Source organism: Bidens hawaiensis, unplaced genomic scaffold (genome assembly GCF_021521415.1).
Source record: "Bidens hawaiensis isolate Kalapana, Puna unplaced genomic scaffold, B.hawaiensis_p1.1 tig00030814_1, whole genome shotgun sequence".
NCBI lineage: Eukaryota > Viridiplantae > Streptophyta > Magnoliopsida > Asterales > Asteraceae > Bidens > Bidens hawaiensis.
In genome coordinates, this window is record NW_027495158.1 from 143,614 (window position 1) to 215,702 (window position 72,089).

General features: G+C 34.7%; 4 protein-coding genes and 4 pseudogenes across 6 annotated transcripts; 5 read left to right on the forward strand and 3 right to left on the reverse strand.

The window, feature by feature from the left end:
• The first annotated feature begins 3,106 nt into the window (after nt 1–3,106).
• Nucleotides 3,107–6,999, forward strand: LOC143581144 (receptor-like kinase TMK4; annotated as a pseudogene). Its single transcript, XR_013143786.1, has 2 exons — nt 3,107–4,865; nt 6,331–6,999. The product of XR_013143786.1 is annotated as a receptor-like kinase TMK4 (transcript).
• A 1,163-nt stretch (nt 7,000–8,162) lies between these two features.
• LOC143581152 (receptor-like kinase TMK4 pseudogene) lies at nt 8,163–11,491 on the forward strand (annotated as a pseudogene).
• A 193-nt stretch (nt 11,492–11,684) lies between these two features.
• LOC143581145 (selenium-binding protein 1-like) lies at nt 11,685–15,508 on the reverse strand. Its single transcript, XM_077063991.1, has 7 exons — nt 15,232–15,508; nt 13,787–13,982; nt 13,474–13,701; nt 13,145–13,376; nt 12,927–13,034; nt 12,563–12,835; nt 11,685–12,049 (listed from the first exon to the last, which is right to left on the reverse strand). The coding sequence occupies exons 1-7, from the start codon at nt 15,506–15,508 to the stop codon at nt 11,768–11,770; spliced, it is 1,596 nt and encodes a 531-aa protein (XP_076920106.1). The 3' UTR covers nt 11,685–11,767.
• A 9,586-nt stretch (nt 15,509–25,094) lies between these two features.
• On the forward strand, nt 25,095–25,646 carry LOC143581154 (F-box protein At5g18160-like). Its single transcript, XM_077063996.1, has one exon. The coding sequence runs from the start codon at nt 25,095–25,097 to the stop codon at nt 25,644–25,646; it is 552 nt and encodes a 183-aa protein (XP_076920111.1).
• A 2,279-nt stretch (nt 25,647–27,925) lies between these two features.
• Nucleotides 27,926–28,828, forward strand: LOC143581161 (protein RALF-like 31 pseudogene; annotated as a pseudogene).
• Nucleotides 28,829–29,224: 396 nt separating this feature from the next.
• Nucleotides 29,225–31,718, reverse strand: LOC143581146 (adenosylhomocysteinase 1-like; annotated as a pseudogene). The gene is made up of 2 exons (XR_013143787.1): nt 30,932–31,718; nt 29,225–30,021 (listed from the first exon to the last, which is right to left on the reverse strand). The product of XR_013143787.1 is annotated as an adenosylhomocysteinase 1-like (transcript).
• A 19,483-nt stretch (nt 31,719–51,201) lies between these two features.
• Nucleotides 51,202–52,470, reverse strand: LOC143581162 (putative F-box protein At1g32420). The gene has a single exon (XM_077064000.1). It carries the CDS (start codon nt 52,318–52,320, stop codon nt 51,202–51,204), a length of 1,119 nt encoding a protein of 372 aa, XP_076920115.1. The 5' UTR covers nt 52,321–52,470.
• Nucleotides 52,471–69,200: 16,730 nt separating this feature from the next.
• Nucleotides 69,201–70,469, forward strand: LOC143581163 (putative F-box protein At1g32420). The gene has a single exon (XM_077064001.1). It carries the CDS (start codon nt 69,351–69,353, stop codon nt 70,467–70,469), a length of 1,119 nt encoding a protein of 372 aa, XP_076920116.1. The 5' UTR covers nt 69,201–69,350.
• Nucleotides 70,470–72,089: the final 1,620 nt, after the last annotated feature.

Here is a 72,089-nt window from a genome sequence, read left to right on the forward strand (position 1 = left end):
CCTACAAAACGAACAACACCGTGAACTTACCCCTCAGAAAGGGACAGAGGGGTCCTCTTTGGGGTAACCCTCCGGTGTGAGAATAAGATATTGCAGGAGAAGATGATAAGAATGTGAAAATGAATAAGGACTTAGAATGTATTTTCTTGCTTGACCTCAACTGTGGAGGTGGTGTAGTATTTATAGTATTAGGGTTTCCAATGATTGGGCTTAGACCCAATTAGGGCCTTTTTGGCCTCCTCCTATTGCTTCGCGCCACGTGTACTTAGGACACCTGGTGCTTTTTCATTGATTAATCTCTGACCAAGGTATTTTTCCTTACCCATGTGCCATCACGTGGTGGCACATGGGTTTTGCTGAGTTGTCCACCCTTCATTGGCAGCTGTCAACATCAGCACATTCTTTATTCCTTAAAAGATACCTTCTGGAAGGTTGTCTGATGAGTACAATCATGGTTGTCCTTATCCTGATTTGGATTAGACTATTGTCTCATTTGTTGTGTTGTCCTTTATGCGCCTATCCCGGGGATGCGCAAGGTCTTCTCTTTATTCTCACGCGCAGATGTTTCATGCGCAGATGTGATATGCATGAGCATGTGGTATGCGTAAGCATGCGTGAGCATATGTGATATGCGCCATGCGCAGATGTGATATGCGTGAGCATATGCGATGCGCGAGCATGTGTGATGCGTGAGCATGTGTGATTGTAAGGCCCCGTTACCGGAAGCCCTACTTTCGCGTCGGATTTACTCATAAACACAGTTCTTCAAATCAGAGTTTATTAAAACTTTTCGCGGAATATAAAACATCAATCATTTGTTACAAATCATTCAATCTTTTCTTTGATACCATAACACAAAACTTTATATTTAAAACATCTTTACTTCTTTCTTCAGATGCCAGCCGTTCAATCCATGCCGTGTGTCATCCTCATGCTAACTCTATAATCAGCTCACCTGCGTGCATACTAAAAGTCAGCTACGCTGAGTGAGTTCTAGTTAATCAAGCAACTTATCATACAACCACTTCATACAATATATATATACGTATCCGAAGACACATAGTCCACTGTCTAACATGCCACTGTTTAACCACTTAATTACCCCTACAGCTTAGCCACTTAATTACAACGGCACGTATAGGCTTTCCCTATCACGCACTCACGCTATGCCACTTAATAACGAAGGCACGTATAGGCTTTCCCTATCACGCACTCACGCTATGCCACTTAATAGCGAAGGCACGTATAGGCTTTCCCTATCACGCACTCACGCTATGCCACTTAATAACGAAGGCACGTATAGGCTTTCCCTATCACGCACTCACGCTATGCCACTTAATAACGAAGGCACGTATAGGCTTTCCCTATCACGCACTCACGCTATGCCACTTAATAACGAAGGCACGTATAGGCTTTCCCTATCACGCACTCACGCTATGCCACTAACACCCTTACTAGACTCCTGCTACCTCTAACACACTCTACCTCAACCTGCCTTGGTCACACTCATATTAGTTTAGTATTTACGTAGTGAACAAGTCACATCACATCATTCATACACACTATCAACCACTTGGCAATCGCTATCCTTGGCGATACGTGCAATATCCGAAGATCGTTCACGTACCGACAAGCATTATAAATATATACCTCATATAACATCTATAGCATACACTTACCACTTAAAGTAAGTGGATTCACACTTCACATCGAGTATGCACACAGCCCCGAAAACATAACAAGGAAATGGGGCTAGAAACTCACCTGAATACGGTTACGTTCTCCGTTGATTGAAATTCCTTTCTTTAACTGGGCTCGGCTAACTGTATAATATTTACACATATCAATTAACTACTACTACTCGTTTTCGATAACTGCCTTAACACATTTTCCAGTAGGTTATTAATTCATTTTATAAACGAACTTCGCTTCAGGCGAAGTTAAACCTTAGGCGAACTCGGAAACAGCTTGGTTCTGGCTTGATTCGATCGAATAGGAACACGTTCGATCGAATAGGAACACGTTCGATCGAATAGGAACACGTTCGATCGAATAGGAACACGTTCGATCAAACAGGAACACGTTCGATCGAATAGGAACACGTTCGATCAAACAGGAACACGTTCGATCGAATACAACACTCATTCGATCGAATACAAAACTCATTCGATCGAATGAGTTGGAGACTATTCGGTTGCTTCCCTATTCGGTCGACTGGACTTGTTCGATCTACGCATTCGATCGAATGGACTGATTCGATCGACTGGTTCGATCGAATGAGTCTGATTCGACTCCTTCAAGCTGGGCGACGGAGAAACCCACGGGTTTTCCAGATTTTCCAGATTTTTGACCCAAAATCGAAGTTTTTGACATGGAAATGCTCGGGATTGAAAGGGCTATCGATTCCTTGTACTTTTAAACACAAAAGCTTGCATTTTGACATCAAAACAAGGCGGTTTTTGACCCGAAAACTCAAGTTACGAAAATAGGGAGTTTTTGCTCGATTTGAGCTCGAAAATGGTTATGAAAACGGATGATTTTCGAGAGGGACTTACCAAAAACGATTAGGAACTAGATTGTGGACTCGGATTTGTGATTTGAGAACTTTCTCTCTCTAGCTTCTCTCTCTAGAAATGAGAGTGTTTGGGTGGGTGTAAGTGAAGGAAGATGGTGAAAATGGTGGAAGTGTCAAGAACTTTCGTTTATATACTACGAGTTTGGTTAGGCTCGGGTTGGCTTCCTACGGGTCGAGACAGGCCGAGTTCATAAAATAACTAAGCCCAAGACCCGTTCCTTACTCGACATTAAATAACTAAAACGTGAAATTACTAAACATAACTTTCTTTTATTTATCAAAATAAAAAATTTCGGGATGTTACAGTGATGCGTGAGCATGTGTGATGCGTGAGCATATGTGATATGCGTCACGCGCATAGGTTTTGGCTTTGTGTCTTTATGACATCCTGATTTCAAGCCTCTTGTCTATATCTTGTGGGTTGATCCGCCCCGCTCGATGTTAAGGCGGGTGCATACCCCTTCACTCTCCTCACAGAAGTGCATCTCAATTCCAACATATTCACTTCAATTCCTTTAAATTTTTTTCTCGGTCTCACCAATCTCCAGAGTTTTAAAATTTCAAATAATCTTTACTTGTCACCATGGAGTCTACCTGACGACCTCACTCAAAGCATCAACTTACAAACATTTGAAGCTAGAAATGCTGGCATTACCGGTTCCATTCCGGACATTTTTAATAGTTTCCCTAGTTTGTGGAAACTCCATTTGTCTTTCAATAATCTCACCGGTACCCTACCTACATCTTTTGGTGGATCAATTATTCAAAATCTCTGGCTTAACCATCAGAATGAAGGCCTTTCTGGTACGCTTGATGTAATCTCTTCCGTGACTCAACTTACGCAAGTTTGGTAACATGCCAATTCATTCACGGGCACCATACCGGATCTATCAAAATGCATCAATATATTTGATTTACAACTTAGGGATAATCAATTAACAGGTGTAGTTCCTAATTCGTTGATGTCTCTTCCACAAGTGGCCAACATTAGCTTGCAATATAATATGTTGCAGGGTCCCTTGCCTGTATTTCAAAGTGGTGCAAAGATTGAAATAGAGATAAGTAATAACAATTTCTGTTTAGCCACACCCGGACCATGTGACCAACAAGTGACGGCCCTCCTTGAGGTTGCCGAAGCTCTAGGGTATCCAATGGCATTGGCGGAATCTTGGGAGGGAAATAATGCTTGCGCCAATTGGTCCTCTATTACATGTAGCTCTTATGGGGAGAATGTGACCGTTGTAAACTTTACAAAACATAAATTCTCTGGTACTATTTCACCTTCCTTTGGAAAATTGACTTGGTTGAGGATTTTATCATTGAAAGATAACAACCTCACAGGTTCTATTCCAAATATCTTGGCATCTTTGCCGAATCTTCAACTCCTTGATGTGTCAAACAATAATCTTTCTGGGCCTATACCTGAATTCCCACAACGAATGAAATTTTTACATGATAACAGTTTTTTAATAAGTGAACCCAAGTCTACATCGAATTCTAGTTTTTTTGGGTGGGAGTGCATCTCCACATTCACAAGGGTCACCTGTTTCAGCTGGCATGGTTGTCAGTATCGTGATTAGTTTTCTTGTTTTTGTTGGGATTGTGTCATTTGTGTGTTACTACAAGTGTGACAGAGTTCCTACCAAATTACAGAGTCAAGTTAGCCGTGATCTTAACCATCATAACAAGATGCCTATTTCTAAAAGTGTTAGTTTAATGATTTCCATTCAAGTGCTTGACCAAGCCACCGATCATTTCAGTGACAACAATGTATTGGGAAGAGGTGGATTTGGAGTCGTTTATAAAGGGAAGTTACATGATGGAACTATGATTGCAGTCAAGAGAATGAAATCTGATGCGAACGGAACAAAAGGGATGAAAGAGTTCAAAGCGGAAATTGAAGTTTTAACAAAAGTCAGGCATAAACATCTTGTGTCTCTTCTTGGTTATTGTATTAATGATAACGAGAGACTTTTAGTATACGAATACATGTCACAAGGAACTTTAAGTCAGCATTTGTTCAATTGGAGAGAAGTTAAAATCCCACCTCTTAGTTGGAAACAAAGGGTTTCAATTGCATTAGACGTGGGAAGAGGAGTTGAGTATTTGCATCGTTTGGCACAACAATGTTTCATTCATCGAGACTTAAAGTCGGCTAACATCCTTCTTGATGATAACATGAGAGCAAAGGTAGCAGACTTTGGTTTGGTTAAGATTGTGTTTAATGGGAAGGACTCTGTTGAGACGAGATTGGCAGGGACTTTCGGTTATCTTCCACCAGAGTATGGCGGTGAGAACTACCACCTTTATTTTTTCGGTTTAATTTTTTACAATTACAAGTAAATTACATGGCCCCAGCTCTAGTTTATATAAAATTATTACAAGTATAAAACAAAATTAGCGATCAAATTTTCTTTGAATGGCTAACACATCCTCTAAAACTACTACTATATTTACACCATTCTCCACCAATTCATGGGATTCAAATCCTCAACCTGATGGAAGAGACATGGTTTCTCACACCTTAAAATCGCTATACCAAATGTCCTTCGGTACATGAATGATCAAATTATCTCCAATCCTCCCTCCTCTTTTTCTTCAAGGTCTATTTATTATACCGCCACCATTGTGCATGTCACTACCACCATTTCCTTCCCTCTCCCGATCTCCTTTGAGCTCGGAAACACAGTCACTCCCTCTGGATCAGTAACGAATCAAGAAAACTTTTTTGGTGTTAAAGTTTGTTTGTCCTTGTATGTCTACCAATAGATTTTTCTAGTCGAATCGACAAGAACACGGCCTATTTGACCATGCATTTTTTCTCTTTTTTTTTCTACATATATGTATTTTAAAGTTACAATATATAAATGTCTATATATAAGTATTTAAGACAATTAAACCTAATGCTTATTTCTCTTTTATCTTCTAAACTAATAAATAAAATAAGAACTCCATTAAAGTGATAACAGTAATAAACTTGTTAAATGGGTCTAGTTGTGAACTTCACACAACATAAATCACTTAGTTAAATGTATCGGCTAATTATACCGACCTTGGGACAGAACTAACTTGCGTGACAAGTAACATGCCGAAACTTGGAGCACAAGAAGAGATGGTTAAGGTGGATAATGACAAGTTGGGTAGTTATCCTATATAATAAATTAGGTAGTACTTTAGCAATCTTATTTGTACTCTAAGACTTTTAATACCTAGCCATAGTAAGGTTGTAATCAAGCTTTTAGTGTTATATTTTCTTGGCTATAATAAAGTTTGGGGGTTATCCAATCTCATGTTATGTGTTCATACCGGTTCGAGACTTGAAAATGTGTTTGTGGGAAAAATGTGTTTATGGGTTCGACTAGAAACTAACTAGAGCACGTATAGGCCAAATATGAATCCACGAATTTTGTGTTAGGTTCTTATAGTCTCATAAATTCGCACCCGTAGCAGTGAAGAGAACACCATATACAATCAGTCCTATGGGTATAGTCATTTCAATGCTTGATAATCTTAATCCTATTTCAACCAAACGCCCCCTTTGTCCCAATATAAGTGAACATAATACAGTTGCTTAGACATATCCAGATTGAAAGCTCAAAACTTTGCGTTATGTTTATGATAGGATGGATTAAATCAGTTTTCTAGTTTTGCCCCTCTTTTAATGATTTCTTTGTTACTATTCATTGATTATGTTAGTAAAACTATGTATATGTTACTTGTATATTTGAAAAATCAAACTTTTCTTGTGAAAACAGGCACCGGGAGGGTGACAACAAAGGTGGATGTTTACGCATTTGGGGTAGTTCTAATGGAATTGGTTACAGGCCGAAAAGCACTAGATGGAACTATGTCAGATGAGAGCTGTCATTTAGCTACATGGTTTAGAAGTGTACCCATCTCCAACGAAAACATGGTAAATTGCATAGACCAAGCTCTTGATATTGATGACGAAGCAACCCACGAAAGCATCTTCAAAGTGGCAGAGCTAGCGGTCCAGTGCACTACAGATAATCCGTCTCGAAGACCTGACATGAATTATGTGGTTAACGTGTTGGGCCCTCTTGTACAACAATGGGAACCCCCTCAACAGGAAGAAGAACAAACTTATCATTGCCGTCATACAAGCCTTCCTAATTTTCTTCAGGCCAATGAGGATACCTTTAGCATGTTGTTTAATGTCGTTCACCCAAACTCGTTCTAGCATTCCCACTTTCATAATTTTCACAAACACGGTGATGAAAAAATGTTGTCGTTAATTTCTGTAGTATTTTTTGATGATAAATAATAGTTCGTTAAAGTTCAGGCAACCATCAATGGTTGAAACACGTTAAAGTTCATTTAACTTCAACTCCTTGCTATGTCAAACAGTTCGTGAACCGTTTGATGAGAAGTTCGTTTATGTTTGTTCATCAAATATACGAGCGAACATGAACAAAAATTTTGTGTTATATTAAATTAAATGAATGGACATGAAGACATGTTTCTTTCGTTCATTTATCTTTATAAATGTCCGTTTGTGTTCATTCATTTATGTTCACTTTTGGATGACACTTTGGATCAAATATCTACATAATGGTTTATATTTGTTTACTTGTATTTATTTATTTATTCGTTTATGTTTGTTCGTATTTGTTTACGTTTGTTCATATTCATTCATGTTTGTTTATTTGTTCAATTATGTTCATTCATGTTCGTGAATTGTATGTTAAGAATTTTAAATGAGCAAACATAAACGTACACAAAAATATCATTTTTTAAACGAACAAACACGAACACAAATATATATCCCATTAAGTGTCCGTGTCCATGTTCTTTTAAAGTTAAATGAAGAACATGAATAAAACAATCAAATAATATTTGATTCTTTATTACGGGTTGATTAACCGACCAGTTATAGGTGATAATATCATACTACTAACAAAATTACTTAATTGCCCCTTTAGCAAACTTTGATAATTCAAGAATATTGTATCCGATTAAGAAGTTAAGTTTCTATACATGTATGTAAGAGTTAATGTTTTTTATCATTATCTATAGCATACTTTAAATTTTTCACTCACTAACAAATAAATATGGTGACGTGACATTAACTTTTTTATGGTGTCAACAGTCAAAAGGCATGCCTTGACTTATGGAACATCAACTTGATATAAGTAGTACTTCATTCTCAGCTATTCCCAGGATCCCACCGACATGAGCTTGGCCTACCAAAACCGAACTTGAATATTCCACAATGTTATGCTTTATTCTCAAACTTAAAGTCTTATAAACAAGTAGGATAAAGGAAGATTTAAACTAATGAAGTTTGGAAAAAGCCCTTGAATTTTCATTTCGTTTTAGGCCCCTAAACTGATTGAGGTGCCCCTAATCTTATTTACATTTCTTTTGAACCTAAGGAGCAACATGATTATCAATTCAACCATATGATTTATGTTATTTCTATCACTTAGAAAATTTATAGGGATCATAATCAGAAACACATCACATGCACATTGGACCAATCGACTTTTTTGGTAATAAATAGGTAGTATGTGTTAAAAAAAAGTAATAAATTGGGATATTATTAACCAAAGGTTCTTATTCCTAAATGTGGCAGCATGTTTTTATGGTAATTGAATTTTCAAAGCTTTGAAATTTCATTCAAAAATCAGTCGGTTGTCTACTTCACGTTGGAAGACCGCCATTTTCAAAGTCACCCACATTAACTCACGTTAGACTATGGTATAACTTAATGGGTTTCCATACCTTATAGTCTTCACTTATCAAATTACTTTGAAAACAATGGCTCGTCGCCATGGCTGCCGCCTCCTTCTCTGCCTCACTTCCTTCATCCTATTCCTATCGTCTTGCGCGGCCAATGAGGCTGCCGTCGTGTCAAGACTAGCAACCTCAATTTCCCCTACCCCGTCCACCTGAAAAACCGACACTGCTAGAAAAAGAGGTGTTTTTCTACCACCGAATTGTAGGAAATTTGTTGGGAAAATTCAGTTTCTAACAATTTTTCTAACAAAAAAGTTGTTGGAAAAACACATGCTTGAAAATCGTTTTCAACCGTTTTCCAACCGCTTTTCTAACAAAATTGCTACAAAAACATGTGGTTGTAAACTTCCTACAACTTTCCTACAAAATCTATTCATGATGTTTATTAAATAATATTGTAGCAAAGTTTGAGCTTATTTTTTTTGTTGGAAATCTGTTGGAACTACTTTTCGTAGGAAATTTGTATGAAGTTTTTGTGAGAAAATGACTTGTTTTCTAGTAGTGCGACAACTTTTGTGGTTGGGAAGGAATCAGATGTGATGAGTCATTGCGTGTTAGCGACATCAATCTAGCTTCTAGATCACTGACCGGGACTCTTCCTTATAATCTAAATAACCTTTCACAACTTAGAACACTAGCTCTCCAACGCAATTCATTATCGGGTGACTTACCAACTTTAGCTAACCTCTCTTTCCTAGAACAAGTATTACTTAATGGCAACAATTTCACTTCAATTCCTCCCGGGTTTTTTCTCGGTCTCACCAATCTCCAGAGTTTTAACATTTCTGATAATGTTCATTTGTCACCATGGAGTCTTCCTGAAGACCTCACTCAAAGCAACTACTTACAAACATTTGAAGCTAGCAATGCTTGCCTTACCGGTTCCATTCCGGACATTTTTGATCATTTCCCTAATTTAAAGAACCTTCGTTTGTCTTACAATAATCTCATTGGTACACTACCTACAACTTTTGGTGGATCGGAAATTTTCAATCTTTGGCTTAACAATCAGAATCAAGGTCTTTCTGGTACGCTTGACGTCCTCTCTTCCATGACACGTCTTAATCAAGTTTGGTTACAAGGTAATTCATTTACCGGTGCCATACCAGATCTATCGAAATGTATCAATAGTTTTGATTTGCAACTTAGGGATAATCAATTAACAGGTGTAGTTCCTAATTCGTTGATGTCTCTCCCTAAATTAGTCAACGTTGCGTTACAAAACAATAAGTTTCAAGGTCCATTACCCTTGTTTCGAAGTGGTGTGAAAGTTGAATTAGGATTGGATACTAATAGTTTTTGTTTAGATACTGCCAGAAATTGTGACCCACAAGTAGCGACCCTCCTAAAGGTCGCTGAAGCTCTAGGGTATCCGATGTCAATGGCGATGTCTTGGCAAGGTAATAATGCTTGTGCCAATTGGTCCTTTGTTACATGTGATTCTTATGGGAAGAATGTGACCACAGTAAACTTTGCAAAACAGAATTTTTCGGGTACTATTTCACCATCTTTCGTGAATTTGACATCATTGAGGAGTTTATTATTGAACGACAATAATCTCATGGGTTCCATTCCTGAGATATTGACATCTTTACCGGATCTTGAACTTCTTGATGTATCAAACAATAATCTTGACGGGTCTATACCTGAATTCCCACAAAAAGTGAGGTTTTTACATGAAAACAATTTGTATTTAGGTCAAAGCAGTCCAAATTATGATGATATACCGCCACCCGAGTCACTTGTTTCAAGAGGCATGGTTATTGTTATTGTGATTAGTGTTCTTCTTTTTATTGGTATCGTGGCGTATTCGTATATATGTTACTGCAAGTATTTTGGAGTTCCTACCAAATTACAGAGTCAATATAGCACACATCATAGCCATACGCCTATTTCCGAAAATGGCAATTTAATGATCTCCATTCAAGTGCTTGACCAAATCACTGACCATTTCAGTGACAACAATGTGTTGGGGAGAGGTGGATCTGGAGTCGTTTATAAAGGCGAGTTGCATGATGGAACAATGATTGCAATCAAGAGGATGAAAATTGATGCGGTCTGAACAAAAGGGATGAAAGAGTTCCAAGCAGAACTTGAAGTTCTAACAAAAGTTAGGCATAAACATCTTGTGTCTTCTTGGTTATTGTATTAGTGGTAACGAGCGACTTTTGGTGTACGAATACATGTCACAAGGAACTTTAAGTCAACATTTGTTTGAATGGAGAGAAGCTAAAATCCCCCCTCTTAGTTGGAAACAAAGGATTTCAATTGCTTTAGATGTCGGAAGAGGAGTTGAGTATTTGCATAGTTTGGCACAACAAAGCTTCATTCATCGAGACTTAAAGTCGGCTAACATCCTTCTTAATGATCACATGAGAGCAAAGGTAGCGGATTTCGGTTTGGTAAAAATCGTGTTTGATGGAAAGTACTCGGTTGATACAAGATGGGCAGGGACTTTCGGTTATATGCCACCAGAGTATGCCGGTGAGAACTACCACCTTCACTTCTTTAAATTTAATTTTTCTGCGATTATATTCGTTATAAATATAAATAGTCGCTCTAGCTAGTTTATATAAAACTTGGAAGCTGGAATTTTAACTTTCTTAACAGGCACCGGGAGGGTGACAACAAAGGTGGATGTTTACGCATTTGGGGTAGTTTTAATGGAGTTAGTTACCGGCCGAAAAGCAATAGATGAAACTATGTCAGACGGTCGTTGTCATTTGGCTACATGGTTTAGAAGGGTCCATGTACTCTCCAAGGAAAACATGGTAAGTTGCATAGACCAAGTTGTTAATGTTGATGATGAAGCAATACTTGAAAGCATCTTCAAGGTAGCCGAGCTGGCCAGTGCACTACATTTGACCCGTCTCAGAGACCTGACATGAGTTATGTGGTTAACGTGTTGGGTCCTCTGGTAGAGCAATGGGAACCCATTCAACAGGAAGAAGAACAAACTAATCATCGCCACCATACAAGTCTTCCTAATTTTCTTCAGGCCAATGAAGATTTTTCTAGCATGTTGTATAATGTCGTTCAGCCAAACTCGTTCTAGCATTCCCGCTTTCATAATTTTCACAAACATGGTGATGAAAAAAAGTCGTCGTCAATTTCTCTAGTTGTATTGTAGATGATAAATAATAGTTCTTTAAAGTTCAAGCTACCGTCAATGGGTAAAACTGTTGACCAAATTACCTTTAAAACGGGTTCAGGTCAAAACGTACAGACCGTATTAAAAAAGTATCAACTTGGGTAAGATCAAAACGAGTTTGGCCAAAATGGGTATATTTTAAAATAAGTATTCACTGTCACAAAAAAACTAGAAAATGGAAACTTTATTTTCTAATAGAAGTACATAACCCACAGTTTCATGATATCAAACTATGCAAATCAAGTACAAGTTTTAGCACAAAAGAGCTTTATTATTAAGGTCTAAATCCATATATCTGAAGTGCAATCACCACCCGGATACCGCATTTCATGAGCCAAACAAGGACCATCTGGTTCAGCTCCAAAGTCAACATAGAACTCAGGGTTTATAGAAAGTCCACCTGTCTCATTGTTGACATCAATCTGTAACATGTGAGATCCTTTTTCCACAACTTCTGGATAAAACTGTTTGTCCCATTTGCTAAATAACGAGTTTGTGACGTATAAACGCTTCCCGTCTAAACTCAGTTGAATCATTTGTGGCCCCCCTAGCAACCGGTGTCCCTAAATGAAACATTTATAAAACTGTCGTCATTGATTCTTAATGCTTTATTAAAGCGAGCATGTTCTTAGGCCGGTAAACGAACGAACATGAACCAAGAGTTTGCGTTCTATTAATTAAATGAACGAATATGATCACATGTTTACTTATTTTCGTGAATGTTCGTTTATGTTCTTTCATTTATATTCACTTATGTTCATTTTTAATGACATATTGGATGAACTATTTACTTAACGTTTTATAAATGTTTGTTTGTATTTGTTATGGTTGTTCATATATGTTTGTTTACTTTTAATTCATTTATGTTCATGAATTGTCCGTTTAGATTTTAAATGAGCGAACATAAACGACATGAAGATGTTCATTTTTTACACGAACAAGCACGTACATAAATATATGTCCGATCAAGTGTTCCGTGTCCATGTTTGTTTAAAGTTAAATGCATTGATTCTTTAATTACGGATCGATTAACCAGTTCTGAATGATAATATCATACTACTTGCATTAACACGTACCTTGACTTGTGGAACATCAACTTGATAAGTTGTACCGTCTTCGTTCTCAGCAACTACCGGGCTTCCTTTCTGAAACAGCCCACCGACCCAAACTTGGCCAACCAAAACCGGGCTCGTAGGGTCCACAATATTATACTGTCTAATATCCCCATGTAACCAGTTTACAAAGTAAAGAAACCGGTCATCAAGAGAAATTAAGAAATCAGTAATAAGCCCGGGCATTTCCAGTAAAATCCAGTTTTGGACCTTAACCGGTTTCACCGACATTGCCACCTGTACAAAAAATTTAAACATTTCATTTTTAAAAAGTTTTCTTAAACCAAAGTCATATTACATGAAATGAAGTAAAAATATAAATTTGCACCTCATGGCTCCATGATCCATCCGAGGTCTTGAAAAACCGAACCATGTTGCTACTTAACGCGCATCCGACAAACCCTGTATCTTTAGTCGGGTCGTGCAAAAACCTTATCTGTAAAGTCATGAATACAATCATTTTGTTAGTTATGAACAGATTTTAAAATTGAACTATAATTAAAAAAAATGAGTATATATATATAAAAAAAAAAATAAGGTACTGACCTCTAACGGCAAAAGCCCGTCAGGACCTAAATCAATTGTCTGTTTAAGTTCACCCTCGGGCCAGCTATACACGTGCAAATGACGACCATATAAACCGTCTGATACGTCTTGAAGGTTGAATCCCTTTGTGAAAGCAGCCGGGGCGCCCCATGATGTACTAATCATGGTTTTATGTCGAGGTTGGTACCAATAATCATATCCGAACAACGGACTATGCCCCGGTTTCTCCCACCTAAAACATAACCAATTTTGCATTATTTATATTAGTTTAATAGCTTCATATCATAGCACAATATAATTGTGTTATATTCAAATAATTAGTTAATTACCTTCCTTTCACATTAAAATTTTGGTCAAGTAGAAGGAACCCGTTTCCTTCGGCTTTTCCGTCTTTGTCACCGAGGCAGGACACCATTATGTCACCAGAAGCAAGACAATGAGCGGTGTGGGGAAATGCGAGCCCAGTTTTGCCTGTGATGTCAGCGGGCTCAACCGCTTTATGTAAGGTGGGGGCCCGTGGATCCTTTAGTGTGTCAACCGCATATATTCGACCAGACCTGAAATAATGAAACAGACAATAATTTAAAACTAGTCTTTTGACTAGTGGAAGTCAACTGTTAATAGGAGGTTAGAGATAAATACACAAGAGCCGGCAAAACAAGAAACCGCCTTGAAGTACTTGAATCGCCAAAGCAAGAACTGCATGCATTCCAACCAGAATGATGCAGTTCATCGCCTATGTTAGGCATCGGCATTCTGTGGATCACTTGTGAATATGTTTTTGATGCGGGGTCCACATCCACCGTTCCTAAGAAATCGGGTTTCTCCTTTCCGGTTCCTAAAAATCCATCCACACACTTTAGTATCGTATCAAAACGCAATAAGCAAATAACCAGTTTTAGATCGGAATCCAAAATGTTCCAAATAACTTCAAACATATTTGAAATTTTGTAATAAAGAAAAACGGATAACAAGTCGCGCCGCTGTATTTTTTTACAAGATTCATTGTATGGAAAATTGTCACTTTTAGCATATTTTCAACTAGATTATTCATTTTGTTGACTTATTGGATGGAGAGCTAACCGCGTCAAAAGTCAAAGGGTTGAATCATTATCATGTCCCTTGGGTCAAGGTTTCCAAAGTCACTTTATCCAATCCAAGCAACCAAAACTATACTTTGTGACTTCAAAAAATAATAATTACATTATTCTCACATCCGAACACCCCAAATTATAAAACTAACAACTTATCCATACCTTGGCTTAAATTAAGTGTATGTATGAAACCGAAAACTTTGTTCCAAAATTAAAACCGACAATTTGGTTTTATGTATTTGTAAAAATCAAACTTTTTGTTCGGTCTCGGTTTTACGTGTAGCAAAAACCGAAAAACCAAGCCGAACCTATAGATTTTTACTTTGTATTTAAAACTATATGATTGTAATTCATAATAGTTTAACCCAAATATTTTACCCTGAATGTATAAATGATTAATTACTATAATAATCAATTAATTATTAAGTAATAATCAATTAATTAATAAGTAACGAAAAATTTATTAAGTAATAATCATTTAATTATCAATGATGTATAATTTTTTTAGAACACCAGCAAATCCTTCAAATTGGCTACTAGCTAAATTTATCATATCAGGAATGTATAATAATCAACGAATCAATAAATGTATAATCAATCATTTAATTATTAAGTAATACTCAATTAATTAAATAAGTAACAAATAAATTATCAAGTAATAATCAATTAATTATTAATGAATGTATAAATTTTTGCTTGACCGCTAACAAATCCTTCAAATTGGCTAATGGCTAAATTTAACACATCTGTATAGTAATCAACGAATTAATAAATGTACAATAATCAATTAATTATCAAGTAACAAAAAATTTAGGCCTAATTATTAACCAAAAGAACTGAAACCGAAAAGACCGAAATCAAAAACCTGACATTGGTTCGGTTTTAGCACAAAACCGAACTGAATCACTTGGATAAACACTTTCATATAAACAGATCGAATCTAATTTCATCTTCTTAGCACAAAATATAAAACTAAAACCAATAATAAGTTACCTGTGTAGACACACGTGACATATATTAACGACTCTTTAGGACCACTCATGGCTTCTAACGGGGTGGCATAACCCGGTCCGGTCTTGCAACAACTGTGGTTAACGGAGTTACCGATGGAAGCATGTTGGTGCACTACAACCTCTGTAGCCATGTTCTTAATTTCTTTATTATTTGTTTGTTTGTGTTGTTTGTGAGTGGTTGAAGAGATGGAGTTGATGAATAAATATTGTGTGTGAATATATATTGTGAACGAGGATGAGGTGGCAGATAGATACATCCTCGTCAGTTCACGTGACTACGTTGGATGTATCTATCTTGTGACTTGTGGTGTGTTATAATATGGGGTTGGTTTTGGGACCTTGTAATATTGAAAAAAAAATTGAAATAGGAAAAACATAAAGGATAAAATGGTTTTAGGAGAGAGAAAAATTATATTAAGTAAATGGGAGATCCGTCATTTGAAATGGCGGATGTCAACAAACAAGTGAGACATGTCAGATCATGTCTGGTGAGGTGAACGATTACCACGTGTTCCGTCATTTGTAATGGCGGATGTCAACTTTGGTGATCCGCCAGTTTGACTAGAAGGTCACAATTTCCAAAGTAGGCTACCTCTATGTGTAAAAGTGTATTTTGATGGACATCCGCAATTTGAAATGGAAGATGTCATCTTGACATCCGCCATTTCAAATGGCGGATGTGAATAGTAATTCTGGTTGATTTGACACAACTTTTTGACTGATTTGACACACCACATTTTCAAATATTATTATTTATTTAATTTCTTAATAATGTTTTTTTTAAATAAGGTTATATAACAAATAAAAAGTGCATTAACAAATGACGTTTTTAAAATTGGTTTTTTCTTTTTTATTATTTATTAGTTTTCTAAATATCAATATTTAAAAAAATACAAAATTTAATATTAAAAAGATATTTTTTTAATAAAAACACAATGTTTTAATATTTTAATGGACATTCGCCATTTGAAATGGCGAATTTTTTTGGGCCGTAAGTAAAAGGAGTAAAATGAGTATTTTGTTAGGTTTAAACAATTTATTTTTTATATGAGTTTACTTGGTTATAACTTGTGTTGTGTAAAAAAAAATTATATAAAAAGATTAAACATGTCTTAAATGAGACTAAACTCATAACCCCTTATGGGTGGGAGTCGGGCATGTGGCCGTCGACCACCCAGCCACCCCCAAGGGACGACACTGATTTATAGTATATAAAAACGATGTGTTTCTACCTTTTATATTTATTGCATATTTCAAATGGCGGATGTCCATTGAAATATTATAACATTGTGTTTTTATTAAAAAAATCTTTTTAATATTAAATTGTATTTTTTTTAAATACTGATATTTAGAAAACTAATAAATAATAAAAAAGAAAAAACGAATTTAAAAACATTATTTGTTAATACACTTTTTATTTGTTAAATAACCATATTTAAAAAAACGTTATTAAGAAAATAAATAATATTATTTGAAAAGGTGGTGTGTCAAATTAGTCAAAAAGTTATGTCAAATCAACCAGAATTACTATTCACATCCGCCATTTGAAATGACGGATGTCAAGATGACATCTTCCATTTCAAATGGCGGATGTCCATTAAAATACACTTTTACACATACTTTAGAAATTGTGACCTGCCAGTCAAACTGGCGGATCACCAAAGTTGACATCCGCCATTTCAAATGGCGGAACACGAATAAAATATTCGTGATCCGCCATTTGAAATGGCGGAACACGTGGTAATCGTCGACCTCACCAGACAAGATCTGACAGGCCCCACTTGTTTGTTGACATCCGCCATTTCTAATGACAGATCTCATATTTTCTTAATACAAGTTTTCTCTCTCCTAAAAACCATTTTATTCTTTATATTTTTCCTATTTTAAAATTTTTTTCTGTAATATTGTGTGACTTGCATTATATGCCCTTTTAAGTTTTGAACATCAAAACAAAAAGAAAAATAATCCAAGCGCAATCCCGAGTTTAAGCGGTGTAGTAAAAATCCTGACTAGTTAGGTGCTAAATAATCTTTGATTAATCACTAGTCGCTATCCCGCCGACTTGTCGCCGATTAAAAATCCTATTTGTTCAAAATTGGTCATACATAAAATTTGGTATGTGTGTGTGAAAATTTACATATAAACTCCAATTTGATTGATCTCTATTAATCTCGATTAATCGCTAGTCTCTATCACACTGCCCGACTAGTGGTTAAAATATTTACAACACTGGTTTTAAGAACGTAAATAAGATGAGTCGTTCATGAATAAGTCAAAATTTTTAAATTAAAAGCGTGCATTAAGTTGAGCTTAAACGAGTTTGAGTTTAGCTCAAGTATAAATTTTAATAAACGATCGAGTCTAAACATGATGAGCTTCATAAACGAAATTGATATGTTCACGTGCTATAAACAAATCTATTACTCATTGAATCACATTATTTTGCGTATATAATGATGATAAAGAAAAACTAGGTAATATATATAGTTATAAAGTAAATTAATATGATGATGCTTTTTAGCTTATATGAATAAATATAGATATAAGGAATCCGATATAGTGTTTCTAAAGATGAACAAACTATCTGAATAAAAATATATTTTTAACTAAAGTATATGGGTGATGATAAGGATTCTAATGTGAATGTTATAAAGTAACCTTTTTTATATATAAGAAAACAATCAAATAATTGGTTTTGGCCTATGCTTTTTTATATGTACATAGAAAGTCTTGTTACAAGTCATGATAAGATGAACAGTACTTGAAAGAATTGAACCAATACAATTGTCCATAAATACGTACTGATATCAGTTTTAATTAATAAAGATTACACGTCAAATTTGAAATTATATATGAAATTCAATATGGCTCACGTACACCACCATGTTGAGATCATGAGACCACGCACACTAGAGTTATAAAAACCCAATGGGTGTTACCAAACTATACAACCATGTTTTATTACATCAACTATGATAAAACATGACTAAGATGTCTTCAACTTATATTATATCTATAACCTATTTATCAAGAATGTCAAATGAAAGGTAGCATACTTGGATATAAACCCAAATTTTGTTATGATTAAAACATAAAAAGGTAAGTGAAGCACAGAAGAGTACACAAACAATTATAGTGTATTCAAGGTATGAAGCTAGTTAATTGATTTTTTTTTTATCAACGAGTAAGAGTGTAAGAGCTTCGAGGGTGTCTGATCATTTGATTTTTTTAACCTGTAGCAAGAGATATGGTAATAAGAGGTTATTTGGTAGTCTCTATATGATTCTATTAAGATGATATCTCTTAATCGGTTTGATGATTCTATTAAGAGTATATCTCTTAATCGATCAGTGGTAGAGTGTAGCAGTGTGTTTGGTTCATTAAAAAAACACATTTAGTGGTTGATGAAGTCTGTTAATAGACAAGTTTTAGAAATGTGTTGAATGATTCACCTTTTATCTCTTAATTGGCCAGTTTTTTAATGATTCAACAAAAAAGTTTCCAAATAGCCTCTAAACAAAATAGTTAACACACTGAGCTTTACGTTACGGAACGTAATCAAACGGGGATGGTAATATCCTCACTTTAGTTACGAATTTAAGTTTTAAGAGTAGATGGGGTTAAATGAATTTAAACGAAACTAGAAGGAAATAAATGATAATAATCATTTATAAATTTCATTTACGTATGAGGCCGTATTTGTGTGTATTATAAAGGGTAAATGTACTTGCACACTAAAATTTACCAAATACATCCAAAATCCCGAGTCTATGCTTTAATAATTGCAACTCATGGCTCAAGCTCATTTGCATTTAATTTAGAAAAAAATTATTATTTCACAATCACTTTACTTTTTCTTTAACAGCAAATTTTTCATCCAAAATCACTCAAAACTTTTAGTCGCAAAAATATGAACTCACAATCTCATATTTTTAAAAGTCATCATACCACTATACCAATAGATCATGGGTCAATCGTTATTGACCTACTAGTCCAGTGGCATTGGGTGAAGAGTAAGCCTTAGGATTCTTAAGGTCTCAGGTTCAAAACCCGAGTCAAGGAGGTTTTCTCATAATGATGAGTTTCCTCTTTGATGGTGTTCTTGAGTAATGTTTAAAGCATCAAAATCAATATAGACGATTAACATTATATCTTAAGAAAACTCTTTCATACATCAGAGGTGGTTCCAAACGTTGATAGAGGGTCATTGATCAATCATTTACCTTCTATTTATAACTTTTAATATATGATTTTTATAAAAATCTGAAAACATTATTATGCTTTCATTTCTGTCAGTGATATATATTAATTATATTACAAACTGAGTCGTGTGTATTATAATATTGTATTAAATATGTTTCATTTTTATATAACTAATTATATTGAAATGTTAAAAAAAGAAATTGTAACGTGACATCAAAATTTATATGAAATATTATATATTCAAAACTGTAGAAAAAAGTTCGTATATTGAAAAAGAGAACAAAATTGTCCATAAAAATTAGGAAGAAACAAAAGTAATTGCAAGTTTGACTTGAATATCTAAAAAACGGCTCAGTGAGACTATTTTGACACGTCCGAAAGGAGTCATCTTCACATATTCTAATTGTGTGTACGGCCCAGATTTCAATTGTCTCATGTCCAACAAGGATATCTTTCATATATATATAATAGTACATCTAAACATTATCATCGTAATATCGAACTGGATGTAATGGTGTTCCCACTGATTGCTCAACTAACAACTTTTAAAACTAGTGTATTATATATGGTTGGTATTACAATTTAAAGATTTTTAAATGTAACTGAGTATTTGTTTTTCTAAATAGAGTAATTAATAATTATGTAATTGAATACTATGACCTAAAAATATAACTAGAATAATTATGTAATTGGTATTTTAAGTAAACATAATACTTCAATTTCAAGTAGTGTAGTTGTATAATATAAGAAGAGCAATCTTCGATTTTAGGTACTGTAATTTTATATAAATAAACATTTAAAAGTAGAGTAATTTGTAAAAAGTAGAGTAATTTGTAAAACAGGGGATTCTATTGATAGTTTGTTTATAAATTCTAGATTTGTTAGTGATAATTTGTTTGATTTCATAATTACTCTAGTTAAATAAATAATTACTTTAGCAGAGTAATTATCCTATCTTTTTCTACATTTAAGTATCCTTTTAAAACCCTAAAACTAATCTTTAATTGACTACATACATAACAATTACTTACGATATTTGTATATATTATTATATTATTTGATTCGCGCAATTAACACACATTTTTACCTTGTACTTTGTACATTAACTTTCCCCCTATGATGTTTGGATCAAATAAAATGATTTTTATTGTGAAAAATATACAAATAACAACAGTATTTATTATTAGTCTATTACTTTTGAACTAGAGTAATTATTATAACATTTATCATATTATTTATAAAATAATTACAGTACTTTAACACAAAACTGTAATTACTCTGATTATTTGTATGTTTTGTAGGTTAAATAATATTTATAGCGGATCCCACTTAAATTTTTTAAGAAAGAAAGTTTTTATTTCCTTATTTAATTTCCATCATTATCTTCAAGATTATACAAACCAAATCGTCTATATATTTATTTATTTATTTAAGCATAAATAAAGGCATGCTATTAGCTTAGGGTTTATGGGTACCTTAATCACAACATCATGGGGATATTCCTCAAAAACATTCACCGCCGATGTTTGTTCAATCTGCATGGATGAGTTCATCGGCACCGGCAACATTAAACGTCTCCCATGCAACCACTACTTCCATGCACAATGTATTATTGAATGGTTTTCACGCAAGCACAACTGCCCCATCTACCGCCGTGTAACATTCGAAAATTGGACACGAGGGCAGCCTCCTTATAGAGTGGTTTGTTATAATGCATGGGTGATTTTTCGACGTGTTAGATGGCGTGTTACCTTAGTGTTTCATCAGCTGCTGGATTTAATTGAGGGATTGACTACTTATCGTTAGTAATATTATTAATGGTCGTAGTATTAACTTAACCTACGTGTTAATTAGGGTTCTTCGGAATTAGAGTTTATAACACGTTCTTAGTACTCTTTGTTACATTGTCATATGAAGTGTATATGTGGTGTGGTAATATTTTGTTAGTTTGGGAGTTTAAGTGTTTGTTATATATATGTAGAGGTGTGTATAGATCGATTTTGGCCTCAAATCGAACAAAACCATTGTATTTTCTATTTTACGTGTTGTTATGATCAGATATTCGGTTTAGATTTGGTTTGGCCCTATTTATCACCCAACAATTTCACCTAAAATTTATGTTACCGCCTATTAATGAATTTGGAATAAAGCTTTTGGCTGAAAAATGGAATTTGGCTCGTAAATCTAATAATAATAAAGATTCAAACAAGTTTGATGCATGACAAATTTGGAGTTCGGTTTGGTTTTAGAGAGGCATAACCGAAACTGAACAGTAGTTTTCAGCTTCAAATAAAACGAAATCAAATTGTCTATTAGTAGTTTCGGTTGGCTATTTTAGTTCGTTTTGTTGGGTTTTTTTTTTCTAGTTTCGGTTCAGTCTATCAGTTTTTGCTCACCCCAAGTCTTCATTGTGGTGGTTCATGACTCATGATGATGACAGTTGGTAGTGGATGGTGAAACTTTAAAATATGGTGATGAATGCTAAACATGTAAGAATGTAATAAGGCTTAACGTAGTGGGCGATTTGGGTGTGGGGGGGGGCACCGCCCCCCGGTCGATATTGAGGCGAAATGGGGCGGGAGGGTTTTGTCGCTGAAAGAAGGAAAAGAATATTATTATTATACTACTATGTGTTATATATATATATATATATATATTACTATTTGTAGCCCATACACCATTACTTTTCAAAAACAAATTCTCACGTCTTACTGACTGGGCGTCACGTGTCGCAATTCGCCCCAATTTGTAGTACATCCACTACGCATAGCCTAACTAACAAGGTATATAGAAGAACTGAGAAGAAGAAGCATTTTTAACTTTTGAAACAATAGGTGCTACCAAATTTAAGATTAAACTTGCCCAATTTTTGGTTTTACAAAAATATATTCTTATAATTTAAGAAAAAGATAATATTTTTAGTTACTCGACCTTGGGGCAAATTTAGTTCAATTTGGGGGGGGGGGGGGGGGGGGGGGGGGGCTAGGCCCTGAGTCCAAGCCAAGCTCAGATATATTGTTAAAAATTATTATTTTTATTTGAAATAGCTTATATTTGAGTGGTATGAAATTAACTAAAAAGTAAATTAGTGTGTGTATAGTTCTATGTGTTGTGTTTGGTTTATTGTATTTTATAGTGGAACCTAGATGACTAGATTATTACGGCGTCTTGGCAACCACAAAGGAAGACAAATATTTGAAGATAAAAGAAGTATTTGCTTCATAACTTACACCCTACGCAAATAACTGTCTTTAAATTAGTTAAAAAACTATCTTTAAATAAGCTTTTTTAAATTAGCTTATAAGCATAAGCTCAAAAAGCTAAACCAAACATCAAATTAAGCTTATTTTAATTTTAAAGTTCGAAGTTTTATATAATTTACTATAAAACGATTACAATAAAGTGGCAGGCAAACGGGCAACAAGCTGTGCCGCAACCCCCTTTTGAACAGCAAAGCCAATCCTGCTAAAAACGAAGCTTTGGGACCTAGAAGCTGAAGAGGTTCCGTGTACGACGCGCTGAACCCTACTCAAAAATTTCACAGCCTCTGGAGCCAGAAAACCAAATGTATCAAAGGCAAATGGTAGAAAGACATGTTGATTATCTAAACAAGCTTTCTCGTGTTTAACAACTTTGCCCGATTCAGCCTTCAACGCAGCCTGACCCACAACAACCCACGGTCCCTGAGCCCAACAAGAGGAGACACTCCTGTAAGATCCACACAGGCGTGTTTCCCCCCGCCCACCCGAACACAAGAATATTAGCTGGTCGTAAAGTAGACCTCCCTTCAATAGGATCCGTGAGAAAGTTAACAGGGGCCTCCTTTTTAGCAGAAATCCCTGCCCGTTTAAGAACATCACACAGAACATCCCTAACCAGATCATGTCTGTATTTAAAGCCAGGCAATTCTTTGCAATGCACCGCATGGTCACCAAAAGAATCCAAACAGACCTTGCGACAAATTGGGCAAGGTTCATCCGTCGGGAACATAGGGATCATTAACCGATACTTAAGGATAGCCCGATACTCCAAACCCGACATACGTTGGCCTAATCCTTCTATGGGGATGGCCGTTAGAAAATCCTGAGCCCGAGGAGCCCGAAGGCATTCAAACACCGCCTTTTGGCGAGGGGATAGATCAAACTTCACTTCTAAACTCTTGATGATTCCACTAAATAAGGCACTCGCCACAACATGTTGGGCTTTAGGGGGGGCGGTGTCCTTATTAGAGAACCCGCTAAGATCAAAATCTGGAAGTGAAGTACGTAAACGATCCATCGCACACCCATAATCAGAGTCCAACCCATGAATATCACAACCCGAAGAATATGGTCTTGCAAACACCACGACTGTGCTCTCGAAGCCACAAAAGCATATGTAGATACATCCTCGGCCGAACAGAGACCCAACCCCCCATAACGGATCGGAAGTGACGCCAACCTCCATTGGAGATCCCCAAAGAACGGACCTCCACAAACCACGATGTCCTCAATCGCCCTTCGAAGACCATTGTCAAATATAGAAACAGCTTCCCCCACATACATAGGTTGGCATGTTCTCAAACCGAACAAAAGCTTGGCGACTCCCATACATGAGCGAAGCAAAAGAAGCTCGCATTGAGGATCCCGAAGTCTTGGGAGACAGCTCATCAGTTCCACAGCGCTAGATGCCCTTTTTATAGCCAAACTGCTGATAAACCCCGCATCCTGGCTTACAGCACCACCAAGGAGTTTCACGCCAAGCACCGGCCTTCCAATCCCGCAAGGGAACAACCCCTCCTGTGCCTTCACCCCATTGCATGTTGGCCAAAATAACTCTGTTTTCTTAACGTTTAATTCAAGACCCAAACGAGGCCCCTCAGACCTGATAATATCTAATGCTTTGGCTACCTCTCTAGTATCCCCGATAATCGTGCCATCATCCAAGTACCAAGCATGAAAGAGAAGCTTGCACCGATCTCTGATTTGGTGAACAAGTGGGTGCAAAGCTAAGGCAAAAAGGAGAGGCCCAAGAGGGTCCCCCTGTTGAACCCCAGTGGTGGATTTAATGAAAGTATCACCCACATATAACCTAGCCGACTGCCCATATAAAAAATCCACCCAAAGAGAAATGGAAGGACATCGACTCCGAACCTCATGTAGAAGGGTCGTCCTATCTACTAAGTTGAAGGCATTGGAGAAATCAACAGTAAGCATAGCCAATGACCCATCCGAATGAAACTGATTTAGAAACCTGTTCGCGCTATGAAGCACGGCCTCTGCCCCACTGGGGACTCCCACCCAAATTGAAAGTCACCGAGGTATTTAACCATCTCCTTCCCGACACCCCTCATAGCCACCTTAGAGACCAACCGCCTCCAAATGGCCCCAACGGCAATAGGTCTAATCCCATTTTCCGGTTTAAGTAACGGCGTAAGTGGGGCAGACGCAACAAACTCCCTCTAAATCTATAAGCCTTATTAAAAAAGCTAAGCCAAACACCCTCTAAATCGTCTCAACTATAGAAAACAGCACAGTAAACATGATATAAACTATTGATTTACTATATATATTTACCAGCTTTTAGCCCAGTATCTAAGCCTCCATTTAAGTTGATCCATTAAAACATTTATGTTCCAACCCTAACAACAATACATTCCTCATGGCCGACGCCAACAACCACCACCATAATATTCCTTTCGAAATCATCAAAAGGGTGTCTGCTGTTAAATCTCTGATACAATTCAGATCCGTTTCAAAACGATGGAAGGCTGTGATCGATGGCCCTGAGTTTATCGCCGATCACAGCAGACTCGTCATCCAGACTCAGCCTCCTCATATGCTGGCACTCTACAACAAAAGAGCTTATAAGTTCAGTTGTGTCTCAATCGTTGACGATGATACTTTTCCGCATCACAAGTTTTCGCCTGCAGTTCCTCCGACTGTTAGGCCACTTTGGCTTCCAACATTGGACGGTTCCGCTCACGGATTGGTATGTTTCGTAAACTGCCAGCGGTTGATTGTTGTTTGGAATCCGTCAATTAGGAAATCTGTTGGTATAACATTGTCGTCCCAAGTACATACTCTAGGGTTTGGGGTTTGCGCCAAAACTTTTGAACCTAAGATTGTTAAAATCGTACCCGCCAAGGAGGCTGCGGTGCTTACATTAACATCACATGGACATGGGGGGCCGATTGGATATGGAGAAGCGTAACGATGGATCCGTATCTACAATCAATGCGCTTTTCGGCGAATGCCGTAGACATGGATGGGGTTATTCATTGGGTTGGCTATGATCCAGATACAATGCTTCATCGGATTATTCCGTTTGATTTGGCAACCGAAGAATTCGGACAAGTAGTGGTGGATCTTCCAGACAGTTTGGTAGGCCGCCGTAGATGCCTTGACATATTTAATTACAAGGAGTCTCTTGCTGTGCTTGACTACCAAGGAGGTGTTTGTGACATATGGATGATGTTGAAAAACAACGGTACCGCCTCCTTTACAAAAGTTCATCTCTTAAGACGGATGTGCCTCGTAGTATAGTTGGATTTAGGAAGAATGGCCAACCGATGCATGCAGTTTGTGATGAACTTAGAGTTTATGAAGCTGACCTAGAACGCATGATTGGTGTTGGGATTCGTGGTTTTGCTTTCAACATGGCCTCATACACAGAGTCCCTGCTTCTGCTTAATCACTCCGACTGAGTGAACCGTGATAGGCGAATGTCAACTTTTATCTTTTGTTTTGTGTGGTTCTTCTGTTAGCCGATTTTCTTATAATTGTTCTATGCCCTTGTAGCTATACTTAATTTACATATAATTTTATCTTTCATGATGGTATTGTTGTTTCGTTAAACTTATATAGAATGGTTGCTAGAATATCTAGCAAACACATTTGGTTACATTGCTAAAGCCATCGGACCAGCTGCTGGATTTAATTGAAGGATTGACTACTTATAGTTAGTAATGTTATTAGTGGTGGATAGTGTTATCATATTAGCTAAACGTGTTAATTAGGGTTCTTCGGAATTCTTATGTTTGATTGAATTTTGAGTTTATAACATGTTCTTAGACTCTTTGTTACAATGTCATATGAATTGTACATCTGTGGTAGTTTTGTTAGTTTGGGAGTTTTAGTGTTTGTTATTGTTCACGTAGAGGTGTGTATCGGTCGGTTTTGGACTTTAACCGAACTAAAACTGATGTTTTTGTTTTCTGGTTTTAGAAGACGGTTTGGATTTCGGATTTCGTGTAGTTATAGTTGATTTTCGGTTTAAATTTGGTTTGAAATAATTGAGCCTGAAAAGAATTGTCAAGTAATAATGTATTTGATCAGTATAACTTCATAGAACTTTTCACCTAAAAATGATGAATATGGCTCATAAATCTAATATAGTTAATAAACATTCAACAACTTTAGTTCGGTCCAGTTTTGGAGCTAGTCAAAGGCTTGTAAAACTATTATTTTGGCCTTTATATAATTACTCTCAAATACTAATTGATATGCCAACTTGATTCAATGGCTTTGATAAACTTTTCTAACTCTCTTAATCTTGATAATGTGTTTGCCCATTTGCCCAATTTCAAGTCTTCTAAGTGACAACTTAACTTTTTTTTTTGTTAACTATCATTTTTTCTAAGTGACAACGTAATTTTATTTTATTTTTGTTAATTATCACTCAATGGGTGTTGTATTAGGTTATATTGTTATATTTTTTTTTCAATGGGTTGTACGTTTTATTTCTTTTTCTTTTTTGGTTTAATATGTTAATCTCACAAAATTATTTTTTAGGTTTGGTTCTTATACTCTTAATGAATCTAATGGATACCATTCGAATTTGCGTCGACTTGTGCGTTTTTATTTTAAATATGTTAACTTGAAGGAACTATTTTTGGGTTTAATAATAAATATAGCCGATACTGACCAAATTCGCGTCGACCCGCCGCTGCAACGACCATGTTTTACTAATCGAATAAATGTTGACTCGAATCACTACTATTCTAGGTGCTTACTAATTTATGTTTAGTGTATGTACCGATATGAACATAACTAATAACAACCAAATTCGTGCCCGCCGTCGCAACGCGGCGGGCTGCCACCTAGTAAATATTAAACTTGCCTATATTCTTATAATTGTATATAAGTGCACAATTCTCCTCCTATATAGACACGATTGTCAAATATTGCCTCACATTACATCACTTAAAAAAATGTATACGTATACAAAAAGTTAGATATGTTGCCTTGCTCTATTTAAGACTCATTTATATTGGCCAAGCAATCATTTTTATGAACCTTTGAGTCAAGTTTCTAAATCTGTCACTGCTTTACTAACTAGTTAGATCACGTAAAATACATTATGTCGGGTAAATGTCGGTTTCAAGAGAGTTCACATGACAGTGATTACATTATTGAAGCAGTAAGATTGTGTAACTTTTTTTGTGACCAACAAGGGTGTAATGTGTGACACATGAGTTGGGACATTTTTTAATTAATATTGTAGGTGAGATGTCATGACATTCATTCAATCACCACCTTCTCATTAATTACATCCTATCAAAAATGCACCAATTGCACAACACCTTGTCACCTTCCAACCCAATTGCCATCACTCTCCAGATGAAACCCATCATTTTTCTACTATTTTCTTCAATCTTTATGCACACCCAGATCAAAATCTCATCTGGGGTTTCAGTTTTAAACCTTAACTCACTAAAAAAATATGATCTTGATTCAGTTGAGAAGAGTGTTTGTGCAGAAGATGAGAATATGATGGAGTCTGAAAGCGGTAGGAGAGTGTTGCTGATGAGTAAAAGGTATATAAGTTATGAGACTTTAAAGAGGGATGTTGTACCTTGTGGTACACCTGGTGCTTCATATTACAATTGTAGAGAGAGTGGGGTGGCTAATCCTTACAATAGAGGTTGTCAAGTTATTACATTTTGTGCTAGAGATGCTATTAATACATGATGTTCAATGCTTGATTTTGTAATGTTTTGAGGTATAAATCCTATGAATTTTGATGTTTCATATTAGTTCTAGCAAATGTGATCTATTTTGTAGTAGTTAATGTTTACCTATTTGAATATGTAGAATGGTTATATGAAACAAAATTTTGAATTTTGATTAGGGGAGTAATTTAAAATATGTATTGGTTATTATTATTTTAGGGTGTAGTACAACATTATGTATATTGGTATACAATATGTGCAAAATAAGGCTTAATGGTTAGACACTTAAGACTGATTTGGTCTATGTAGGTTCATGGGTTTTGCTTGAGTAGCCATGCATCAAAGCCTGATTATTGGTTCAAAGAGCCGGATTCGATTTGGTACTTATGTGCATCCACAATTCCCAATTTCTTTTACTAAGGTTTAACTTAGATTTGTGTCATTCAGACGTTTCTTGTTTAAGAAAACGCCGGTTTGCTAAGACGGTTTGCAATGGGGTCCCTTGACCATCACGAGCGTGTTGATCATGGTCTTGATGCGACTTGTGAACGTGTTGATCGTCTAATGCAAAATAGCTTTTATCAATAGAACTATCCTTGTAACCACTATTTGGAAAAACGGTTAAAATGTGTGCGGGCCCCGCCCCAGACCGGTTCTACTCATAGTTTATCAATGAAACACAAGTCTATACAAAATTGGCTCAAATATCTTTTTTTCTATTAGATTATATCAATGAAACATAAAACACAGTTTAACAAAAGATTACAGCTGCAATAATATTATACACCACCTTCATACTCCACCCTTATTCAAACTCATCAATTCTCTCCAACCACCATTCCCAACTACCAACAACCAAACCAAAACCTTAAGTCTTCTTATATATGCTCAATACCTATATTGAGCCGGCTTGTACGGACCCTCGACCGGCACGTTAATGTACTCGGCTTGGTCCTTGGTCAGCTTAGTCAACTTGTCTCCAAGCTTCCCAAGATGAAGTGCAGCCACTTTCTCATCAAGATGTTTAGGCAAAACATAAACTTCCTTCTTATACTTCCCACTCGACTTCTCGTTCCACAGCTCGAGCTGCGCTATCACTTGATTAGTAAACGAGCACGACATAACAAAACTTGGGTGACCCGTGGCACAACCCAAGTTCGTGAGCCGACCCTCGGCTAACACAATGATCCCACTATTGGTTTCGGGGAACACCCACCTATCAGTTTGAGGCTTAATATTTATTCTTTTCACACCCGGGTATGTTTCCAACCCGAGCATGTCGATCTCATTGTCGAAATGTCCAATGTTGCATATGATCGCGTTGTTTTTCATTTTTTTCATGTGGTCAACCATGATTATGTCTTTGTTACCCGTTGTGGTTACAATGATGTCGGCTTCTGACAGTACGTCCTCTAAGGTTAGAACTTGGAGACCTTCCATTAGCGCTTGAAGAGCGCAAATGGGGTCGATTTCTGTGACTATGACACGCGCACCCGCTTGTTTCATGGCTGCGGCACAACCCTTGCCAACGTCACCATAACCGCAGACTACGGCAACTTTCCCGGCTATCATGACATCAGTGGCTCTCATTAATCCGTCCAGGAGTGAATGGCGGCATCCATACAAGTTGTCAAACTGTGATAATAACAAAGTGTCCATATTTTAGATGAATAAAGTTATAAACAAGTTCATAATGTCATATCTGAGTAGAGGTGTAAATGAGCCGATCCGGGCCTCAACTAGGCTCGAGCTCGGCCCCCGAGTTGTTTTCTTAACCTCGGGCTTGGATCGTTTCTTATTTATTAATTAATTTATATAATTTTTTAAATATTTTAATATATTTTGAGAAAAAACTTAAACAAGCCTAGGATCAGCTTGGGCTCATGTAGTACCTTAAACGAGCCAAAGCTTGGCTCATGGATCGTTTTCTAAGCTTGGACTCGCCTACTTATTAATTAATTCATATACATTTTTAATTATTTTTATATATTTGGAAAAATAAGCCTTAAACGAGCCTAAGCTCAGCTCGAGCTCATATAGTATCTTAAACGAGCCAAAGCTCAATTCATGATTTGTTTCCTCAAGCTTGGGCTCGGCTCGTTTATTATTTATTTATATACGCTTTTAATTATTTTTATATGCTTTGAGAAAAACCTTAAACGAGCCTAAGCTCGGCTTGAGCTCGGTTGTGCAGTGTGAAACTAATACATAGAACTCGTAATACCTAAAAGTACATAGAACTCGAGCTCGGATCGATAACTAAGCAGGTTTTTGTTTGAGGCCCGATCAGGCTCGAAAAAGCTTAGGTTAATTTCAAGCTTTTTATTAATCCAAGCTTGAACTAGCTTGCAAGCGACTCAGCTCGTTGTACCCCTAGATTTAAGCATTTATAACTAGATCTACACCTAAAAAGTTACATAATTTGGTATTGAGGATTCAAATCTTCTATTGAACAAATTTAGGATCAATCAAACATATCTAGTCAAAATTAATAAAACCAAAAAGTATCAACAATTATGTGATTAATTTGTAGTATTTGTCATACCTTGGTCTTGGTGACTGAGTCATTAACATTAATAGCAGGAAACAACAATGTACCATTAGCCTGCATCTGGTACAACCTCTTAACACCAGTGGTAGTCTCCTCAGACACACCAACCAGCCTATCTTTCATCTTATGGTACTTCTTCGGGTCATTTGCTAACCCGTCTTTAGGGTTATCAGTTGATCCAGGATCCGGCAACTTCCCATTTTTCGCAAACTCCTCCTCCGCTTTCACCCCTTCATGGATCAAAAGCGTCGCGTCACCACCATCATCAACTATCAGATCAGGTCCACCGGCAGGGCCCCAGTCCAGGGCCCTCTCGGTGCACCACCAGTATTCCTGCAACGTTTCCCCCTTCCATGCAAACACTGCCGCCGAGTCACGTGCAATGGCGGCAGCTGCATGGTCTGGAGAAAATGTTGCAGGAACACCATCGAACCTCAGCGCCCAAGGCGGTGAGGGTTTCGATGAGGACACCGGTTTGGATTGTCATGTGGAGGGATCCGGTGATCCTCGCACCCTTGAAGGGCTGCAAGGGACTGAATTCCGTCCTGCATGACATCAAACCGGGCATTTCGACTTCGGCCAACTCGAACTGGCCAACTCGAGTTCGAGTCGGCCGAAGTCGGCTAAGGACATGTCCTTGACCTTGTAATCGCGGCCGGTTGAGGTTTTCTCTACGGTGAGAGACATGGTTGATTAATATGGTTAGGCACAAATTGAATGGAGGGAGTGTTGGGGTATAAATAGGTTTAAAGGTGTGAGAATGGACGGTCAAGATTTGTTGGATTTGGATATTATGTTTTTTTATAAAATATTGGTTTGTGAGTTACGTAGAGGTAGGATATGGGGATTATTGTATCCACGTAGTCATATGCAAAAACATGTTTCTTTTCTTTTTTTCTTTCAATTACATTTTATTCAAATCTACTTTGTTGAAATTATGAAGCATACAAATTAGGGTGTAAATGAATTGAGCTAAGCATAAGCTCGTTATGAGAGCTCGAATTCAAGGTTAGTTTGATTTAAGCTTTTACTGTAAAATTTGAGTTCGGCTCGTCTGTTATTTATGAATTATTTTTTATTATGTAATATATGTTGGGAAGACCTTAAAATGAATCAGATCTCGACTTGAGCCAATGCAATACCTAGCCAAAGCTTGGCTAAGGTTTAGTTGTTTAGTGTAAAATTGATATATTAAAGTTAAAAGGAGTTAAAATCTACAAATAAACTAAGTTTGTTATGAATCGAAGAGCCTCCTTCAGCTGGAGCTCGGGCTTGATAAACATACAAGCTTTATTTGAGGCTCGAGCTTTAATACGCGTCTGTTGGTTTCAGGCATTTTATCAATCCGATCTCAAACCTCGGTTCAGTTTCATCCTTAGATATAATCTTGATTAATAAAGATATTGCGGTTTGGATTGATTTATTTAACTCGTTTAATTAAGTAGGACATGCTTGTGCTAACAAATATAAAGGTTTCGAGTTGTAGCCGATTAATATGATTTGAATAAGTATAGAGTGGTGTTCGGATTCAACGATTTAATTTGCCAACTCAACACAATTATCATTCCTGTAAAGAAGTTACTATTGTGCTTCTTTGTAACATGCAGCTTATGTACAATTATCGCATCTCCATCTTGTTGTTCATAGCTCAATAAAAAGGTTCAAAAACATGAGTGTCAATGTTAGAGTTGCAATTCGCTAGAATAGGATCAATCTCTCCCCTTCCCAATTGGTATATACATTGGCGAAGCTTGGACGAGCTTTCCCGGGAGGGCGGACTCAAAATGAATAAAAAATATCATAAACGAGGGAGGGGGGCCTCAAATTTTCAGTCGAAAAAAGGTAATTTACACTGCGTATACACATTTTCAAGTGAAAACATGTAATTTTACACTACTGTGCAAAAAAACAAGGGGGCAGGCCACCCCGAGCTCTCACTAAGCTTCGTCAATGGGTATATATATACTTTTTAGAGAGTTAGGGCCGGTGTTTTAAAAACCAAACTAATCATCACCTTAGCCGCTCTACAGATTCACTCGTTAAACTAATCATCTGGTCATAGGCGTAACACCATCTAAGAATGCATAATAGTTTTGTTTTGCCCGAGTCCCACTCCATCCACCCGAATATACTATACTTCTAATACATAATCAAGAACGGACCAACTAAATGTTTAAAATAATCGAGTCTTAGTGAATATAAAGTTATTCAAATTTAAAAAATTCTTACCCCACTTACTATTTCACCTTTTTATCTAAGGGATATTGGTTTTTAATACTCCCAACTGTCCCTCATTGGTAGACAACACCTCTAATTTGTGATTTGTCACTCGCCACTCTTAACTTTCACCATATTTTCCTGTACCACTCCCCGTCTAAATGAACATTAACGTCGTTAATGTTTTGAACTAAAAATGTTATTCAAATTAGTTGAGGGGGTGAAAAAGAAAATTAAATTGTTTAACATATACTAAATTTGCCTCAAACCAACCCTAGATCAAGCATCACCACTCCATCCTCATCTATTACCACCATCACTACACCTCTGGTTCAACACGAACCCATCTACAACATATCGATCCGAAGTAATCCTTTACTCGACGGAAAACAAGTTGCAGGTTTCCGACGAACACCATATCCATAATTTCACCGCCCACCGCCCCAAAACCGCAACCCCCACCCCCCGTCACCACCAGTGTCTCACCCAGCCACCTTCCAGGATCGTCTGTGTGCCGGAGAAACGAGTTGCAGGTTTCCGGCGAGCACCATCTTCATCATATCTTCACCGGTGCACAATCTTCATGATCTCCATCACCTTTTTACACCTCTGAACCATCTCCATTTTCTGAAAGACGAGATAGCCTGAAAACTCAAATTCGCCGGAAAAAACGAGGTTGCCGGAAAAACGAGGCGCCGGAAATGGAGGTTGTTGAGGTTGTACAATTACCACCGTCCCCGTCTTGTCGTTGTATTGGGAGTTCGTCGACGAACATGGAAGCCATACCAGATCGTCACCGGAAAACATGGCAGACCGTATTTTTCCCTCTCATTGACTTTCTCTTTATTTGATTGACAATCTCTTTCTCTCTCTGGTAGCTTATGTGTGTAAAAATAAAATTTATGCCCCCCCTCAACTAATTTGAATGACATTTTTAGTCCAAAACATTAATGAGGTTAGTGTTCTTTTAGACGGAGAGGTGGTATAAGAAAATACGGTGAAAGTTGGGAGTGGTGTGCGACAAATCAAAAGTAATGAGTGTTATTTACCAATGAGAAAAAGTTGAGAGTATTAAAAACCAATAACTCTGTTTATCTAATTGCAAAATTCAAATACAATGACTGACTTTAAAGGGCCCACACTCACAAAAGAGTCCACCTGCATTGACCTAAATTGTTCACTTGTTGCCACTATATTAGTATGTTATAGAATGAGCGGTTAAAATGTCCATAAATCTAAGCTAAGAGTTTTGATGAAACTCATACAACTTTTTCGCGTTCTTGTTAACTGGATTGGACTGAATTATAAAACTCCAACCCAAATCGTTCTTTCCTTACGTTTTCAATTATTAACCAAAAAACTGAACTAACCGAATTTCAAAACTGAATAACCAAACTGCTTCTAATTAAAGCAAGTCGGTTTTTAAAGATAGATGACATTATTTACCCTTTTACGAACAAAAACTCTTACCAAGTCAAAACACTATGACCTTAATCGTACAACAAGCATTTGGACTATGCTTACATGCCCTTTTTGTAAGCTGAAATACCATATGACATCTTGGGAAATCATCATTTTAGTCACCAACATACATGCATATTTTTGCAAACTAGAAACTAGAATGGTGACACGAGTTACACACACAATGTTGCATTCGGTTTGGTTCATATATCACATCAATCATATGATTGTCAATTGCATCATCATGCCCAATCCTCTCTAAACACGAAAAATACTAATAAGCAAGAACATTGTACGTTATGTCGTTATAGAAGTAAATTATTCTTGATAAGTTTGCGTGAAAAAGTCGTAGTTCATTTGATTATCATCTTCATGTGATGTAAACTGGAGGTGATCATCATGGAAACAGTCAAAAATTTTAAGGGCTTTGTGCTGAAATTCATGTGTTCTTAATTCTTATTATGACTTAATTTATATAATTAGTTAATGGCTTAGAATTCTATTTTCTGAAAACTTATGCCATTCTCAGTCTCTGACATGAAGTCTTTTCACTCTATGAATCAATTATGTTAATTGTTAAGTTCCAATAATTAACCTTTTAAGAATGATTACAACAACAACAACAACAACGTACATGGGATTTTCTTGCATGCATTTTCCCACTTCCTTTTAGCTAATTTTTTTGACCCTTATGAGTTCAAGTCACCGATTCATAAGTAACTAGACTTTGGTTAATGTGTTTGAATGAAGGAGCTTGTATTCAGACTATGGGTACTTTTCAACCCCTCTTTTATATTGCAATTTGAAAATAAACATATTGTGTGGCTTAATTAATAACATGGCCGCCTCTAAATCTTCTATTGCTGAGAAACTAAAAGAGAAGAATGAAATAGAAGCGATATATCCGTTTCGAATGCATCCCTCCTTTGGTTACTGACTCCGGACAGTCCCGTGTAATCATAAACCATGCACGAGCATATTATTAAGCATGAGAAACTTTTCGCTTCATCGTTGTGGTTATTTTCTTATAATGTGGCCGGTTAATCGATCCGTGCCTTAAACGGCTATGAAGTTATGATATCAATGAAATTTCTATGAATTCTGTGAGATATATATAGTGCTCCATTATGCTACGAGTACATGCAGTCTTAGCATTGGGTTTGGTCTTAGAACTCTCTAGCTTCTTGTTAGTCGATCGTCTCTATTTGATAGTATCCTGATCATGTTGGAAAAAATATACGAATGGACAGGCGAAGGTTTCTAAAGATAAAAGAGGTATGAGAGAAAACTGTCAAAAGAGAAGAGTTGAAACCAATTTTATTACTACTCGTAATCAATAAACCAATCATAGAACACAATTACTTCGTCTCACTCGTCCACACAGATAATCACTATGATAATCTGAATACATAACACTCAAGATCTAACCAAACCTTAGATCTATCAACAACTCGTCTAACCACCTTTTTAGAGGGAAGCGTTCTGTGTTCTCAATAATAATAAAACTCTTTATTATATAGCAGCAATAAAAATATCTTAACGTTTTGAGACTTACAACAACTACAAGCCCACTTTAGTCTTGAGCCCAATCAGTAACTAAGCCCAGCAGCCCACTTCAGTTTTGACTCCAGCTCATTGCATAAAAAAAACTCAAGCCAATAAAACATTGAATTGTATTAGTATATTATTATTTTCAACAAGAAAAATAAAAAATAAAAAAAAATAGAAAGAAAAAACAAAATGGATTAAATGGATCGAATAATATATGAGTTCAAAAAGTAAATAACAAAGACACTAAACTCAAAATATAAACCCTTCTTCAGTTGGAAAATCCACTAGTTGCGGTTGCCGATCATCGTGAATTCGGTCGGTATTTATTAGGTCTGTGACGGTCAGGGACTGGCCTACATTATAGGTTAGGTCGCGGGTTCACCGGGACCCGCTAGGTTGTAAAACTTTAATGAAAAACTTCTATATAAAAATTTAGCGTGAAGTAACGTATAGAATACAAATTGTTGTTAGCAACCTTTTTTTCTTCTTACGTCGCAACAAATTTTAGATTATATTACATGCTTCTTATGCTATGAAATGGATTATTGCTAGTTTATTGTGATTTAAATATTATAAATAATTTACAATAAACGAGTCCAGACTCAAGGAGGATAACAGAAAATACAGTTTTCATCGGGTAAAATATAAGAGAGAAATAGAAGGGGTTAAATGATAAATTTAGAGTTCGTTTTGCTTTTGAATATGTATTGTAATCAGATGTCTTTGTAATCGGGTGTGTATACACTTTGATGTGTTTGTTCAAGACTAGTATGTATATATATATATATTTTGTCACTCAAGTTCTTTTATGGTTTCTAATAAAAATTGGTCGTTCAAATAAATAAATAAATAAATGTGTACACGTTTGGTGGAGTTTTAGAAAAGAATACATTCATACATACATACATACATACATTTGCATTTGTCTCTTCCACTGCGAATTATCTGGTGTTTTCAGACCCCTCCTAAAAAAAGCATACATACGAATATACATTTGTCTCTTCTCGTTAACCAATCAGCTTCACTGGATCATGCTCGCCACCTGCACTGTTTTCAGACACCTCACTGGGTCATACATATACATGCATACATACATTTGTATGTATAAATAGTGAATCTGAATTGTTACGTTAATGGAATGATTTAAACAGTGTCACGTTTTTAGACGAAGAAATGTTGTCAAGTTGTGAGTAGGTTTTAATTTAAAACAAAGTCTTGTCTAATAGTAAAGTATATACATTGTTTTCCTATTTTACATATAGTTATCTTCATTTTATTTTTATTACTATAATAGTAATATATTACAACATTTTACAATAATAAATAATATCTTCATATAAATGTTGTGTGATATTTATATAAATGGAATGCCCGAAAACACGAAGGTTTTTAGAAGCGAAACTATTTGCGGGAAGAAGATCTTGGACAACATTAAAATCAGCTTGTTCTCGTGGCTCAAACACCTTGCTAAGATGGCTATTGTTGAATGGTCTAGTTGGTGGTCTTTTGATTGGTCTTAGTTGCTAAAAGTCGGTATTTTGTTTGTTTCTTTTGCTGATTGTTTTTAGTGCACGGTACATTGTTATGAGTTATGGGCTTAGCTACTTGCTAATGCCTTTTTAATATTACTGCTTTTCAAAAAAGTATATATATATATATAAAAAAATGTTGTGTAAGTATATATTTCACAGCAAATTGGAAACGAACATGTCCTACGTTGTGTTGGACATTTAATTTCATTTATCTTAAATTTTATCGTCAGTTAATATTGAGATATGAGTTTCACGTTTTATTATGAAAGGAAAAAGAAAAACTGAAGTTAACCTAAATTCACCAACTTTTTTGAAAAACGATACCTAATACTTGAAAGATAACCAGCAAACCTGTATACACAAAGATTTGAACCCACAACAATTTATTTGATTGGAGACTACACCAATTAAAACATGCAGACATAAAGTTACTAACTACTTTGACGCAACAAAAAATGTTTTACTTAAATATCAAAAGAACTTGGTCGGAACCTGTTCAGTTTATTACGGGATGTGAAGCTGGCACTTGGTATATAGCTTGCGATACAAAATGACATTGTGTTATAGTATTATGAATACAACTTAGCTTTCAACTAAACTTATATATTTTATTGGGACTACACCAGCCTCTGTTTTAACAGCTTTAATAAAAATTTGTATGTGATATAAATTAAATAAACATGTCATAACTTTGTATATTAACCATTAAAAATGAATCAATAACTAAAAATATAAATAATAACAAAAGGAAAACAAATGTTATTAAGAAAATTTAAAACCATGAATGTTTTTGAGGGGGTAAATTGCAAAGTAATCAAAGTTTAAAGAACAAAAATATTTTGAATCAAAGATAAAATAGTTTAAAACATTAGGAGGTTTACTTGAAACATTATTAAACCGAAAGGATTGAAATTGCAAAGACCTTACTATAATAGGTTTGGCTTTATATATAATATAATTGTTATTAACAACTTTTTTTTTCTTCTTACGTCGCAGCAAGTCTTGGATTATATTATGTGCTTTGAAATGGATTATTACTAGTTTATTGTGATTTATATTCTAAATAATTTACACATTTATGCGGACTTAGATTGTCACTTTAATACCTTTGAGTTTGAACTGGTTAAACAGAAAAGGAAAAAAGATAACTACGTTTATATGAAAATTATAGAAATAGTTGTATTTAAAGTAAAAAGATATTTATCCCAAAGATACGACTTTATATCACCTTTTCTAAATAATTAACGTGAGTTTTTAGACGTTATGTTTCACAGTTTCAGTATGCAATGCATAGCCGAGCCGTCACTACCTTATACTGCTATTTATACAATTAGTGTGAAGTATTTATTCATTTTGTTTTAACTTTTAGATCCAACACGTACTGTTTTACATAATTATCTTGATAACATAATTATTTCAAGTTTATAAGGTAGTTATTTAAGTTTAAGTTATTAATTAAGTCTCTGATTATCCATACATCATTTGACTTAATTATCCACACACCCTTTGGTTCCATATGATCGTATGGCTTGTGTACGATCGTATAAGATTGCAGAATTTGTGGAAAATTCCATACGTACATTTGTCTCTTCTCCTTAGCCAACCAACTTCACTAGGTCAACACACTGTTTTCATGCACTTCTTGAGGTGACCGTTTTTTTTTTTTAATTTATTTTATTTTTCGCTTTCTTGAAGCTTGAGGTCAAAGGAAAGGCAAGGTCGGCTTTTAAAATACATGCTATCATAATTTCTGTTTTAGTGATTGAAAGGATCTGATTCAGAAAGGGTAACAGGTATTGTAGGATTGTCAATGGAATGGTTTAAACAGTGTCACGTGTTTAGTCGAATAAAAGTAGTCAAGGTGTGACTTATGAGTAGGTTTAAAAAAACAAAGTCTTGTCTAATCAGTAATCACGTCTCTTGCATTATTATATACATTGTTTTTCTGAATTTACAGATTGTTTTCTCTACCTTTTCTTCTTAGTACTATAATAGTAAATTATTACACCATTTTACAACAATAAGTAATATCTTTACAAATGTTGTTTAATATTAGGTATATATCGTTATAACAAAAGATACATAATTTCAATAAGTACACATAATCTAGTAAGATTTAATATCATTTATATCATACTTTATCGACAATTAATACTTAGATATGAGTTAAATTTTAAAAGGAATTAAAAAGAAATTTTGAACTTAACAACCAAGATTGACCAAACCTAGCTATTACTTGAAAGATAACCACCAAACCGGCCGGGATACACAAACATTTTAACCCAGAATAATTTATTTGATTAGAGAGTACACCAATTAAACAACTACACATAAAAATATAAAATCACTAACTACTTTGGTTTTTTCCCATAACATAATACTTATGTAGACTCTTGTGCTTACATTCTTTAGGGAGCTCCTTTGTAACTCCTTTAGAGTGAAAATACGTGATTTTCAAAAGAAACCCACATTTTCATGAGATACCTTCAACAAATATCAAATATCGTATGAATTTGACATAAATTCAATGAAACATATTTGTAGGCATAAGACCTTTGTCGATACATTGAAGTCTCCAGGATGTGCACACTCCATACGATATGTGCCAAAAGACACATAACCACGGCAAATTCCTATACTTTCAGCTTTCAAGAGATCGTCAACCTTAATTAAGTGTATGGTGGGTCACGTCCATACGTATACGTTAGCTTGCGGTGCATATCAATTAGTTAATTATCCATCCCCGTCCACGACCAACAATCCCACAATAATATCTGCTTATCACTACCACCACCTTAATTTGTAACTCCTTCACGTTGTAACAAACTTTAGTTAAAAACCTAAAGATAAAAATGGCTACTTGTGAATGTTATCTCATCCTATGAGAAACCTTAACCACAACTAGCTATTCCAAATTGTCTGAACTTTGTTATCCCGACCCAAACAAGCTAGTGAGGTCGTGTAAAATTTATTCAAAAAGTATTGTTCATAGCAAGCTTAGCTTTGTCTTTTAATATATTATATCGTGTAATATCTACCAAAAAGAAATTTAATTATAACTATAACAAGTTATGTTACAACACATTATTATTATTATTACATGTCATCGAAATGTTGTTACTTGAAAGGAAACAAGATAAGGCTAGAGAGGATCCATTTATCTATTACAATATAATATAATAATGTATTGAAAAATAGTGTAAAAATCAACACCAGACCACTATATAAATATCTTAGGGCTTAGTTGGCAAAACCACACTCCTCTAATTTCTCGTCACCATACTCTACTCTAATCAATGGCATGTCACCGCCTTCTCCAGCTGGAAAAACACCAGCAGCAGCTACTGTGAGTGGGAAGGAATCTCATGTGACGGCTTGAGATTCGTAACCGTTATCAACCTAACTAGATCTGAATCACTCACCGGAACCCTACCTTCCGACCTAAACAGCCTCTCTCACCTCACAACCCTAGCCGTTCAACGCAAATCACTCTCCGGTAACCTACCTACTCTAGCAAACCTCACTCACCTGGTCCGAGTGTTACTTGACGGTAACAATTTCACTTCAGTTCCTTCCGATATTTTTCACAATGTCAAAACGCTCCAGCAGTTCAATATTTCTGATAATCCACATTTGTCACCGTGGACACTCCCCAACGATCTCTCTCAGTGCTTAAATCTTCAATCATTTGAAGCTAGCAATGTTAACCTCATCGGTTCAATTCCGGCTTCACTTACCAAACTGATGGAACTTCAACTGTTTGACGTTTCATACAATCACCTTTCTGGCCGCATACCCCATTTCCCCCATCATGTCAAGTTTCTACATCAAGGTAATCGGTTGTTGGCTGTGGCTAGTAAATCTTCAATGAATATATTGGCGATTGTTAGTATTTGTGTTGGTGCGCTTTTTGTTTGCTTGGTAGGGTTGTATTTGTGCCACATGCGGTATGTTCATGTTAATTCTAATCCAGTACCCAATACTGAAATGGGACCGGTGGCTCAAAATCTAGAAGCGAATGAGAATCCAGACGCGGGAGAGGTACTAATGGCTCAAAATCAAGAGGTACTAATGGCTCAAAATCCAGAAACGGGAGCTCCAGAAATCATTGACATAGAGGGTTATGATGTCGGAAATGTGAAGTTTCCATTTCTATTTCTTCAACAGGCCACTGGGAATTTTAGTGAGAGTAATATTTTGGGACATGGTGCCTCTGGGGTCACATATAGAGGGGAACTTGAAGATAGAAGCATCGCGGTGAAAAGAATGAAACTCGGTGTGAAAGGAGGTCAAACCAAAATTAAGCATAGACATATTGTGCATTTTCTTGGTCACTGTGTCACTAAAAGTGTAGGTGAGATACTATTAGTGTATGAATATATGTCTCAAGGGACATTGAGTCAGCATTTATTTGAATGGAAAAAGCATGAAGGTTGGCAACCTCTTAGCTGGGCCCAAAGGCTTACAATTTCTCTAGATATTGCCAAGGGAATCGAATATTTACATACTTTCGCGATTCGCGAGTTCGCTCATGGGAACTTAAGTTCTTCTAATGTTTTTCTTGGTGATGATATGAGAGCTAAGATCGCTGATTTTGGTCTGATTTCAAAAACAAGCTATGGAGAGAAGTCGGCTGAGTCAAAATTTGCAAGGTCTTCTGGTTATTTAGCACCAGAATTTGATGGTAAGAACTAACTCCCTTAAACATTTATTTTTGTCATGAAATTACATTTATAGTTATTAGAAGCGTGGAAGTTTCTATCGGTCCAATTTGACCCGCCCACCTGTCTGACCAATCTGAGATTTTATTATCTTGTTATAAAATTTAAACAACTAATAGAAATATAAACATATCATTTTTTAGTTATATATGGTTAAAATTAATTGGTGAGGTCAATTGTCCTACACAGTTACATTTTAATAAAACAATAAAGACTTTATATACAACAGAAAGCTGCAACTTGGCAATTAAAGATCATGTGTTAATTAGTAAAACATTAGAACCATTTAAATGTACAATCCTGAAAAGTTAACAAATAAATAAATATATTTTGATGGAAATGATATTAAATGAACTTAATGTAATTCAACCACTGTTTATAATGAGTTAATCCATACAATGCCTTATTTTATATATCAGCATAAAATCGTAGTATGTTAGCAATAGTTGCAACTAGAAGAATTAAAAGTGTAAAAGTAGTTTAGTGGGATTTATAGTGTCAATTCGTGTAAACGTTTGTAAGAGAACTAGTTAGTTAGTTGGCTAGTTAGTTGTATATGTACACAATCGAGATAACAGAATGAACTGCTCCGATTGACGGCTTCTTTGATTCTCCTTTAATTTTGTAACTCGGGTTGGAGTTGAAAGAAGTTTTATTTTTTCTTTTTTTCAAAAAAGAGTATTTATTAAAGTTATATTTAATTAAAGAAGCTTCATTAAAGCTAAATGAATAAAGAACTTTTTTTCAATTTTTTTGACCCGATTACATGTTGACCAATTGTTTATCTACTAAATCAACAAGTTACTTACCTTTTCTAATTTTGTCATGACAGGTACAGAGAAAGCGACAAAAGAGATGGACGTGTATGCATTTGGGATCATATTGATGGAGCTAATCAGTGGGCGACAAGCACTGGACGAAACTATCTTTGATGATAGTAGTCTCCTGGTTAACCGGTTTGCAATTACCCCAAACACAACCGCAGCTGACTTACCCGGTTGTGTAGATGAATATCTTCGTCCCATGTGTGCTGAAGAGAAAACAATAGCTGAGATCACCAAAGTTGCTCGTCTGGCACGGGCTTGCACTGCAGCTAATCCGTCTGAAAGACCCAACATCAGATATGCAATGACTAGTTTGCTCAAAATTGTAGACGCATGGGAAAAACCTCTTGAATATAAGGAAGAGTCTTATGTTGAGCCGGACTTGGCCCCACTTACAAAAGCTTTTAGAAAGATGGTAGTGGGCGCGGGCGGTGAGGGTTCTTCTTCTATGAGTCAACCTTCTGGAAGTATTTGATTCATGTTATATGATGTTAGGGCTTGGGCTATGAAAAGTCTGTTTGTTCTAGTATGTTTAATAGGTAGAAGTATTTTGTTAAACATTTGATGGTGATGACTTTAATGGTGATGAAAATTTGATTTCCTATGGAAAAATTTGATGGATCAGTTTATTAATTTTTAGTATTTTCGGGAAATAAAAAAGTGTAATTGATGGTGCTAGTTTAATCTTTCTGTAATTGATGCAATGCTTGATTAAAAGCTATGTTATCAAGACCCGCAATGCATGCGCATTAGTTAGTGTCTTAGTTGTAGATTGATAAAATGAGCTTTTAAGACATCCAGGCTGCAAATTTGTTTTTACAAAACGATTGATTTAAATATGCTAAAAATGGTACACACCTTAGGCATAGCAGTTCTGTTTTAAGCCATCAATGTCCTTTCTATTGTGTGTAATCAAAGTGATGGTCACTCAAATTTATATCATATTACTTACTGCACTCATCCAAGGCCAAGCAATTGTTTTGTTTGCAAATACTACATTACCATTATTACAAAATTGTTATTCCACATTTCATATAAAAGAAATCCAACCACCTACATTATTATAAGTTAATTTTTTTGTTTGTTGTTTAAATACTATAAAAGCAAGGACAATATTTTCAACATTGCAATGCATCTTTTATAGGATAAAGAGGAGTCATATTAGATCGTATATAGTGGTAAAGCCTCACTATTGCACGTTTTGCGACACGTGTCGTTCTGATCCGCAATGGGTTCCGACGTTGGTCGGGGTGTGGCAGGCCATTAGGCGTGATGACCAAGTAACATGCTAAGTGTCTCACACGTGCTTATATGTTTACCCTAGTTGTATCATTGATTGTTCGTAGCTTTAGTATTAATTATTTGTTTATTTAATATTATTCGTGTACACTAAAAGCCACACACCATTCCAATGTTATGCATTCTCTTCAAAATTTATTTTCAAAATCTTAGTCGTAATTTAATTTGGGAAATTTCTTAAAAATTGTTGCGTATTCAATTTTTATTCCCCCTCCTTGAGGTTGATTCATGTGACGGGTATGTAGTAACTAGAAGGTGACACACTTGCAATCCAGACCCTTGACACCAAGGCTTGCAGGCCTAAAGCAATGCAATGCATAAAAATCTCAATCAACCTTGAGATCCGGTTGCTTTTCAGGTGGTGTTCGATGAGGGTAGTGGAACCTATTAGGCCAAAGCATACCACACCAAACATTACATGAATCTACAATCCTCAATGCGTCAGTGTAATCATTTTAATGGTTAATTATCTTCCTCGTTTATAACTGAATTCACGATGATTTGTAGCTAAACATGGTTTTCTAATTTTTATTTTTAGTTGAATGAATGGGTGGAGTATGAAAATTCAGGGTGGTTCTTGAAATACTTCAACTGTTCACTTCAACACCCTCATCTCATTTTTTTTATGAATTGTTTTGTTGAAAGTTCATAGTGATTCATGGATGATCCAACACCTAAATTTTGATTTTATTTTTAAATATCACTTGTTTTGTTGGATAAACACAGTGATTCATGAAATTTCAACCTCCTTACTTTCATTTATTTACATGTTGGTTGAAGCATGAAATTCATAGTGATTAATGGATGTTACGATTTCAAGATAAAACCTCAATAATAAAATTATTGAAGCATCATTTTTATTTAAAAATGTCTTAAATCCTCAATTACAACCTCAATTAATGACTAAACTTGATTGTTATGATTGATTTATTTAACCTCATGATTTTTCCTTCTCATAAAAATCATATATTTAATCCCTATAAAATGTTTTCCAGTCATTATGTTCATGCTGTTAGAAACAAGAAGAAGATAGCTTCCTACTTCGCCAAAGAGATGGCTACATGGTTATGTATTTATTTTTATTCTTTAGTGATTGGGTCACCACATCCTCATCTAGTATGTATACATTACCCCGGTAAGCTGACTTTATGCTAGACCGAAAGGGTCCACATCTAGTTTATTTGGTCATTGTTGTATATATCATTAATGTTGAAATTATTCATATTCAAATTAGAATTGTTTTGCTTTACATTATAATTAGGTTTGCGCCCCCCACGTTGCGGGGTGTGGGGAAACTTTGTTTGATTGGTAGGTGTTATGAACTTGCTACTACAAACTTGATGAGCTTTATTAAATACCTCCAGCTCCAGTTGTTGTGTTATACATGCTTTTGCATATATAAGACGACATCTTACACTCAACGAAGAATGTAGCAGCTAATCACCTTCAAACGTAACCAAAAGCACATCATATTTGTTTCGATCACATAACATCCGAAACTGTGGCAGTTAGACCCAACAGTCCCGAAACCTGAAGTGTGATAATTAGAAGGTCCACTTTAGGTTATCAAAACTCCACGGTCAACTGCTCAAGTTGTTGCAGGTGAGTTGCTCGCCTTTCGGCTTTAACTTTATTCATAAAAACAACTTTAAAACTGTCAAACAAATACTAGATTGGATCAGGGCTGGAAGTATTTTAGGATCTATGTAATCTCCTTGTGGTTTATACCGACCATCTATGCCATTTATTCGTTGAAGCAAACCCAATCAATTGTATCGGTTGTCGGTGATGTATTCACGCAGTAGCTGCTGCAAAGGAGTTATAATTATTAATATAAACATATGTTGGTTGTATGTTGCAACAATATGATGCTTACATGCACTTGAATATGGTTTGTCAGCTAAAAGGAAGACCATCATGTGAATGCTCAAATATTACTCTGCAATTTTGATATAGTCAGAAAATATGTTCATATATTTGTTGGTGTGATTTTACCCCAAAACGGAGTATTATCAGTTAACTAGTGCATGACCTAAAAATAAGTAATATTTTTGTTAAATTGTAGGATTAGATAGTTCTAAAAAACAAACATTGAAACTAAAATTATGATCATTAATCAATTTGTCTGTGCTTTTTGTAGTTTAGAATAAGCAATATTTGTGAACAAGTTAAGTAATTAGATAAATGGCACAAATACCCGATTTCAAAATGAACAGAGATTAGCTGTAGAAGGAGGTATATTGACTTTAAAAAGAACCCTAGGTACCTGCAAAACAATAATTAAACGATTGAAAATCAAAACCTTAATCAGAGGTAGGCTATCTCACAAATCAAATGCAGCGGCCATACCTTTGTACATGAGAACAGAGAAGGACGCCAAGGAAGTTGAACAACGACGGATGACTTCTGGTGACCGACAAGTGAGTGGTATACAACTTAACTGCCATTGGAGGGAGTAGTGGTGATCGTGTGAGTGGTATACAATATTAATTGTAGAATGTACAAGTTGTTATGCAACACAATCTTTACAATTGTTATATATTTAAACTTGTGTATTGCTCACTCAACTTTATGTTAATCAACCTTTATTTTTACACTTGTTACAGGATACGTTAGTTGAAGATTTGAATTACGACAGGATTTTAGTTTAGCTTTAGGTTATTCAATCGAAAGATATATTGGGTGAATTTTATTTTGAATGACACATGTACTTAAATAAATGTAATTCAATAAACAATTATTGCCACTTTAAATAGTGTTGAGTCACTGTCCAATCAATACGTTATACCTCGATATATTCCGTTGTTGGTCGTGGTGTGATACAAGATAGCATAACAGACTTGCAAGGTTGATAAATGTAGGTACCAGAATCAGTTTTCCGACAAATGATGGTGGCGGCTGGTGGTGTTGGATCAGAAGTGGGGATGATGATTTAATGTTGAATATGAAGTGGCCATGAATGTTGGCGGAGATCGCGTTTTTGGCGAGAGTGGCCGGAGATCGCTTTTCCGGTGGGCAATTTTCCAGTCACATGTGGTTAAGAAGATGGCGGCACACAGGTTGCACTAGGGTTTTGGTGTTTGGTGGTCATTTGTTAAAGGAAGGAAGACTGCGGATGGTGGGGCTCCGGTGGCCAGAATTCGTTTTTACGACGGCCGGTAACCGGATCATCTTTTCCGGCGGTCACAAGGATGTGGCGGCCGGAAGTTACTTGGACATCATGATGTTTATGTTCATGTGCCCTAGTTTGAAATTTGAATGCTATAAAGATGTGGGCTTTGGCTTGGGCTGCATGATTATAATACATGATATGGCCCAAAGTCTGATGGACCTTCTAGTTATTTTAGTTTGGGCTGAGTGTATGTGGGCCAGATCATATTTGGGCTGCATGTTATTGGTGTTATTTGGGTTGACCAATTGAAGAAAGTCAAATGCGTTAGAGGTTTCATCATTGTTGGACCATGTTCAAAGCATGTTATTTCTATGTTATTTTCGAGGCGTTCGAGAAGTTGAGAAACTTTGAACAAATAGGATACGAATTTGGACTTAAAAAGGAAATAACAAGCTTTGTTCATTTGATCGTTGTCCTCGGTGGATCATAACTTTAGGGGGTTATTGAAAAGGCTTCAGCTTAATCGGGTTGATTCGTGAAGATGCGAGACACGGTTCGACGATGTTTTGATATCACAAGCCAATGGGGTGATTGTAAGGCTAAAAAGTGTGACTTGCGATATCAAATTACGAAACCCGTTATATATCTAATGGTCAAGTAAATAATTTAATCCGACGAGGAAACCGGACACGAAATGAGAGCTTCGAGGTCGCGCGTTTAGCTTCAACGTGATAAGGTTTCTAAAATATGTTATGTTTTAATATATATAGAGGCTTTATGTGTTTATTTTATGTGTGTTTTGTAAGATATAAATCACCACCCAAGGGGAGCTCAGCTTGGGTGGGTCAGTTCTTTGTTTATGTTATCAATCTTTGAATCGATAATGAGATCGTTCATATCTTGTCTTTATCTTTATATTTATGTTCGGTCGTTTGATTTACTGCACCCGTCTCCAGGCCCGTCCCCAAGAATGATAAAAATATTTTAGGCCTTGTGCGAAATAAAATTTGGGCTTTCTCATAATATAAATTCATCAATTATATATCAAAAAACCATGATATGTTGATATGAATATAATTGTTATATAATAAACAAACAAAAAACTAGTGTATCAAAATAAGCGAACTTAAGCGAATTTTTGAGGCTCTCATAGCGTTTTGTGAGCGAAGCTCTCAATCAAGTCTTTATAGTCCGTACCTTATAATATTTCCATTTCAATAGATAACATTCACAATCCGATAAGTCTTTCTTGAAACATGTCGATTTTAAATAAGTCTTTCTTGGGACATTTGGGACTGGTATCTGTCCCATTAGGGTATCGGACGGGTTTGAGATTACCTTTGAAAATTTTCATAGGTTTGAGACGGTATGTGAGTTGCAATATTCCCGATTACATAACCCCTAGTAATGTTGCACACGCGCGTTGCACGGGGAACTCGACAACGAACCCCAAATATCAAAACACGAATACACAAACTAATCGTCACGACTACACTTCAGCACATAAAAAAAGTTTTATCTAAATATAAATAATTATCAATCCGCGCATTGTGCGAGACAGGACTCGATCGGTTTTGTGCGCTCGTTATAGCAAAAGTAAAGGAAAACAAAAAAAAAAGTATAATAAAAATATATCTATAAGGATGTCGACGCGTGTTTGATCCATTAAAACATTTTAAGTTATTAAAATAATTAGTTAATTTGAGTTTAATAAAACTAAAAATCTTTTATAAAACATAAGATTTTTTTTACTATAAATCCAGTTATCAAATTAAATTAACACAACAAAATCAATACCAACTCAATAAAGTTAAAATGGTCGCTTATAAATATTCTTTTTTATAATTTTAAAGAATAACTTACATTTAAATATTTCACATTTTTAAAGACATGTTTGGTGATTTTGATCCTCAACCTTTTCTTTATTCTTAAAACATAGTAAAAAAAACTCAACAAACCTATATGGCCAACGTGCAAGCTAACCAAAGATAAAATGATTTTGATCGACAACTTTTTATTTATTTTTAAAAGAAAGTGAAACCCAACAAAACTATGTGGTCAAATTACCAACTAAGCAAACAGGGGCATAAAACGTGGTCTACCCGGTACCCACTATACCGATAAGTTTTCAATTATATATAAAGGTTAAAAAAACTTTTGGGCTCATTTGAGGTTTTGGGCCTTGTGCCTTTGCACGGACTGCACAGCCCAAGAACCGGGTCTGCCCGTCTTGACACATTTATCAAGTGTAAAATCCGTTCGAGTGGTTGTTTTGGGACCTACGTAACCCACTACCTCACTAGCTTTTCTTTTTGAACGACGACTTTCATAGTGGTTGAATATTCAGTCACAGCTCTCGGAGAGAGCCCCAACCGCCCCTCTCGGGCCAAGACTATGTTATCTTAACCGGGCCCACGCTTGGCATCCGAGTTTGGCTAGGTGTTCCACGAGAAAATTTCGAGCCCCCTGCCACTTGACAGGAGTTGTCAGCCCACAAGAGCAAGCTCTCTGGGAAGGAACACTCTAATAGAAAACTCGTGTCGTCATCAAGATTCGAACTTGAGAGGCCAACCGGCATCAAGCTCTTACTCATCATTTGGCTGACCACTTGAGCTAGCCAAGTGGTTAACTACCTCACTAGCTACATGTTTAAAAGAAATAACTAAACTAATTAACAGACTAATAAAAACCAACTTAATAATTGTGCATGGTTAATGAACGTGGAAGCATGTGGCCCAAATCATTCCCACCTCTTAAAATAAGCATATTAAGATGTAAATGCAAAGATGCCATGAAAGCATATATAGTTGTTCGTGGAAACTGAAAAAGATCACAAGTTTATCTTATTGTGGAAATAAATGACTAGAGACAGTTTGTGAATCAGTATAGATTTTGATTTTACTTAGTTTTTGAATATTCATATATTTATTTATGATATTTTGGATACGTACATTTGGCTTCATCTGTATTTTAGTCCCATTTACCCTTCATTTTTATGTATCGGAGACTAAAAAAATTTATCATAAATTGATTTCACACTTCGGGACAAAAGTTGACATGGTATTTGAGATTATTTTTAATCCCTAAATAAACATATTAAGGACTTAGACGACGTGGTATTTTGAAATGCCTCTCGGTCTCATACGCATCCACTGGTTTACATTTGATAGCCAAAGGATTGATGAAAAGGATGTAGCTAGCTTATAAGCACATAAAAGTGTAAACTGCAACAAAACATCCACTTGCATCCATATATGTTTTGTTTAACTTTAAGATACATGTAAGAAGAAAGATAAGGACTAAAATCATGCATTATCAAGAAATATCAAGCTTTTGAGTTTTAACATTAAGATCAGAAAGAAGCCAACATCCTAACCATGGTAATTTGAAAAGAATAAAAGATAACAAATCCATCTACAAGAACGGCATCCAACTTTTCACTAACCTTATTTGATATGCGCTGTAATACAGCTTCATAGCTTGCTAAAAAAAGTCCGATTGTTTTAAGTTCCATACTTGTCAATCGTCCGACCTGTCAAAATAAAAACTAGTGATCTAGCAAAAGTAGTGTTTCCATGTAGGAACAAGCATAGTAATTCATTTGCGGCCCAGAAATCCCAATATAACTCATATGTTCAGAGTGTAGTTCATCTATACAGATATCATGTATATTATTAACATGAGTATAGGTTGAAAATATAGGTACTGTAGGAAGTGGGTCACAAGGTTCATCATTCTTTCTAAATCCAAGTAGCACTCGTATTGATGTATCTGGTTTATTTATGGTGAGTAGCTTTGTAAGGGACTTTGGAACACCATGCTCCATCATCATCCATACATTATAAACATGATTAACTATATCTTCCTCAATTATAACAAGAGACTCTTTTAGCTTAGATATATCCACATTGTGGGATTTAGCCCGGGTTAAACTATCTGCGGGGAGTGATATTTCCATAAATTTCTCACTCGTCATATCAAATGACACAATTAGATTATGCCCTATATTTTCTACCATGTTAACCTTTGCACAATCAACAGCAAGCCAATAAATAATCTCATCTATACCTACATGTCTCCACGACAAAAAAATTGAGTTGTGCGGCTGATTAATAGTAGGTATACTTCTCCAAGCCCCTAAGCTTAACGCATAAACCTCAACTTGCCATGGAGTGCAACTCAGAATGTCCCCCACGTTATCGAAAACTCTATAATTAATCTTGACAATCATAGGATCACTATTGCGAGGGAAAACCCCAAAACCAAATCTCGTTTTAACACATTCCCGCTGTAACACGTCAATAGCAACTGATTTTCTAATAGATGGATTCCAAACAATCACCTTCATGTATATTCCAGAGTCACATACAACATAACCGAACACCCAGAACAAGCCTTGAGAGCTACCTGTTATAAGTGGTGCTATAAGTCCTCCAGGTACTAGATCAGTAGTAGTCAGATGCTGCGGGAAGGGCTCAAGCTCATCATCAACAATGCAAACATACTTTGTGTCAAAGTTGTCAGTTTCATAACATACTAATAAACGATGTTGGCGAGTGTGGTTGATGCTGTAGTCAACAACAAATTTAGAACTATCAATCAGAGACTTCCATTCTTTAGAAGCCGATCTGAACCGCAACAACGATTTGGTTGGAAGCCATTTCATTATTTCTGCTTGGATTGCAAAAGGTATGTGCACTGGTGGTACTTGCCGGGATTTCCTGAGGTATCTAATAACCTTGCTTTTGCTCACTTCTGACACCCCTCTTCTGACTATTGCCCATTTGTTTTGGAATAATCTTTTTAGAGGGGACAGTTTTACATATTTATGCCATATCCTTCTATTATTAAGTACCATTGGTACCATTTCGATGTGTTTCGATTCTTCCGAACAAGAGAGGTTTGATGCTTCAGATTCCATTGTATAATAATAATAATAATATAAAACAAACTAGATCCTAGTTTTACGAGGTCATCCCACTCATTAATCCTTTATTGTAGCAAAATGAAGAGAAACAAACATTTAAAAAGTCAAAAGATTAATAAAAATGAATTAATTGCAGAAGACAAACTTAACTCTTACCTTTTATTTATAAAACGTGATACAACCTTGGGAGCGTATGGTACACATTTCGTAAACACCTCCATTATACGCAAATATATCTTACCCATATAAGGGTATGCGTGGTACTGTTCGTTGTGGTTTTTGGCTAAAACCAAATCGAAAACCAAAACTTTGATTTTTCGGAGTTTTTGAAACTGTTCGGTTTCGGTTTTTGCCATTTGAGCTTGAAAACTTTAGGCCGAAAATAGAGTTGGCAAAAAATAATAAATTTATGTATAAATAATTTTGTTAATTATATAATAATAGACTATTATACATTTGAGCAAAATATTGGAGATACATATTTATTAGATTCTTATAAATTACTAAATATAAAACATAAAAAAAACCCAAAAATTTAGGAATTCGGTTCTGTTCGTTTTTTTTACATGCAAAACCAAAACTAAACCGTTAGTGCGGGTTTTACAAAAACATAAAACCAAACCAACGGTTTTTGTTTCGATTCGGTTTTTCGATTTCGGATTGGTATTTTCGGTTCCTTGCACACCCCTAATTCCAGCAAACCCTGAAAGCTCGAATATATGAGAAATTCATACTTCTTCTGAATTAAAAATCTTCGTCTATGTTTCCAACAATATACTAATCTAAATATCTCGTTCTAACTACTTCGTTTAAATGTTTATTTAGGTTGAGTTTTTCGCGGAAAATGTTGAGTTTTCCAGAGAGAAAACATGTTTCGGCAACTAACGTTAGGTTTTGTTAAAAGATGGGACCGTCAGCAAGCATTCCATTGATTGAGAATGTTCTTTGTCAATAATTAACGGATGAGATTATTTAAATATAATTTTTCATTTTAAAGCATATGCTAGTTTGATAAACATTGATGGGCCCATGTAACAAACCCATATTAAATTTTTGGTTAGCCCTTTTGAGGAAGAAAATTGTGAGAAAACAAAAGTTGTAAGTTAAATAAATTTAGGGTAAAGATAAAAGATAAAATGAGACAAAAATTTGAAGTGTGAAAAGAATTTGTGATAAAAAAAACCACTTATAAATAAATTCAAAAAAAAACCATAACTCAAAATATAAATAAAAAACGAAAAAAAATTAAAAAAATAAAATGTTTCCGCTAGCATTCACGTTAAAAAAATACAAAAATACAAAAAAATTCAAAGATTGTCGAAAAGACACAACGCCGAGATGAAAGACACAATAACAAAAATGAATAAAAGACACAATTATAACTAAAAAAAGACACAATATATCGCAAAATATAACACGATAACGAACAAAATATAACACAATGCTGAGTAATATAACACAATATAAAGAAAAAAAAGATACAATGTTAAGAAAAAAACACAATCAATGATGAAAATAAACACAAAACACAATGCTAAATGAAAAAGACACAACGACTTTTTTCACTTATCATTGTTTTTTTATGAGAACGAAAAAGATGGTGGAAGCATTTTTATATTTTTATTTTTTTCGTTTTTTTATTAAATTTTGAGTTATGATTTTTTATTTATTTTCTTTTAATATCTTTTTGAGGCTATAAATCGTTCTCATACTTCTATTTTTTTCTCCTTTGTAAAATAACTTGCCTTCAAACCAATTGCCCAATTGGCCTCTGGCTTTTTGTTAACATATGAAGTGCATATTGTTTGGCGACCCACCCTAACATATATATAAACTAACACGTTGAACTTTTTCCAAGCATTATTATTGGATTCTTTCATCAAAAAAGAGACTAAAGATTGTAAACATAGAAGAAAGTACTTTCAACTCTATTCTATTTTCTATCGTGCCCTCCTCATATCTTTTCTAAATTCGACAATATAATACGTACAGTTATAATGTATATAAATATAAGAGACTTTGAACACTTAGAACCAAATCACACTTCCCTTGCAAAGAAACATTCTTACATACCTATTGTATTATCTTAAAACCACCAAGAAGGCTTATTAAGGCGTTTGTTCGATCAAGAAGGTATTACTATTTCAAAGGATTGTCCGAGCTCAAGAATCTTCTTTATTCTTGCTCAACCTATGTGAAATCCACTTATGGTGAGCATAAATCAAACCTAGTCTTATACATTATTACATACTTAATATTAGTGTTTATGTTATAAATGCTCACCCAAGTATAAAAATAACAAGAAATAACTAGTAAAAGCGTAAGTGGAACTATTAAAGGTTCTTAACAAACTTGTGAACGTATAGATGTAGTGACTTGATATACGAAACTTATTATGATATCTAACAAGTAACAACATATTAATTACTTGAGTGTTGACATTTGGACTTAACACATAGAAGTGTGTTGGTTATAATGGACTTTAGAGGACATACATTATACTTAAAATTATAAAAGAGTTACTTGTTAATTTTAAAAGGGTTTTTATGTACTAAGATAAATAACTTATTTCATTTCGGAACCTTCATAGATTTATTGAATCGGTTACTAATGACGTATACAATACTTGAATTCTCGGTGTAGATGCTACATAGTTGGTTCTCATCCTTCAGAGACTACGAGTGTAATAGGAGCATCGCGCAAGCGAAGCCGGGAAACGGACCGCAGCGCAACGACTAGGACTCGTGTCGGAGGACTTTTGAGCGTGAGCTACCACTCATGCAGTGGCAAGGAGCCGCAACTCTCGAAGGGGCCACCAACCACCCGAATCACTGTAGCAAACCCTCCCTTTACTTTACTCAATGGATGGAGGTAGAGCCCTCCAACTCAAGCACGAAATCAATGTTGAGTCAACAATAATCCAGAGGGGCACCACCAAGCGGGCCGAACTTCTAACAGCCCGCCCGCTTCCATAGAACAATATTGTGGCTACGTAGACCTAAGTGAAGTGGTCATATTGGATCCTTGGGAAGCATCACAAGTACGCCCGACATCTATTTATTTAAACGAGAATAATGTGTTTATCAAAAGACTAGTTATAAAAACTTCAAATAAAAAAGATTTGTTAAAATATTATGCTTATACTATAAAATAAACATTTAGGAATATATATTTATTAAACGTTTTCAAGATACATATATCTAAACTAATAATTATATAATGCATCTAAACTAGTTTAATTTAAATAAACCTAGTGTGTCACTAAGTTACAAAAATATGACAACTTAATGAACAAATCGATGTATGCATGCAATAAGTAGACACCAACTTGTGAAAATTTTAAAACACTAAGATTCCTAAGGTGACAAAATAACTAAAATTAAAACATTACATCAAAGAGGATGGATATATACTCATGGATTTTGGAATTATGATATATAGTCCTAATCTAGCCACACACTTTTTAAGGCTTACCTATCAACCAAAATCGGTTCTAAGAATCCAATATGATTTTTATGTACATTAAAGGATGCTTTCTCATACTTACACCAAATGTGAAAAGAAACAAATAAAGTAAAAAACTTATAAAGTAATTACCATATTGGGAGTTTACACCATTTAGATAGGTTGAAAAGTCAAAAGTTGAGAAGGTGATTTCCACCCTTACTCCCTTTCAAGTTATCGGATTGCATACATAAATACCAACAATATGTGTTACTTGTCATCTGGCGTAATTTAGTTAATTTAGGAGTTTATAAGAGGATCCCATGACGACAAACACTCTCACAAACATCTTACTCTCACTATCACCTTATTCTTTTAGCCAATCACCGCCTACACCACCACTCTAACTAACGCACCTCCCTACACCCTCCACCCATCACTTTTTTTTAACTCAAACACAAACTAAGTTCAAGGATGGTTAATCACGTTTAAGAGGGGATATTCTTCTAGAAGATGGAGTCAAGTGCTAGTGATCAAAGTCATTTTCATTTCAACACTAGAAATCTTCACCTAGTTAGTCTAGTGGTATGATCATTATTTTGAATCCTCTCTTTACACTAAAAATCTAGTTTAAGTTACGTAGTTTATCAAAATTATAAATTATGTTGCTCTTCTTAAACTTACGCTAACTAGTTAATTGAAATTATAAAAATAGATGGAAGTTTACTTTGTTGTCTTGAAAATTTATGTGTTATTAAAATTAAAAAACTAGACATGGAAAGTTAATTAATAAAAGAGTTCTTTATTAACTTTATGATAAAGTATCACAAACTCTCAATGATTCATATAATTAATACATTTATCGTGGGATGTGTCGGGCAATGCAACAAGATTTAAGCTTGATTATAGACTCATGTGTTATATTTTAATTCATATATTTAGCTAGCATACGAAGGATTAACGTTACTTGTCTAGGTTATATTATATTTATCATTCAACTAACTCAATCAAAAGCCTTTACATCATGACATTAACTCTTTAACAAAGTTTTCTTTGGTAAAACAAAGTCTAAACTTTACAACGAGATCTCACAACATGAACACAAGTTACAAATGTTTTTTTTGGAAACGGTATACATTACAGATATTTATTCTTCATCAAGTTTTTCAAGGAAAACACTAAATACATTTTGATTATGTAGTCTTAGAAAAAGCTTTTCAGCATACAACCTAACTGTTTTTTATCATTTAACTTTGTTTTCCTACATTTATCTAACACATTACTAACATGTATGTATGTATGTATGTATACATGTATGTACAGTGATTCATAATTGTTACGCTAATATAGAATATTGGTTTAAAAAGTGTCACGTAGATTGTGCCATTTTAGTAGAAGAAAAGTTGACAAGGTGTGAGTTGACAAGGTGTGACTAAGCTTTAAGAAAAAAGTCTTGTCTAATTACTTGGTCTCATGTATTATTATATTGTTTTTCTTATTTTACGGATTTTTTTTCTTTTTTATTCTTATTACTATAATGGTAAAATTTAATGTAAAGAATTAATAAGAATGCATGTGACTTTGTTATAAAATAAAATGCGTACTGTAAAAAACTATTACACCAAATGGAAAACAATATTAGTCAATGAAGTGGAAAGATCATTTAAATGTCATCTAGTACGTATTGTTGAAAAAAGGATTAAATGTCATATACGTACAAAAGACACGCATTAAGGATTCTTTCACCAAAAAAGAGACTAGAGATTAAAAAACATAGAAAAAGGCACTTTCAACTCTATTCCATTTTTTACCGTGCGCTTCCCATTTATTTTATAAATTTGAGAGTATAATACTTACATTTATAATGTCTATATATAAGAGACTTTGAACACTTATAAGCAAATCACACTTCCCTTGCAAAGAAACATTCTTACATACCCATTGTAATTATCTTACAACCACCATGAGGGCTTATTAAGGCGTTTGTTCGATCAAGAAGGTGTTACTATTTCAAAGGATTGTCCGAGCTCAAGAATCTTCTTTTTTCTTGCTCAACCTATGTGAAATCCACTTATGGTGATCATAAATCAAACCTAGTCTTATACATTATTACTTACTTAATATTAGTGTTTATGTTAGAAATGCTCACCCAAGTATAAAAATAACAAGAAATAACTAGTAAAAGCGTAAGTGGAACTAGTAAACGTTCTTAACAAACTTGTGAACGTATAGATGTTGTAACTTGATATACGAAACTTATTATGATATCTAACAAGTAACAACACATTAATTACTTGAGTGTTGACATTTGGACATAACACATAGAAGTGTGTTGGTTATAATGGACTTTAGAGGACATATATTATACTTAAAATTATAAAAGAGTTACTTGTTAATTTTAAAAGGGTTTTTATGTACAAAATGTGTTTATCAAAAGACTAGTTATAAAAACTTCAAATAAAAAAGATTTGTTAAAATATTATGCTTATACTATAAAATAAACATTTAGGAATATATATTTATTAAACGTTTTCAAGATAGATATATCTAAACTAATAATTATAGAATGCATCTAAACTAGTTTAATTTAAATAAACCTAGTGTGTCACTAAGTTACAAAAATATGGCTACTTAATGAACAAATCGATGTATGCATGCAATAAGTAGACACCAACTTGTGAAAATTTTAAAACATTAAGATTCCTAAGGTGACAAAATAACTAAAATTAAAACATTATATCAAAGAGGATGGATATATACTCATGGATTTTGGAATTATGATATATAGTCCTAATCTAGCCACACACTTATTAAGGCTTACCTATCAACCAAAATCGGTTATAGGAATCCAATGTGATTTTATGTACATTAAAGCACGCTTTCTCATACTTACACCAAATGTGAAAGGAAACAAATAAAGTAAAACACTTATAAAGTAATTACCATATTGGGAGATTACCATTTAGATAGGTTGAAAAGTCAAAAGTTGAGAAGGTGATTTCCACCCTTACTCCCTTTCAAGTTATCGGATTGCATACATACATAACAACAATATGTGTTACTTGTCATCTAGTGTAAATATAGTTAACTTAAGAGTTTATAAGAGGATCCCATGACGACAAACACTCTCACAAACATCTTACTCTCACTATCACCTTATTCTTTTAACCAATCACCGCCTACACCACCACTCTAACTAACGCACCTCCCTACACCCTCCACCCATCACTTTTTTTTAACTCAAACACAAACTAAGTTCAAGGATGGTTAATCACGTTTAAGAGGGGATATTCTTCTAGAAGATGGAGTCAAGTTCTAGTGCTCAAAGTCATTTTCATTTCAACACTAGAAATCTTCACCTAGTTAGTCTAGTGGCATGAGCATTATTTTAATCCTCTCTTTACACTAAAAGTCTAGTTTAAGTTACGTAGTTTATCAAAATTATATATTATGTTGCTCTTCTTAAACTTACACTAACTAGTTAGTTGAAATTATAAAAATAGACCGAAGTTTACTTTGTTGTCTTGAAAATGTATGTGTTATTAAAATTTAAAAACTAGACATGGAAAGTTAATTAATAAAAGAGTTCTTTATTAACTTTATGATAAAGTATCACAAACTCTGAATGATTCATATAATTAATACATTTATCATGGGACGGTGTCAGGCAATGCAACAACAAGATTTAAGCTTGATTATAGGCTCATGTGTTATATGTTAATTCATATATTTAGCTTGTCTACGAAGGATTAACGTTACTTGTCTAGGTTGTCGTATATTTGTCATTTAACTAACTCAATCAAAAGCCTTTACATCATGACATTAACTCTTGAACAACGTTTTCTTTGGTAAAACATAGTCTAAACTTTACAACAAGGTCTCACAACATGGACACAAGTTACAAATTTTTTTTTTTTGGAAACGCTATAAATTACAAATATTTAGTCATCATCAAGTTTTTCAAGAAAAACAATAAATACATTTTGATTATGTAGTCTTAGAAAAGCTTTTCAGCATACAACCTAACTGTTTTTTATCATTTAACATTGTTTTCCTACATTTATCTTACACATTGCTAACATGTATGTATGTATTTATGTATGTACAATGATTCATAATTGTTACGTTAATATAGAATATTGGATTAAAAAGGGTCACGTAGATTGTGCCATTTTAGTAGAAGAAAAGTTGACAAGGTGTGAGTAGGCTTTAAGAAAAAAAGTCTTGTCTAATCATTCGGTCTCATGTATTATTATATTTTTTTTCTTATTTTACGGATTTTTTCTTTTCTTATTACTTTAATGGTAATAAATTAATGTAAAGAATTAGTAAGATTGCATGTGACTTTGATCTAGAATAAAATGCATGCTCTAAAAAACTATTACACCAAATGGGAAACAATATAAGTCAATGAAGTGGAAATATCATTTAAATGTCATCTAGTACGTATTGTGGAAAAAGGATTAAATGTCATATACGTACAAAAGACATGCATTAAGGATTCTTTCACCAAAAGAAAGACTATAGATAGTAAACATAGAAAAATACACTTTCAACTCTATTCCATTTTTTACCGTGCGCTCCCCATTTCTTTTATAAATTTGACAATATAATACTTATATTTATAATGTCTATATATAAGAGACTTTGAACACTTAGAAGCAAATCACACTTCCCTTGCAAAGAAGCATTCTTACATACCCATTTTAATTATCTTACAACCACCAAGAAGGCTTACTAAGACGCTTTTTGAATCAAAAAGGTGCTACTAGTTCAAAGGAGTGTCCGAGCTCAAGAATCTTCTTTATTCTTGCTCAACCTGTGTGAAATCCACTTATGGTGAGCCACTTATGGTGAGCATAAATCAAACCTAGTCTTTTATATTATTACATACTTAATATTAGTGTTTATGTTATAAACGCTCACCCAAGTATAAAAATAACAAGAAATAACTAGTAAAAAGCGTAAGTGGAACTAGTAAACGTTCTTAACAAACTTGTGAACATATAGATGTGATGACTTGATATACGAAACTTATTATGATATCTAACAAGTAACAACACATTAATTACTTGAGTGTGGACATTTGGACTTAACACAGAGAGGTGTGTTGGTTATAATGGACTTTAATGGACATATATTATACTTAAAGCACGCTTTCTCATACTTACACCAAATGTGAAAGGAAACAAATAAAGTAAAACACTTATAAAGTAATTACCATGTTGGGAGATTACACCATTTAGATAGGTTGAAAAGTCAAAAAGTGTGAAGGTGATTTCCACCCTTACTCCCTTTCAAGTTATCGGATTGCATACACACACACCAACAATATGTGTTACTTGTCATTTAGTGTAAATATAGGTAACTTTAAGAGTTTATAAGAGGATCCCATAACGACAAACACTCTCACAAACATCTTACTCTCACTATCACCTTACTCTTTTAACCAATCACCACCTCCACCACCACTCTAACTAGCGCCACCTCCCTCCACCCATCACTTTTATTAACACAAACACATACTAAGTTTAAGGATGGTTAATCACGTTTAAGAGGGGATATTCTTCTAGAAGATGGAGTCAAGAGCTAGTGCTCAAAGTCATTTTCATTTCCACACTAGAAATCTTCACCTAGTTAGTCTAGTGGTATGAACACCATTTTATCCTCTCTTTACACTAAAAATCTAGTTTAAGTTACGTAGTTTATTGAATTATAAATTATGTTGCTCTTCTTAAACTTACACTAACTAGTTAGTTGAAATTATAAAAAAAAAGATGGAAGATTACTTTGTGGTCTTAAAAATGTATATGCCATTAAAATTTAAAAACTAGAGATGGAAAATTAGTTAATAAAAGAGTTTTTTTATTAACTTTAAGATAAAGTATCACAAACTAAGAATGATGCATATAATTAATGCATTTATCGTGGGACGGTGTCGGGCAATGCAACAACAAGATTTAAGCTAGACTATAGGCTCATGTTTTATATTTTAATTCATATATTGAACTAGTTTACGAAGTATTAACGTTACTTGTCTAGGTTATCGTACATTTATCATATAACTAACTCAATCATAGGCCTTTACATCATGACATTAATTCTTTAACTACGTTTTCGTTGGTAAAACATAGTCTAAACTTTACAACAAGGTCTCACAACATGGACACAAGTTACAAATGTTTTTGTTGGGGAAACAGTATACATTACAAATATATATTCATCATCAAGGTTTTCAAGGAAAACACAAAATACATTTTTATTATGTAGTCTTAGAAAAAGCTTTTCAGCACACAACCTAACTGTTTTTTATCATTTAACGTTGTTTTCCTACATTCATCTTACACATTACTAACATGTATGTTTGTATGTATGTATGTATGTATGTATGTATGTATGTATGTATGAATTGTTACGTTAATATAGAATATTGGTTTAAAAAGTGTCACGTAAGTTGTGCCATTTTAGTAGAAGAAAAGGTGACAAGGTGTGAGTAGACTTTAAGAACAAAGTCTTGTCTTATTACTATAATGGTAAAATTTAATATAAATAATTAGTAAGAATACATGTGACTTTGTTTTCGAATGAAATGCATACTCTAAAAACTATTACACCAAATGGTAAACAATATAAGTCAATGAAGTGGAAAGGTCATTTAAATGTCATTTAGTACATATTGTGGAAAAAAGGAAAAAAATTTAATATACGTACAAAAGACATGCATTTAGGATTCTTTCACCAAAAAAGAGACTAGAGATAGTAAACATAGAAAATACGCTTTCAACTCTATTCCATTTTTTACCGTGCGCTCCCATTTCTTTTATAAATTTAACCATATAATACTTACATTTATAATGTCTATATATAAGAGACTTTGAACACTTAAAAGCAAATCACACTTCCCTTGCAAAGAAACATTCTTACATACCCATTGTACTTATCTTACAACCACCAAGAAGGCTTATTAAGGCGTTTGTTCGATCAAGAAGGTGTTACTATTTCAAAGGATTGTCCGAGCTCAAGAATCTTCTTTATTCTTGCTCAACCTATGTGAAATCCACTTATGGTGAGCATAAATCAAACCTAGTCTTTTATATTATTACATACATAATATTAGTGTTTATGTTATAAATGCTCACCCAAGTATAAAAATAACAAGAAATAACTAGTAAAAGTGTAAGTGGAACTAGTAAACGTTCTTAACAAACTTGCGAACCTATAGATGTAGTGACTTGATATACGAAACTTATTATGATATCTAACAAGTAACAACACATTAATTACTTGAGTATTGACATTTGGACTTAACACATAGAAGTGTGTTGGTTATAATGGACTTTAGAGGTCAAAATTGATTTATTATCAGTTTTGGTTGGGGTTAAAACCTGTTTCATGACAAGGTTACATTTGGTTTTTGACTGGTTTCAATTCAGTTAACCGATTTCATTGGAGAGAATTACAATCTGGTTTCGAACCTACAGTTTCAATTGATTCCAAACTAGCTTCTACATAATCGGTTTTTAAACTGGTCCAATTCGATTAACCAGTATCTTTGCCCACCTGTACATATGATTACTAGTTTATATTAGAACACACAGTTAAATAAACCTTTAGTAAGCTTAAAAATTTAAATAATCTCTTAGAAAACAATTATAAATGTGTTAACATCTAATTGGTGAGAAAAAACTTTTGACTATTCAAGGCCTAAACACAAGAACCCTGAACATTGTACATTAATACAACTTGTCATGCCATGAAAAGCGACTTAACGATAACTTTTTTTGATTCTATTTTTAATTGTTTTTATGCATAGACACCACCCAGTCACCCACATTATGTCTCTATAAGGCGTACTTGACACACGTACATAAAAAAGCATAGTTGTAACTTTTTACAGGTTATACGACTTGTATAGGTCTCAGATGGTGTCCGGATAACCACATTAGTACCTAGGGTACCTGAGCCACTTACCACAGCCCACCCCCCTTTAAAAGGACTAGACAAGAGAACAATAAACGTTACTAAATGTTAACACCATAAAGTAAGAGTTATTAAAAACTTTAAACATGTCGTTTTGATGAATCATTCATGAAGTATTGACCTATAAATTTAATTAACATGATAATTTAAACGTGTTGGCAAGTGTCATGTTATCTTGTTCAAGTGTGGCAATAATCATCAATGCAATAGGCCCATTGACTTGTCTACCACCAACGCCAGATTGCCGAGGATAACAAAATTCTGCAGTTCCTTTTAAACGTGTCAGTTGGTAAATGTCGATTCGACTACGAATTAGCGATGGATTTACTGAGGAGTTTCATTTTATAGTATAGTTGAAGCTCCTTTGTTTGGTCATTAGTGGTGAACTTGTGATTTAAACATACCATTTATACATATTGACTCCAAGAACTATCATTAGCCGTGGCCTAGCCAACTACCCTACCCCGTTACCACATAATGAATTAGTTAGTATGGTTCTCAAATTATATTTGTTATCTAATTCCTTTATTAAAATTAGTTGCCAACTATTATAGATAATTGGTCCGTGATAGGGTTCTCTCTCTACTAGTGATGTTTTATTTAATTGGAGTACCCGGTAATAGTCAGTGTGAATTGTTCGGTCTGGCTAACAAGTTTGTGTGGGTTTCTTTTAAGCCATATTCATATGTATATTTTATAGTCCTAGTAGGTTAACTTAATCATGTCTAATAAAATACACAATAAGTTAGGGATGAAATTTTGGTACCTGAGTACCGGTTGCGCCGCGGTACCCATATACTGCTGAACGATACCATACTTAATATATTGTTACAATATTCTCTACCCATATTTTTTTAGAAATTCAGTATCGTTACTTTTGGTAGCGGTACCAAGACTATATATAGATAAACATTTTGCAACAAGTACTTCTATCGATACTCATACCATACTGGTACCGTAACGATTCGTTACAGTATTCGGTACCAACTCTACTGAAATTCGGTATTCGTATATTCGTTATTAGTATCGGTATGGTACCGATCCCATTATTTTCAAGAAGTATGTTGGGCAAACAATAATTATGTAGCAATATATTATTTCAACTAATTAAGTAAATAACCTAAACAAGCATTTCAATAATTGTATAGCACAAATTATGATTATGTAGTATATGCTAAAGTTCATGATTTTGATTTGAGTTTTCTAACTATGCATATCTTTGATACACATTTCTTGGTGGTTATATACTAGTTTATGTTAGACCACAAATAGTTTAAAAACTTTTAGTAAGCTTATTAATTTAATATCGGCCAATAAGGCTAAAGTTTGGATTACTAAAATTTAACATCCTAAGACAAATAAACAACGGCCAAGATACAAGAATCCATAGACAATGGAGTACAATCCAACCTTCTATAGAAAACGACTTCACAAGAACTGTTACTTTTTTTTAACTTTAATATTGTTTTGGATGCTTGCACAAGCCTATACAGCCCATATAAACAAGGTGTGCCTGACATTTATACTGGAAAATCAGAGTCGCGGGCTGGTTATACTATATGACTCGCATATGAACAAAAGATCTCATATAGGCCTATACGAGACGTATAGGCACGATTTATTTTTTGAATTTTTGTTGTAAACTTTTTTTTATAAGATCCTATTTGAAATTAATTAAACTTTTAAAAAGAACAAAATTTAAGAAATGAAACAAGAACTTAGTGATGTGCGAATTAACAGAAACAATCAAATGACTCAAGAACTTAGCGATTAAAGTCAAAAGCTTTAAAAAACCAAATGGTACAAAGAAACCTTAAAAGTGTTATTTGCACCATGTAAAACTCGAAAACTAAAAATTAACAACTTTCAAGCCTACACAATAAGAAATCATAAAAGAGATAAAACATATAAAGTAGATAAACAAAAGAATAATAAAAGAAAAATTAGCAAAATAAAATATAACATTGTGATCTTCTCCAAAGAAAATAAAGCCTAGCTTCCAAACTAACTTAGACGAATTAGTCACGGGTTCATACTCCTCATCTTCAGAAAACTCGTCCTCAAGTTTTATCTTAAACTAAAGCCACCTGAATAAAAAATAACATTAGTCCAATTTCTGTTAGTATCATCATGACCTACATAAACAGTTAAGCTTCTTGTCATCTCTCCCCACCCGAAACAAGTCTCACTTGGGGTCTATAAGTCTATTGGATCAGTAGGTTTATTTAACTTACAACTTTTTTTTTCCCACAATTTTCTTCTTCAAAAGGGCTAACCAAATATTTAATGGGAAAATTCCTAAAATAGGTATTTATGATTAGGTTTTTTAAGGTTTTAGGTGTCATTTTCAACATATTTCAAAATAACTGTTATAAACTAGTAGTGACGAATAGTTTATGATTATTCACAAGTAGTTTGTATAACCAATTAAAACTTGTCACGTGTCTATAAACTAACCGTAACGACCCGTTTCACTAATAATCTACTCGTAAAGATTAAATAAGTTTAAACCCTCGTAATCAGCGCCACACGAGTAAATAAGATATTCTTTAGTCGCGACGAGCGGATTATAAAACCTTAAGAGTCGCAAGTATTTTATCAAACTAACCACGGCGATGAGTTTGATTACCAAATACATCTAACTGGTTTGTTTTACAAAACACTAATCGTAATGGTTAGTTTGTTTCGTCAACTAGTCTTTACGAGTAGATACAGGTCAACGACTACTTTATATCCATTATACGAGTATTTTGTTGGTAACAAACATGTCTCGATAAGTTTATCTAGTAAACATTACGCTTACGAGTAGTTCATTTGTAGTTAACTCGTCGTGACTAGTTTACCTTGTTTATATTCCCAATACGAGTAATTTATTGTTAATCAACTCGTTCTGATAAGTTACCAGATTTACGTTAACCATACGAGTAATTTATTGGTAGTTAACTCGTCTTGTTTATATCTTGCTATAAACTAGTCGTGACTAGAGGTGCACAAATCGGGTTTTTTAAATACCCGGGTTCGGGTATGAAACCGGGTTCGGGTATTGAGAAAACCATAGTAACGAGTTTTTTCGGATTTTTTTCCGAGGTTTTTTCGGTTATAAATTGAATTTTTTAAAAGTTTGCACTTTTTAGAGGTATTTTTCGGGTATACATCGGGCATTTGAAATACTCGGTTTCAGGTTGTGGAAAAACCCGGTTCCGAGTATGGAACCGGTTCGGGTTTTCGGGTATTACCGGATACAAATTGGGTCCAGTTCGGGTTCGGGTTTTAGTGCCAAAATGCATCCCTATCAGTACCCTACGGGTAGGGTCCGGTACGGGTTTGGGTATTAAAAACCCGGGTATTAAAAAAACCTGTTTCGGGAACCGGGTTCGGGTTAAACTAGCCAAGACGAGTTAATTACTACTTAACTACTCGTATAGGAATGTAAACAAAGTAAAGTAGACAAGACGAGTTAACTACCAATAAATTACTCGTATGGTTAATGTAAATCTGGTAACTTATCAGAACGAGTTGATTAACAATAAAATACTCGTATAATGGTTATAAAGTAGTAGTTGACCTATATCTACTCGTAAAGACTAGTTGACCAAACAAAATAACCATTCCGGTTAGTGTTTTGTAAAACAAACCAGTTAGATGCATTTGGTAATCAAACTCATCGTCGTGGTTAGTTTGATAAAATACTCGCGACTCTTAAGGTTTTATAATCTGCTCGTCGCGACTAAAGAATATCTTATTTACTCGTGTAGCGCTGATTACGAGGGTTTAAACTTATTTAATCTTTACGAGTAGATTATTAGTGAAACAGGTTGCTACAGTTAGTTTATAGACACGTGACAAATTTTAATTGGTTATACAAACTACTCGTGAATAATCATAAACTATTCGTCACGACTAGTTTATAATACCTATTTTGGAAATATGTTGAAAATGACATCTAAAACCTTAAAAACCTAATCATAAATACCTATTTTGAGAATTTTTCCATATTTAATATGGGTTTATGTTACATGGGTCCACCAATGTTTATCCCACTGGCATATGCTTAAAATGGAAAATTATATTTAAATAATCTCATTTATTGATTATTGGTAAAGAACATTCTCAATCAATGAAATATATGTTGAAGGTCCTATCTTTTAACATATTTGCTCCAACAATTAACAAAACCTAACGTCATTAGTTGCCGAAAATATGTGTTTTTTCTGGAAAACTCCACATTTTTCCGTGAACAACTCAACCTAAATAAACATTTAAACGAAGTGGATAGAATGAGATAAATAGACGAAGATTTTTAATTCAGAAGAAGTATGAGTTTCTCATATATTTAAGCTTTCATGGTTTGTTGGAATTATGGGTGTCCAAGAAACCGAAAAAATAAATCCGAAACAAAAAAAACGAAAAATCCAAACCGAAAAAACCGAACCGAAACAAAACCGTTGGTTAGGTTTTATGTTTTTGTAAAAACCGCGCTAACGGTTTGGTTTTAGTTTTGTATGTAAAAAAAACCAAATTGTCGAATTCCTAAACTTTTGTTTTTTTATATTTTATATGAAGTAATTTATAAAAATTAATAAATATGTAGCTGCAATATATTTGATCAAATGTATAATAGTTTATTATTTTACAATTAACAAAATTATTTATACCTAAATTAATTATTTTTTGTCAATTTATTTTTCGGCCTAAAATTTTCAAGCTCAAATAGCAAAAACCAAAACCGAACCATAACCAAAACGAAATCTGAAAAACGAAAACCGAAAAAACCAAAACCGAATGATATCAACAACTCCAAAAGCTTTTGGTTTTTGGTCACCCTTAATTAGTTGGAATATGGGTAAGATATATTTGCGTATAATGGAGGTGTTTACGAAATGTGTACCATACGCTCCCAAGGTTGTATCACGTTTTATAAATAAAAGGTAAGAGTTAAGTTTGTCTTCTGCAATTAATTCATTTTTATTAATCTTTTGACTTTTTAAATGTTTGTTTCTCTTCATTTTGCTACAATAAAGGATTAATGAGTGGGATGACCTCGTAAAACTAGGATCTAGTTTGTTTTATATTATTATTATTATTATACAATGGAATCTGAAGCATCAAACCTCTCTTGTTCGGAAGAATCGAAACACATCGAAATGGTACCAATGGTACTTAATAATAGAAGGATATGGCATAAATATGTAAAACTGTCCCCTCTAAAAAGATTATTCCAAAACAAATGGGCAATAGTCAGAAGAGGGGTGTCAGAAGTGAGCAAAAGCAAGGTTATTAGATACCTCAGGAAATCCCGGCAAGTACCACCAGTGCACATACCTTTTGCAATCCAAGCAGAAATAATGAAATGGCTTCCAACCAAATCGTTGTTGCGGTTCAGATCGGCTTCTAAAGAATGGAAGTCTCTGATTGATAGTTCTAAATTTGTTGTTGACTACAGCATCAACCACACTCGCCAACATCGTTTATTAGTATGTTATGAAACTGACAACTTTGACACAAAGTATGTTTGCATTGTTGATGATGAGCTTGAGCCCTTCCCGCAGCATCTGACTACTACTGATCTAGTACCTGGAGGACTTATAGCACCACTTATAACAGGTAGCTCTCAAGGCTTGTTCTGGGTGTTCGGTTATGTTGTATGTGACTCTGGAATATACATGAAGGTGATTGTTTGGAATCCATCTATTAGAAAATCAGTTGCTATTGACGTGTTACAGCGGGAATGTGTTAAAACGAGATTTGGTTTTGGGGTTTTCCCTCGCAATAGTGATCCTATGATTGTCAAGATTAATTATAGAGTTTTCGATAACGTGGGGGACATTCTGAGTTGCACTCCATGGCAAGTTGAGGTTTATGCGTTAAGCTTAGGGGCTTGGAGAAGTATACCTACTATTAATCAGCCGCACAACTCAATTTTTTTGTCGTGGAGACATGTAGGTATAGATGAGATTATTTATTGGCTTGCTGTTGATTGTGCAAAGGTTAACATGGTAGAAAATATAGGGCATAATCTAATTGTGTCATTTGATATGACGAGTGAGAAATTTATGGAAATATCACTCCCCGCAGATAGTTTAACCCGGGCTAAATCCCACAATGTGGATATATCTAAGCTAAAAGAGTCTCTTGTTATAATTGAGGAAGATATAGTTAATCATGTTTATAATGTATGGATGATGATGGAGCATGGTGTTCCAAAGTCCCTTACAAAGCTACTCACCATAAATAAACCAGATACATCAATACGAGTGCTACTTGGATTTAGAAAGAATGATGAACCTTGTGACCCACTTCCTACAGTACCTATATTTTCAACCTATACTCATGTTAATAATATACATGATATCTGTATAGATGAACTACACTCTGAACATATGAGTTATATTGGGATTTCTGGGCCGCAAATGAATTACTATGCTTGTTCCTACATGGAAACACTACTTTTGCTAGATCACTAGTTTTTATTTTGACAGGTCGGACGATTGACAAGTATGGAACTTAAAACAATCGGACTTTTTTTAGCAAGCTATGAAGCTGTATTACAGCGCATATCAAATAAGGTTAGTGAAAAGTTGGATGCCGTTCTTGTAGATGGATTTGTTATCTTTTATTCTTTTCAAATTACCATGGTTAGGATGTTGGCTTCTTTCTGATCTTAATGTTAAAACTCAAAAGCTTGATATTTCTTGATAATGCATGATTTTAGTCCTTATCTTTCTTCTTACATGTATCTTAAAGTTAAACAAAACATATATGGATGCAAGTGGATGTTTTGTTGCAGTTTACACTTTTATGTGCTTATAAGCTAGCTACATCCTTTTCATCAATCCTTTGGCTATCAAATGTAAACCAGTGGATGCGTATGAGACCGAGAGGCATTTCAAAATACCACGTCGTCTAAGTCCTTAATATGTTTATTTAGGGATTAAAAATAATCTCAAATACCATGTCAACTTTTGTCCCGAAGTGTGAAATCAATTTATGATAAATTTTTTTAGTCTCCGATACATAAAAATGAAGGGTAAATGGGACTAAAATACAGATGAAGCCAAATGTACGTATCCAAAATATCATAAATAAATATATGAATATTCAAAAACTAAGTAAAATCAAAATCTATACTGATTCACAAACTGTCTCTAGTCATTTATTTCCACAATAAGATAAACTTGTGATCTTTTTCAGTTTCCACGAACAACTATATATGCTTTCATGGCATCTTTGCATTTACATCTTAATATGCTTATTTTAAGAGGTGGGAATGATTTGGGCCACATGCTTCCACGTTCATTAACCATGCACAATTATTAAGTTGGTTTTTATTAGTCTGTTAATTAGTTTAGTTATTTCTTTTAAACATGTAGCTAGTGAGGTAGTTAACCACTTGGCTAGCTCAAGTGGTCAGCCAAATGATGAGTAAGAGCTTGATGCCGGTTGGCCTCTCAAGTTCGAATCTTGATGACGACACGAGTTTTCTATTAGAGTGTTCCTTCCCAGAGAGCTTGCTCTTGTGGGCTGACAACTCCTGTCAAGTGGCAGGGGGCTCGAAATTTTCTCGTGGAACACCTAGCCAAACTCGGATGCCAAGCGTGGGCCCGGTTAAGATAACATAGTCTTGGCCCGAGAGGGGCGGTTGGGGCTCTCTCCGAGAGCTGTGACTGAATATTCAACCACTATGAAAGTCGTCGTTCAAAAAGAAAAGCTAGTGAGGTAGTGGGTTACGTAGGTCCCAAAACAACCACTCGAACGGATTTTACACTTGATAAATGTGTCAAGACGGGCAGACCCGGTTCTTGGGCTGTGCAGTCCGTGCAAAGGCACAAGGCCCAAAACCTCAAATGAGCCCAAAAGTTTTTTTAACCTTTATATATAATTGAAAACTTATCGGTATAGTGGGTACCGGGTAGACCACGTTTTATGCCCCTGTTTGCTTAGTTGGTAATTTGACCACATAGTTTTGTTGGGTTTCACTTTCTTTTAAAAATAAATAAAAAGTTGTCGATCAAAATCATTTTATCTTTGGTTAGCTTGCACGTTGGCCATATAGGTTTGTTGAGTTTTTTTTACTATGTTTTAAG

Bases quoted from the DNA above. Each gene is read 5' to 3' on its own strand.
- LOC143581145 (XM_077063991.1), bottom strand. From the start codon at position 15,508: ATGTATCTATCTGCCACCTCATCCTCGTTCACAATATATATTCACACA. The intron at 13,377-13,473 runs GTAATTAACTAA...GTTATGTTTTAG, and splicing joins AATTTTAATGTGAAAGGAAG to GTGGGAGAAACCGGGGCATA. The intron at 12,836-12,926 runs GTGCAAATTTAT...TTTTTTGTACAG, and splicing joins ATGGATCATGGAGCCATGAG to GTGGCAATGTCGGTGAAACC.
- LOC143581154 (XM_077063996.1), top strand. From the start codon at position 25,095: ATGGCCGACGCCAACAACCACCACCATAATATTCCTTTCGAAATCATC.
- LOC143581162 (XM_077064000.1), bottom strand. From the start codon at position 52,320: ATGAAATGGCTTCCAACCAAATCGTTGTTGCGGTTCAGATCGGCTTCT.
- LOC143581163 (XM_077064001.1), top strand. From the start codon at position 69,351: ATGAAATGGCTTCCAACCAAATCGTTGTTGCGGTTCAGATCGGCTTCT.